The following is a 60,948-nucleotide window of genomic DNA, read 5'->3' as shown; positions in this document are numbered from 1 at the left end:
GGCGTTGGAGCACGGTGAAAAAGTAAAAAAAAGTAAAAAAGTCTTGAAAAAGACTGTTAATTCAAAGAACTCAAACAGCTCAGTTCAAACAGCTAACAGATACAGCAGAACACCGCTGTGCTCCGGAACCAGAAAAAGAAGAAGAAGTGCTATAAATAAAATGCAATCTTTTGTTAAAGTCTACACATCAAAAATGACACGAGATGACTGAAATAAAAGATCTTTTTAATTTCAGTGACTACAGATGTGGACAACAAACAAACATCTGTACAAGTTTGTGTATCACACAGGATTCACCTGTCTGTACATTAACACCACAATTTGTTATTATAATATAAATATATCTTTAAAAATTACACCTTTATTTCTCAAATAAATATGTATATGTACAATAAAGACAATAAATTAGCTTGTGGCTCACAAATAAATAACTTAGTGAATGATGAGCCAGTACAAAAACAAAGTACACCCAGTCCCTGTGTTGGCAGCAAGGCAGGATTTTCACTTAGAAGATGCCGGTTGGTTTTGCTTCAAGCAGTGGTTCCCAAACTGTGGGTGAGGCCCCCTCAGGGATCCATATTTATTAAGCTGGGAAAAAATGAATTAAATTTCAATGAGTATTCAACTCAACATTACCGATAGTGGGTGAATATTATTTTGGAAGTCGTTTTTGAGTATTTTTTAGCTTCTAATGTGCAAAAATTTAATAAAAGAGACCCACTGGTTTGAAGGGCTGAGTGGGTGTGGCTCCAGGTCATAAATCTGAATCTCTCTGCGTACTCTTTTCTGCCACCTGGTGGCTGCTGTGAAGAGCTTCCAAACGAGACTCAAAGGCTCGAACCATCTGCTTCAGAACTTCATTGAAGAACACAGAGGCCAGCTGAGAGTGCAGGAGAGATTTAAACTCAAAGGACATCTGCAGGGGGACACAGAGGACTGACGTCTTAGCAAACATCACAACAGCACTTCTCATTGTCAGTTAATACACCTTTTACTGCCATTTCTGAGTTAAATAAAAAAAGGTCCAACTGTGCAGTGGATACTGCACCGTTTAATTTTGACCCGACTGGTAGAATAAAGAAAAACATTTGACTTACACTTCATCATCTTACATAAAATGCTGCACTGAGTGTCGTCCTCACTGACCGTGAGTCTTACATCATGTCTTAGCCAACCTGTCCCACCGACATCACTGCCTGTCCCACTCTGTGCCAAAACGAAGATCACCTTAGGATCTCCTCAGCACTGTCCTCTGACAGGAGGAGCTATTTCAGGCCACAATGAGATTTTTAGTCAGCGATCCATTCATGACGTTGCAGGAAGAACAGGATTAGGCTCTCATTCAGCTGTTATAATCTTGGCCTCCTTTCCCGAAAAGCATCTTAAGGTTAACACATTTGTAGACAGTGTAGCAGATAACTGAAACAATCCTTTACTCGGTGATACAAGCATCAGATTTGTCATGAATGTTCTTCATAAATCAGTGTTTGAGAAAAAAAAGTGCGGGCCACTTGAAAATCCAATATGGTGGCCAGGTAGGGGTCAATGAAGAATTACACAGGGGTCAAAATTTAAAAATACTCCCAAAAAGGTATCGTTTGAACTATCTATGACTGAATGTTATGGAGTTATAGGGTAAAACAGCAAGAATGGTGACAAAGGTCAATTTCAGTTTGTACAGGAGTCAAAAGCTAAACTTGCTCCAATTTTGGAAAAAGGTGGTGCAAATTATTGGTTGAGCTCATAGGATTAATAAATGGAATAGTTTTGACTGTGTTGAATGCTTGGTTTGCAAGGTACATGTCATGTGACATGTTACCCCGTAACATGAAAACTAAGCATGACACATGGTGCAAACTATTCCTTTTTAAAACCCGATTAACTCAACCAATAATTTGCATAACATTTTATACAGATTGGAGCAACTTTACCTTTTGACTTCTGTACAAACTGAAATTGACCTTTGTCACCATTCTTGCTGTTTTTACCCCATAACTCCATCACATTCAGTCATGGATAATCCAAACTATACCTTTTTGGAATCTTTATGATCAGACACATAATGTGTTATACTTTTCAATATGATTGGAGCATTTTTAAATTTTGACCCCTGTGTAATTCTTCATTGACCCCTACCTGGCCGCCATATTGGATTTTCAAGTGGCCCGCACTTTTTTCTCAAACACTGATTTATGAAGAACATTCATGACAAATCTGATGTTTGTATCACCAAGTGAACAATTCTGGCCAACAATCAAACTTATCTGTTCCACTAAGAATCGCTCTGGTAAACTAAAGAGGTGTCCCCAGAAGCATTTCATTTTCAGATTTGTTAAACAGATAGCAGATTTATATTAACACCAAAACACCCACTGGAACAAATTTAAAGCTGTAGTTTGTAGGATTTAGCGGCATCTAGTGGTGGGGTTGCAGATTGCACTATGCAGTCACCAATCTTGATTTTGTTTCCCTTCGTGGTTTTGCTTCTTAGGTGGCATTAGGTGGATTCATGGTCCCTTGCTTTATCTTGTAATCAGTATGTGCGATCCTCCATGTCATAAAAATGTTCTCAAACTTGTTGGCTTGCACGAGCAACCACTTAGAATTCTTCAGCCTTCTGGCAGTGCGGCAAAATGCATAAGACTGAGTAATTATGTCCCTTTTGCACTACTGTACCAACATGGCGGTCTCCATGAGGGGGCTCACTGCCATGTTAATGAATGACTTATTCTACGGTCATGAACACACATCAATTCATTGTTGATTTACTGGAGCTGCTGCTTTATCAATTAAAATGATTTCTTGTTTCTTCTGTTTTATCTCTTATTTTAGCTGCAGCAGTTTTTCCCCCACATTTGACAACTCTATCCGTCAAAAAGGTTCAGCCTGATTTATCCTTCTAGAACTCTGTAACTCTGTGCCACGCCATAACGTGGGCGTGACCCTTTTGAAGTTCTCCGTCACGTTGGTGGGTGTCGTAATGCAATTTATCACCAGAAAAAGAAAACACAATGTGGAGAACAAGGCAGAGACTTTCTTTCTGCCTGCACCACCACTGTTCCTGGTTGTTTTTGTTGTTTTGTTTTTGTTTTTTTCAGACTAATATCTCCCTGAATGACCTCCACTTTTTTTATACAATCATCAACCTCCAAATCAACGTCACATGCAATTCCCCTCCATGAATTAGGGGTCATTTGAGTGTCTTTGTAGTTTTTTGACTCCGTATTGTAAAGTCAGTTATACATGTAATCTGCAAGCACACTGCAAAAACACTTAAATATGATGGGAGAGGAAGGAGTGAAACCAGAAAAGTGACCAATCACAACCCTTGCGGTCTCTGTCGTTTTGACGTGTAGTTGCAATTTTTGAGAGGTGCTCAGAGAGGGTACGCAGCGAGGCAGAGAAAAGCATAAATCAGGCTTTACTCAAAACCAACTGGAATGGTCTTCATACAACCATAAGGGGGCAGTAAACGCCTACTTCAAAAGTTACACATATTGGAATTGCTTTGAATTTTTTTTGCTGAAAGGTTGCACAAAGAACACATAAATAACTGCTGCATTTAATCTGCAGGTATGGTTTAGTACCAGTTAATATATTAAACATGAAGGAACTCTGTAGAGCGATTTCTCGGGTGGAGACACCCACACGGACATGACCACTTTTAATATGGACCTCAAGGATAAACACACCATGTTTTGATGGGATCCTGCATGTCCAAAAAAATTTATTTTGATTTCACATGTGCTATTTCTACATTGATTTTAAAAGGCTTACATAGAAATCCACCTGGCAGGATCCTTGCTGGTCTCCAGCTGCAGGGGTGAACTTCCAAATCGTTTCAAGATGGCTAAAGAGCGACCCGTCGGCACACACGGCCTGTGTCCAAACAAAGAACACTTTAGTCACAATATTTGCTCTGTGGAGGAACACGATGTTACCTGCAAGTCAAAACATGTCATTTTCTGTCTACAGTTACACACATGAACCCCAAATACTGGGGAAAGTTAAAGTGTCAAAGAGTGCTGGGCCAACTGTTTAAAAAACAGAATGAAACAAAAATAGCATTTTCTTAAATATGCATAGTTCAGATTCAAACTAGAGACGTGTGAGCAATGCCACAAAACGATACTCCACACTCTGCCATGATACTTGTTTACACGCATCATGTATCAGTGGTAAGTAAATAATTTGTGCTGATATACTTGAATTGGCACTCCAATAATCCTCTCGCGCACGTGTAATCAAATATAACGCCTTAAACAAAAACTCAAATAAGTCTACAATGGCGTGCTACATTTAAGGCCGCAGGATATGAGAAGTTAGGAATTATGGGGTAAAAACAGCAAAAATGGTGAGAAAGGTCAGTTTCAGTTTGTACAGGGGTCAAAAGTTAAAGTTGCTCCAATTTTGGCAAAAAGTGATGCAAATTATTAGTTGAGCTAATAGGATTAATAAATGGAATAGTTTTGAATGCTTGGTCTCCAAAGTAAAGGTCAAACAAGGTCAACATTGGATTCTAACTAAGCATCATACATGGTCCAAACTATTCCTTTTTAAAACCCTGTTAACTCAACTAATAATTTGCAATTTTTTTTTTTTTTTTTTACCAAAACTAGGGCAATTTTAACTTTTGACCCCTGTACAAACTGACACTGACCTTTGTCACCATTTTACTGTTTTTAACCCATAACTCCTGAACATTCAGTCATAGATAGTCCAAACTATACCTTAGCTGCTGCACTAATTGTCTGGTAAGAAGGTAACAAAAACAATTTTATTCGTAACCTTTTCAGGATAAATACACTCATCTACTGATCTGAATGAATTGATATCAGTGGTCCTGCTGAGTAGAGACTTAGAAAACTCATTATTTTTCCAGAGCTGTGGACTTTCAGCCACCTCGCCCTTATGAAACAAAAATATATTGCAGTATATTAGAGAATATCATGCAATACATTTATCAATATATTTCCATATATGAGATTCTGCATTTACATTTTTGAATATATTGCAATATATGCGTAGACCATATATGTGTATATATTGGTAAATATAAAAATATATATTGCAATCAAGACCAAAGAGGCCACTATATTTTTACGTGTAATAGTCTGACTTTATCTGCATCAATATACGGCAATATATACGAGGGCTGTCCGTAAAGTATAGGTCCTTTTTATTTTTTTCAAAAACTATATGGATTTCATTCATATGTTTTTACGTCAGACATGCTTGCACCCTCGTGCGCATGCGTGAGTTTTTCCATGCCTGTCGGTGACGTCATTCGCCTGTGAGCACTCCTTGTGGGAGGAGTCGTCCAGCCCCTTGTCGGAATTCCTTTGTCTGAGAAGTTGCTGAGAGACTGGCGCTTTGTTTGATCAAAATTTTTTCTAAACCTGTGAGACACATCGAAGTGGACATGGTTCGAAAAATTAAGATGGTTTTCAGTGAAAATTTTAACAGCTGATGAGAGATTTTGAGGTGATTCTGTCGCTTTAAGGACTTTTCACGGTGCGAGACGTCGCGCTGCGCTCTCAGGCAGCGTCATCAGCCTGTTTCAAGCTTAAAACCTCCACATTTCAGGCTCTATTGATCCAGGACGTCGTGAGAGAACAGAGAAGTTTCAGAAGAAGTCGGTTTCAGCATTTTATCCGGATATTCCACTGTTAAAGGAGATTTTTTTTAATGAAAGACGTGCGGACGGGTCCGCGCGTCGGGACGCAGCCGACGCGGTGCGGCGGCACAGGAAAAACACCTCCGTGTTGATAACCATTTGTAAAATCCAGGCGGCTTTTGATGGCTTTCAGTGGAGTGAGTATATGAGAAATTGTTTATCAGCTGGAGATGTTCCAACTTGTCCTCAAGGCTTCCAATAGAGGTGTTTTTCCTGTGGCAGAGCGTCGCGGCGGCTGCGAGCCGACGCTGCAATCCGCCTGCACGTCTTTCATTAAAAAAATCTCCTTTAACAGTGGAATATCCGGATAAAATGCTGAAACCGACTTCTTCTGAAACTTCTCTGTTCTCTCACGACGTCCTGGATCAATAGAGCCTGAAATGTGGAGGTTTTAAGCTTGAAACAGGCTGATGACGCTGCCTGAGAGCGCTGCACGACGTCTCGCACCGTGAAAAGTCCTTAAAGCGACAGAATCACCTCAAAATCTCTCATCAGCTGTTAAAATTTTCACTGAAAACCAGCTTAATTTTTCGAACCATGTCCACTTCGATGTGTCTCACAGGTTTAGAAAAAATTTTGATCAAACAAAGCGCCAGTCTCTCAGCAACTTCTCAGACAAAGGAATTCCGACGAGGGGCTGGACGACTCCTCCCACAAGGAGTGCTCACAGGCGAATGACGTCACCGACAGGCGTGGAAAAACTCACGCATGCGCACGAGGGTTCAAGCATGTCTGACGTAAAAACATATGAATGAAATCCATATAGTTTTAGAAAAAAATAAAAAGGACCTATACTTTATGGACAGCCCTCGTATTGTGCCATATATGGTTATGTGTGTATATACGAGGTCTATTAGAAAAGAAACAGCAGCAGCAATAATCAGCAGTTTATCCGGACATTCCACTGTTAAAGGAGATTCTTTTAATGAAAGACGTGCGGACGGATTGGTGCGTTGGCTCGCAGCCGGTGCGGAGCACCCGCCATAGGAAAAACACCTCCGTGTTGATAACCATTTGTAAAATCCAGGCGGCTTTTGGTGGCTTTCAGTTGAGTGAGTATCTGAGAAATTGTTTAACAGCAGGGCATGTTCCAACTTGTCCTTAAGGCTTCCAACGGAGGTGTTTTTCCTGTGGCGGGCGCGCCGCGCCGGCTGCGAGCCAATGCACCAATCCGTCCGCACGTCTTTCATTAAAAAAAAATCTCCTTTAACAGTGGAATGTCCGCATAAACTGCTGATTCTGACCTCCTCTGAAAGTTCTCTGTTCTCTCACGACGTCCTGGGTCAACAGAGGCTTAAATTTGGAGGTTTTCAGCTTGAAACAGGATGACGACGTCGCCTCGGAGCGCTGCGCAACGTCCCGCTCCGTGGGAAGTCCTTACAGCGATAGAAACAATCCAAAATCTCTCATCAGCCGTTAAAATTTACACCGACAACCAGCTGAATTTCTCGAATGGTGTCCAGTCGGATGTGCCTCACAGTTCTTGAAAAAATTTTGATCAAGCACAGCGCCAGTCTCTCAGCAACTTCTCAGACAAAGGAATTCCGATGAGGGGGCTGGACCACTCCTTCCACAAGGCATGCTCACAGGCGAATGACGTCACCGACAGGCATGAAAAAACTCTTGCATGCCCACGAGGGTTCAAGCTCGGCTGATGTAATCACACGTGATTCAAATCCATATGGTTTTTAAAATAAATAATAAGGTCAGATACTTTTCTCACAGACCTCATATATATATATATATATATATATATATATATATATATATATATATATATATATATATATATATATATATATATATATTTGTTCAATTATATAAAACTGTTGCTGAAAGTTTGTTATTTTTATACCAATATGTGTTGCATGGTGAAAGGTTGTATATATATATATTGTTCAATTTCATAGAAGTGTTGCTGAACATTTTAAGTTGCTTTAATTTAAATTTTGAATACCAGCATGTTGCACTGTAGAAGTTTGTTTCAGCTGAGTCTCTGAACATGTTCAAAGTTTGTACTGGTAAAATCTACCTCAACATCCTGAGGATTTGTGCCTCAAAAGAAAATAAAGGTGAATTGGATGGATACCCATGAGTTTGTGTTGATTATCGTGTACATTTTTGTATTCATACAAGAAGTGCAGGGTGTTCTCCATATTATTTAACATATATTTAGAATGTATTGTACCATATATTAAACATTATAAATGTACATATATTTCATGTGTTTCCATATAATGTTACATATATTTACAATATATTCCACCATATATTGTGTATATATATTAACATATATTTAATGTATGTTTCCATATAATTTTCCACACATGTATAATACATTTACCATATATTGAACATATATGTGACAATATATTTTTACATAAAATACCAATACATTTGCCCATATAAATTGCAATACATGATGGCTGATATTTATAAACATAAAATTACATATATTTTGGGATATATAAACACATATATTATATATTCATGCTAAATATATTGTAATATATGGAAAGCAGCAATCATTTGTATATTTTACAATATATTGCAATATATTTTGTGAATATATAATATGGTGTGTAATATATGTATCAACAATATATTAATCCATGTATTTACAATATATAATGTATTGGAGGTAATAATGTATTGAAATATATTTCAATATATTAAAGAAAATATATTGGTAAATATATTTTCTTTTCGTAAGGGCGGCTGCGCACGTGCTTCAAGAGGGACGCTCTGTTCACTGAGTTTTTAACAGGCTATATGAATGCAGAGCTGTATTTCTTACACTCAGACTATGATTTTATTGCAACAAAATTAACAGTTATCACTTTAAGAAAGAAAGAAAGAAATCACCATGCCATGAAACCACACTTATATAAACTCGGCAATTAATCTGCAGTGTTTCTGTGTAGGCTCTCAGTTGTCCAGGTGGTTTCCATAGTAGAGAAGCTTGAATCTTCGACTGGACTGGGTTGCTTGACGCGAGGACGTTTCGCTTCAAATCGCAGAAGCTTCCTCAGCTAAAATTCTTGCTCTGGTAGTCTGACTTCTGTCTGACCCTTGTCGAGAAGAACAAACAGAAGCCGCTAAAGATGGAGTTTTAAACCGAACCAGACGCCTCCTACCAGGAGGCAGACTGCTATGGCTAGTGAATAAACAATTGCTTTAATTAGCACCTATTGTGCTCTAGTTAGCACCCTCCTAATGACAGGGTAGCTATCCCTCCTAACGATGGGACTGACGCCTCTCCTGATAGCGTGAATGACTCATTACCAGGAACAAAAGACTGAAACTGCTTTGATCTGAGTACCCCATTGTAAACAGGGGACAAAGCATGTTTCAGACCCCCTCCCCGGTTAAGGCTGGGTTTCAACTGTTTCACATAGAATGACTCCTTCACCCCTCTCTCAAATCATTTCTTCTCTCTGGCTAAGATTTTAACTTCCTTGTCCTCAAACGTGTGGTTAGTGTCTTTAAGGTGGAGATGAACTGCAGACTGATATCCACTGGTGCCCTCTCTGCGGTGCTGGTATAGCCTTTTGTGTAAAGGTTGCTTAGTCTTACCTATGTAGTGTTCGTTACAGTTTTCCTGACATCTAATAGAACACACTACATTGCTCTGTTTGTAACTAGGGATCCTGTCCTTTGTCTCAAAGTATTAAAAGGTTTAAAGTAAACTGGGATTTTGTGCTGTCTGAAGATCCTCTGTAGCTTTTCCCCTACTCCTGCTAAATAAGGGAGAGACACTCCTCTTCTTCTTGTCTCCGTCTCCTGTCTATCTGGTCTCTTTGTTCTCTGGGACTTCTGCACTTTGTCCAGGGACCACCGTGGGTACCCACATACCGTGAGGGCTTTCCACACAAGTTGTTGTTCTTTAGCCCTTCCCTCTGCAGTTGTGTTCAAGGGGGTGGCTTGAGTCAAAGAGCAGATATTGGTCAGTGTGAGTGGGTTTTCTGTAAACCCCTGTCTGGAGCTGCCTGTTCTCTTCAATTGTAACATCACAGTCCAAGAAGGCTAAATGGTTGTTTCTGGCATCCTCACGTGTGAACTTGATATTGGAGTCCATCGAGCTGATGTGTCCTCAACCTCCTGTTGCTTGATTTTAAACCATGTGTCATCGACATATCTGAACCAGTGACTGGGAGAGATGCCCGTGAATGACGTCAAGGCTCTCTTCTCCACTCGCTCCATGTACAGATTGGCCACAATGGGGGATACCGGAGACCCCATCGCACAACCATGGATCTGCCTGTAGTAATTCCCCCTAAACAGGAAATACGTGGTGTTGAGACAGATCTCCAAGAGTTGGCAGATGTGGTCTGGTGTGAGTTTGGTCCTTTCAAGTAGAGACACATCCTCCAGCAGTCTCTGCCTCACAGCTGAAACGGCCTCAGCGGTGGGGATGCAGGTGCCTCTCGGTAGGAGGCGTCTGGTTAGGTTTAAACTCCAGCTTTTGTGGCTTCTGTTTGTTCTTCTCGACAAGGGTCAGACAGAAGTCAGACTACCAGAGCAAGAATTTTAGCTGAGGAAGCTTCTGCGATTTGAAGTGAAATGTCCTCGCGTCAAGCAACCCAGTCCAGTCAAAGATTCAAGCTTCTCTACCATTAATCTGCAGTTCACATGCATACCAAACCATGAGGGGCAGTCCACATGGATCAACTATGATCCATTACACCACTTTTTTTTTTTACACAAAGTTTCAAGTTGAAGTAAAAGTTGTGTGTGTTCCTCAATTGATTCTTCTTTGTCTTGACTCTTCTCATCTTGTCAAACTTGACCACAGCATCATTCCCATTTTAATTAAAGGAAAAATTGAAATATGAAATTTACCACACTTTAGGAAACTCGTGTGATAGAAGATTTTCATGTTATATTACTTACTACCACTGCATGAAGCTTTAAGGAAATAAACCAATCAGACTACAAAACTCCTGGACACACCGACAGAAGCAGAGGGAGACTCTTCTACAACCCCTCTCCAATTTTTGTTTATGTGAGGTACAACAAGTGTTATGCTATCAGAGCAGAGGGGACCCTCGATATCTATCCAGGACATACCCAGAAAGAGGAAAAACATGGTATTAAATTGCTCGAATGGGGATACTGACTGTTCATACACACCGAACAACTGAAATTGTGAATACAAATTAAAAAAAGCAGCATGAACAGATAAAACAAAAATAATTACAGTGTGACTTGCTTATCGAAGCCTGACAGGAACAAAACTCTTACCCTGACTTGACGGTTTGGGATGAAGGTGAGCAGAGATGTATAGCGCTCCACAAACGGGGGAAAGCCCATTTCCAGTTCTGCCTGAACATCCCCGTGGTGTCCTTTTATGACCTGAGACTTTTTGCACCAGGGAACAAAGTGCTGATACTGGTCCACGCTGGCCACCACGCTGAATATCTGCTGAGGAGTGAACCTGCAGGCACACAACACCATGAGGCCAGAACTGGATTTTAATACAGAAACTGTTCTTTTTTTAAATTCAACTAATATACAGCACATCCAGGAAGTATGCAGCCATGATCGGATTGGTGGCCCTGAAGGAGAGACCATAAGACTGTGTCATCTGAGAACTTGACAAGATAGATATTTTGTTGAGAGGATCTATGACTGTCTGTATAAAGGATGAAAAGCAGGAGAGAAAGGACACAGCCCTGGGAAGAAGATATAACAGAGGACATGTGTCCATTCACAAAAAACTGCTGCAGTCTGTTTGTTAAAAAAATTTAAATCATCAATAACATCTGACCAGGTAGCATAAGATAGGAAGCTAGCCTATCAATTAAAATATGGTGCTGCATCTTATTCATTTTAGCAGAGCTAAAATTAGCGAATAAAATCTTGCATGTGTAAGTTATGTCTCTTCGTAACCATGTTGTGCTGCTTTCTTGGCCAGGTAAAGAGATTTTTTAACTCAATGAGCTTTTACCTGGTTAAATAAAGGATATATATACACATATATATGTAATGTCACATCCTTACTAATTAACTTTCCCTCAAAATACTACACACAATACCCCATAATAACAACGTGAAAAAGTTTTTTTTTTTTAAGATTTTTGCAAATGTATTAAAAAAAAAATCCCAAGAAGAGCCCATGAAGTGACATTATGGAATCTTCCCCATATAAATACTTTGTGAGCAATACATTTAGCTACATTTTTCCAATATACACCAGAAATAAAAGGTACTCATTAAGAACTAGATTTCAACCTAAAGGACATTTTATCAATTTTGTGAAAAATACAAAACAGGCTACACCTTAATTATTTTATTTTTTTTTCTTTGAAGATGCCTTACCATGACATTCATGCACATTGTGCATTTATGACAATTTTAGTTTAATCTATAATACAAATCATAATACAGTAATTATCGATGTAAAAGGTATAGTGTCACTGTTTTTTTTTAAGATCAAGTCATAAGAAGAATTTTCTTTATCACTAAAATTTTATTCCTTAGCATTTACATAAGGGATTCATAATATGATATTGCTAATATGATCAAAATGCATGCTGTCTGGAAACAATTTAAAATTTCAACCCCTGAGGGGGAGAAATTCAATGGATCAGATGCTTTGACCAGCATTTGGTAGATTTAGAAATTATTTACAAGAAATCTTATGGATGTTAACGTAAGATGGGTCACAAGTCATCTCAAAACCTCACTCATGCTCACATGCGCTTCTTCCTGTAGTCTGTATGCATGGCGGCAATGAAGGAAAAGACAATTTTCACTATGCACCGTGGAAAATTCTACAGCTAGCCAGGCCCCTGTAGTCGGTGCGGACCAAGGTAGCTTAGCAGCTGTTAGTTTCCCTCTGGCAGATCCCGAGCAGCCGGGAAAGCAGGCCGACTGGGTGACTGTGAGGAGGAAGCGTAGTTCTAAACAGAAGCCCCGTGTACACCGCCAACCCGTTCACATCTCTAACCGTTTTTCCCCACTCGACGACACACCCGCCGAGGATCAAACTCTGGTTATTGGCGACTCTGTTTTGAGAAATGTGAAGTTAGCGACACCAGCAACCATAGTCAATTGTCTTCCGGGGGCCAGAGCAGGCGACATTGAAGGAAATTTGAAACTGCTAGCTAAGGCTAAGCGTAAATTTGGTAAGATTGTAATTCACGTCGGCAGTAATGACACCCGGTTACGCCAATCAGAGGTCACTAAAATTAACATTGAATCGTGTGTAACTTTGCAAAAACAATGTTGGACTCTGTAGTTTTCTCTGGGCCCCTCCCCAATCGGACCGGGAGTGACATGTTTAGCCGCATGTTCTCCTTGAATTGTTGGCTGAGTGGTGTCCAAAAAATGAGGTGGGCTTCATAGATAATTGGCAAAGCTTCTGGGGAAAACCTGGTCTTGTTAGGAGAGACAGCATCCATCCCACTTTGGATGGAGCAGCTCTCATTTCTAGAAATCTGGCCAATTTTCTTAAATCCTCCAAACCGTGACTATCCAGGGTTGGAACCAGGAAGCAGAGTTGTAGTCTTACACACCTCTCTGCAGCTTCTCTCCCCCTGCCATCCCCTCATTACCCCATCCCCGTAGAGACGGTGCCTGCTCCCAGACCACCAATAACCAGCAAAAATCTATTTAAGCATAAAAATTCAAAAAGAAAAAATAATAGCACCTTCAACTGCACCACAGACTAAAACAGTTAAATGTGGTCTATTAAACATTAGGTCTCTCTCTTCTAAGTCCCTGTTGGTAAATGAAATAATAATTGATCAACATATTTATTCTGCCTTACAGAAACCTGGTTACAGCAGGATGAATATGTTAGTTTAAATGAGTCAACACCTCCGAGTCACACTAACTGCCAGAATGATCATAGCACGGGCCGAGGCGGAGGATTAGCAGCAATCTTCCATTCCATCTTATTAATTAATCAAAAACCCAGACAGAGCTTTAATTCATTTGAAAGCTTGACTCTTAGTCTTGTCCATCCAAATTGGAAGTCCCAAAAACCAGTTTTATTTGTTATTATCTATCATCCACCTGGTCATTACTATGAGTTTCTCTGTGAATTTTCAGACCTTTTGTCTGACTTAGTGCTTAGCTCAGATAAGATAATTATAGTGGGCGATTTTAACATCCACACAGATGCTGAGAATGACAGCCTCAACACTGCATTTAATCTATTATTAGACTCAATTGGCTTTGCTCAAAATGTAAATGAGTCCACCCACCACTTTAATCATATCTTAGATCTTGTTCTGACTTATGGTATGGAAATAGAAGACTTAACAGTATTCCCTGAAAACTCCCTTCTGTCTGATCATTTCTTAATAACATTTACATTTACTCTGATGGACTACCCAGCAGTGGGGAATAAGTTTCATTACACTAGAAGTCTTTCAGAAAGCGCTGTAACTAGGTTTAAGGATATTATTCCTTCTTTATGTTCTCTAATGCCATATACCAACAGAGTGCAGAGTAGCTACCTAAACTCTGTAAGTGAGATAGAGTATCTCGTCAATAGTTTTACATCCTCATTGAAGACAACTTTGGATGCTGTAGCTCCTCTGAAAAAGAGAGCTTTAAATCAGAAGTGCCTGACTCCGTGGTATAACTCACAAACTCGCAGCTTAAAGCAGATAACCCGTAAGTTGGAGAGGAAATGGCGCCTCACTAATTTAGAAGATCTTCACTTAGCCTGGAAAAAGAGTCTGTTGCTCTATAAAAAAGCCCTCCGTAAAGCTAGGACATCTTACTACTCATCACTAATTGAAGAAAATAAGAACAACCCCAGGTTTCTTTTCAGCACTGTAGCCAGGCTGACAAAGAGTCAGAGCTCTATTGAGCCGAGTATTCCTTTAACTTTAACTAGTAATGACTTCATGACTTTCTTTGCTAATAAAATTTTAACTATTAGAGGAAAAAATGACTCATAACCATCCCAAAGACGTATCGTTATCTTTGGCTGCTTTCAGTGATGCCGGTATTTGGTTAGACTCTTTCTCTCCGATTGTTCTGTCTGAGTTATTTTCATTAGTTACTTCATCCAAACCATCAACATGTCTATTAGACCCCATTCCTACCAGGCTGCTCAAGGAAGCCCTACCATTATTTAATGCTTCGATCTTAAATATGATCAATCTATCTTTATTAGTTGGCTATGTACCACAGGCTTTTAAGGTGGCAGTAATTAAACCATTACTTAAAAAGCCATCACTTGACCCAGCTATCTTAGCTAATTATAGGCCAGTCTCCAACCTTCCTTTTCTCTCAAAAATTCTTGAAAGGGTAGTTGTAAAACAGCTAACTGATCATCTGCAGAGGAATGGTCTATTTGAAGAGTTTCAGTCAGGTTTTAGAATTCATCATAGTACAGAAACAGCATTAGTGAAGGTTACAAATGATCTTCTTATGGCCTCAGACAGTGGACTCATCTCTGTGCTTGTTCTGTTAGACCTCAGTGCTGCTTTTGATACTGTTGACCATAAAATTTTATTACAGAGATTAGAGCATGCCATAGGTATTAAAGGTACTGCGCTGTGGTGGTTTGAATCATATTTATCTAATAGATTACAATTTGTTCATGTAAATGGGGAATCTTCTTCACAGACTAAGGTTAATTATGGAGTTCCACAAGGTTCTGTGCTAGGACCAATTTTATTCACTTTATACATGCTTCCCTTAGGCAGTATTATTAGACGGCATTGCTTAAATTTTCATTGTTACGCAGATGATACCCAGCTTTATCTATCCATGAAGCCAGAGGACACACACCAATTAGCTAAACTGCAGGATTGTCTTACAGACATAAAGACATGGATGACCTCTAATTTCCTGCTTTTAAACTCAGATAAAACTGAAGTTATTGTACTTGGCCCCACAAATCTTAGAAACATGGTGTCTAACCAGATCCTTACTCTGGATGGCATTACCCTGACCTCTAGTAATACTGTGAGAAATCTTGGAGTCATTTTTGATCAAGATATGTCATTCAATGCGCATATTAAACAAATATGTATGACTGCTTTTTTGCATTTACGCAATATCTCTAAAATTAGAAAGGTCTTGTCTCAGAGTGATGCTGAAAAACTAATTCATGCATTTATTTCCTCTAGGCTGGACTATTGTAATTCATTATTATCAGGTTGTCCTAAAAGTTCCCTGAAAAGCCTTCAGTTAATTCAAAATGCTGCAGCTAGAGTACTAACGGGGACTAGAAGGAGAGAGCATATCTCACCCATATTGGCCTCTCTTCATTGGCTTCCTGTTAATTCTAGAATAGAATTTAAAGTTCTTCTTCTTACTTATAAGGTTTTGAATAATCAGGTCCCATCTTATCTTAGGGACCTCATAGTACCATATCACCCCAATAGAGCGCTTCGCTCTCAGACTGCAGGCTTACTTGTAGTTCCTAGGGTTTGTAAGAGTAGAATGGGAGGCAGAGCCTTCAGCTTTCAGGCTCCTCTCCTGTGGAACCAGCTCCCAATTCAGATCAGGGAGACAGACACCCTCTCTACTTTTAAGATTAGGCTTAAAACTTTCCTTTTTGCTAAAGCTTATAGTTAGGGCTGGATCAGGTGACCCTGAACCATCCCTTAGTTATGCTGCTATAGACTTAGACTGCTGGGGGGTTCCCATGATGCACTGAGTGTTTCTTTCTCTTTTTGCTCTGTATGCACCACTCTGCATTTAATCATTAGTGATTGATCTCTGCTCCCCTCCACAGCATGTCTTTTTCCTGGTTCTCTCCCTCAGCCCCAACCAGTCCCAGCAGAAGACTGCCCCTCCCTGAGCCTGGTTCTGCTGGAGGTTTCTTCCTGTTAAAAGGGAGTTTTTCCTTCCCACTGTCGCCAAGTGCTTGCTCACAGGGGGTCGTTTTGACCGTTGGGGTTTTTACGTAATTATTGTATGGCCTTGCCTTACAATATAAAGTGCCTTGGGGCAACTGTTTGTTGTGATTTGGTGCTATATAAATAAAATTGATTGATTGATTGATTGACTATGGCATGTCCTCCCAGATAAATATGTCCTAAAATGAGCTGTAATTTTGCAACATGCTACAAAAAAACTATATTATAATGCTGGGATTTCAGTAGAAACTAAATTTTTCAGTTTTTGAAATTTGAAAGGCCCTATAGCTTTAAGATTTATATCGTTTTTTAAAATATTGCCCAGTTAATACAGCCAAAATACAGGATATGAACCAAATTCATTAACTGCTTAATTTCATTAAGTCCCTGCCTTGCAATTTGCTTATTTTGACTGTACTGGTGTAGAGGGGACTGACCTGACCTTCCGGCTCTCTGTGTACTCCATCCTGCGGGTGCTGACGGGAGCAACCAGGTGGATGAAGGTGCGGCTCGGGGGGGTACTGATGGGGGCGGCGGGTTGAAGAGACAGGATGGCTCTTTTCACTGCCAGAACCCCACAGAACCTGAAATGTCTGAGGACAAAAAAGGAAAGAAAAAAAAAATGGGAGCAGAATAATGAATCATCACATGAACCACTGACAATCTGGTGAGGAAATACTATTTTCTTATGGAAATAATCACAGAATAAAGACATGTAACAAATGTCTGGAGTTGTAAATTACACCATTTATTCTGAAACACTCATGAGAGGAAAAAATATGATTCAATGATCAGATGATCAGAAGAGGACACCCATTTTTTTTTTTTTTTTTTTTAGGAAAAAGTGCTTGACTGTATTTTCATTTTATAACAGAATTTTTTCTTAGTTTTTTAGGTCATTATAAATTAAACATTTTTGGAAGTTTGACTGTTGATCAGACAAACAAACAGGCAGTTTCAAAAACTACTTTGTGCAAAAGATGCCAGCAGCTTAATGTTTCTGTACAAATGTGTTTTCTTTCTGTCATTCTAGTAAAACAGCAATGTAAAACAGTAAACAGCAAATGTAAATTTTCTAAAAATTGTAACAAACAATAAAACAGTACAACTTTACAGACAATTTTGTGTATTTGATTAAAGAAACTGGTATACTTTTAAAAATAGCACATATTTTGAGATCAACACAACCTGGATTATGTTGGGCTTTTTTCTTATCTTTTTTGCAAACAAATAAAGCAAAGGTGCTGAAAACATAATGGAAATTTACAGAATATTTAAAGCGTGCAAAAGTATTAAAGACTACAAAGTAATCTTGTGACTACCCGTTACATAAAAAAAACCTGATTTGTCATATTTCTTCATGCTGTTCAGTTAATTATTCACAAATTACTCACCCATTTGCTGCCATTATAGAATCATGCATTTGGCTGAACATGTACAAAGTAATCTGATTGGCCTTACTCCAAAAAAAGCCCATTTTTAAAAATTAAGTACTTTCTTTAATGAACAAATGTCTCCAAGTTTGATTTGGTTAACATTTGCAGATTTAAAATTGTGTCATTTATAAATGCAATGATTAAAAACTTCCCATTCATTCAGAAACAAAGGCTGCACAGTCTTGGAATTATGAAAAGATTTAGATGCCGATATCATTTTCGCCACCAGCAACTGATTACATTTCAACGTGTTGTTGCCGAGCAACCTTGTAAATCACTTCCTCTGAAGTAGTTCGGGGTTTAACTTTCCAGAAACACATACAACACCTCTGATACTGGGGGCGGAATGATGAGACTGCAGTTAACACTCTTGTCTCTGAGCTAGAAGGTCTAGTATGAGTCCACCGGTGCTCAGTTCCTTTCTGTGGAGAGTGTGCACATCCTTCCTGTGGCTGTGTGGGCTTCCTCCAAGTGCCGTAGTTTTCTCCCCACATCCCAACATGCACATTAGGGCCATGTTTCTTTCACTCTGCCTTGACCAAGGCAGCATCTGTAGATGTGAAGTTGATCCCAGACTGAAGCTGCCCATTCCTCTAGTGGTTGGACTGTGTCAACATATAATGGGGATTTTCAAGTTGTCGCTAGAGCAGTGCCTAAGCGCATGCATGATGACATCACTTGTCATCAACTTGTGGTCATTGTTTGGATTTGTGTGGAGGTAGGAATAGCCTTTTGAATGCTTGAATAACAATGTCAGTCACACAAAGAAATCAAATAATAGTGAAAACATGTTCATTGCGCCCAGAATGTTGGCATTTTGGTTGTTGAACTTTCCTAGCAACGAAGCCCCGGTCACACAGCACTAACGAAGGACACCGAAGCCAAAACAAAACAAGAAATTGGGACTTACTCGTACGTTGACTTTTGGAGACATCGTTTAACCTGCATCCAGCTTTGATGGGTCAGTCGCTCTGTGAGGCGTCATAACAAGCTGTTGTTTCTAATGACGCCAAACACACTAGCGAGAGGCCCTCTAACCAGACGTCTTGGTTTCAAGATGGCAGCGCAACATGAAAAGTGTCCATTAGGACAGGTTAAATGCAGAGAACAAATTCCATTTGGTGTATGTAAGAAGCAAGTCCTCAGGCCTATCTGGCCGGTGCTCATCACCAGATACCATAGCTTAAAGCAGGTAAGTCTAGGATGTCAACCTGGACAGGACACCAGTCCACTGCAGGTTTCTCACCAGTTAAAGGCTGGTACCCATTTATAGCTGGGTGGACTGAGACAATGGAGAAAAAGTGTCTTGTCCAAGGACGCAGACAGGTAGGCTGGAGTACATACCGGGAATCAAACTACACATTCCATTAAGCATGCAAAACAGAAATACTATGGAAATGGACCAATAACATCTTGGAATTTTGCTACTGTGCAAGACATCCAGACATACGCAAAGCCCTGGTCTGGAGTATAAGTCAGGGTTTTTTCTTCTTTTTTTGACTAATTTGGAAAGTGCTATGACTCATATATTGACAAATCACATTTATTATTAATAATAACAATAATAATAATAATTTGAATGACTATGTAGGACTTTCACAGGAATCAAAGCACTAAACAACTAAAAATAAAATAAAAAGTACTACATTCCAGTGGCTTCGTATCTCCATAAGTACACGATCATTTTCCCACAGTGCACTATGATTCTTTTGGAGTGAAAACCTGCATGCAACTATTTCATGTAACAAAGTGGCTATCTGTACATAGCCGTATTAATAATTCCAAATTCTATTTGTACGTAGTGCAGCCATGTTATGGTTAAGGATTATAGGGTGGTTATGGTTAGCGTTAGGGTTATACGTAGCTGCTTCTGTGACATAGTTTAGGAATCTAATTATCAATAGCAAATACATGTACAGATATAGGGTTGGGTATCAAAAACCGGTTCCTGTGAAGAATTGATAACAAAGGATTCAATCCACCGACATCAATGGCCTTTTTGCTTAATGATTCCCTTATCGGTTCTTCAGTTCACATTACGCCAGAGCGGCTGTTGTTTTTGAGGGTGTGTATCGGGAAAATGTTCATTTCTCTACGTTGACTGAAGCAGCGGGTCGCAGCACTGCTTGACGCAGCCACCCACTGCTTCACTACTTTTCAGAAGCAGCAGGTCTGCAATTTCTTCTTTAACCGCCTCAAAGCCATTTAAAGATGATAATCGTGACTCACCTTCGTGCTGATTAAAGTCACCAACTTGGACACTTGTCTTGTTGGGGGAAAGAAACAGAAATCTTCCTCCATTCCGCACCAGAATATTTATTAATTCCTAATTAACTTTCGTGGGGCAGCACATGCGATGGTTCACTGGTGTGACCTGGACCCGCTTCGCCGGTTCGTAAACTGAAGTTACTGCCCCGCAGGTAAAGGAAATAATATTAATAGTAATAATAATGTCATCTGTTTTGTGGGACAAACTGCGTGACTTGGAAAGATAGATTCTGGTCAGAATAACGTCAAAGTGAAACGCTGTTTTACATCAAGTGACACCTCTTCCAAATGTTGTACAGACAACAAACTACAACAAACTCCCAAAATAAGACGTCCTCCGTTCTTTATGAATTACATTAATCTTGACCTGCAACACAGGCGGCTGCAAGAGCTCAGCTCAGGACTATGGAGTTAAATTTACCTCATTTATACCTGAAAGGAAATGCTTTGATTTGTCAAAAGCATTTCAACTACAGATTTTGTTTAGTTCTATTATGTCCAGTGATCAAGGATCCAGTGACCATGTACAGATTTTATTTATTGCTATTTACTTCCTGTGTTCCAGGACAGAGCTTAAGAAAAAGTGTTGAGTGGCAGAACTGCGCCCTCTGCTGTCAAAAAGGAGCATCTGCAGAGTGGGTCGATGACAAAGACAGACAAAGACTTTTGGTTTCATTATTCTTGTTTCTGTCATGAGTTGGGAGCTTGATAGTGTGCGTTCAGAGACCAGCAACGGTAGGCACATAAGGTGCCTGTTTTTTTTTAATGATTCACCCAAAATAACTGGTCTGAAAAGAAGGAAAGCAGTTCTGCAGGATGAATACAAAACAGAGTTTTTCCAGTTACTCAGAGCTATGTGCAATACTGTCAACATCTTATCAAAGTGGCTCAGTCATTTTGCATAAACATGTTGCACTTTTTGTTCCCAATGCAAATAAAAAAGGCAATGTTTACTGTTTTGGCACTCTGGCAAAACAATTTCCTTCCAGATTAATAAAGTTCTTTTTTATTCTTAGGCAGTGGATATTTTGCCAGATACAGCAAACACGCACCTAGCGATATTTGACCGGCTCTCCTCACTGATTGGCTAGTTCAAATGACATCATCGTAGAGTGTATTTCAACATGGCGGCACCCTCAGCATTAAGTGTTGGTGCTAATTTTTCATCTTTAAATGCCGTATAGGATGCCATAAAGTCATTTGAATCGGAATAGAAAATCACCTACTGGCAGAGGGATTCTCGGACGCTAAAAGCAGCTCAAAAACGTGGCATAGCTGTCCCCGAAATTATTCCCCCGTGTGGTGAAAATTCTTTCCACTGTGCCCGAAATTATTTCCACCGGCGCTTTTCGCCACACAGTGGAAATAATTTCGGGCACGGTGGAAAAAATTTTTGCATTCTTGGTAATTTTCTGTGTAGTGCGGGGATCATAAACAATCTTGCAAATTCAAGACAGAATAAGAATGAAAATACAGAAGTTCACGTCAGCACGTGTGTTTATCCCATTTTTTTCTCTGTCAGTGTCATGTCTGCAAAACCTTCAATCACTCCACCACTGAAAATAATAAGTGGTAAAATATGACAATTTTCAATAATGAAAATCTCCAATATCGAGCTACTATCATGAATGTGAAATAAGGAGATCTTAAACTCCGATCGCCTTTAAGTTCCCGCCCGACTGTGGTCGAAAAGGGGAGAATAAGTAGAAGGATTCTAGGGGCCCTGTCAATCACGGGCCCCTAGAATCCTTATACAAAACTTATACAATTATAATGCTGACAAAATAATATGGGGGGTGGCCCAGTAAAATTTCTTTCTGGCGGAGCCCCTGCTTATATGGGTAGCTTTTGTGACTCTCCATTGTTCAGCAACTCACCTGGGAAGGATCAGGTGTTTGGATCAAGATTCTAGAGATACTACAGATTCCCACAAAGAACCTCAAAGATTACAACAGTTCTCCAAGCAAACCACAAACTAGTGCAGCAGGTTAGAGAATATTTACAGGGGAATCTTTCAAATGGTGATACAAGCACCAAATTCAACACAAATAGTCCTGAGACATTACTCTTTTGAAAAAGCAGACTATCCACTCGATTTTCAATAGGCAGCCAGGTAGGGGTCAATGAAGTATTACACAGCGATCAAAATTAAAAGATGCTCCAATCATATTGAAAACTATACCACATTATTCATCCAACCATAAAGATTCCAAAAAGGTATAGTTTGGACTATCTTTGACTGAATGTTATGAAGTTATGGGGCAAAAACAGTAAAAACGGTGACAAAGCTCAATTTCAGTTTGTATGGGAGGCCAAAGTTAAAGTTGCTCCAATTTTGGTAAATAGTGATGCAAATTATTGGTTGAGCTAACAGGATAAATAAATTAAATAGATTTGACCGTGTTGAATGTTTACTGTCCAAAGTAAAGGTCAAACAATGTCAACGTCCATTGGATTCTATGCATATGACATGTTACCCTGTAACATGATAACTAAGTACGACACATGGTGCAAACTATTCCTTTTTTAAAACCCTATTCACTAAACCAATAATTTGCATCACTTGTACCAAAATTGGAGCAACTTTAACTTTGGCCCCTTGTACAAACTGAGATTGACCGCTGGTACCATTTATGCTGTTTTTACCCATAACTTCATAACATTCAATCAAAGATTGTACAAACTATACCTTTTTGGTATCTGTATGATCAGATGAATAATGTGGTATACTTTCAATATGATTGGAGCATTGGTAAATCTGACCCCTGTGTAATTCTTCATTGACCCCTACTTGGCTGCCTATTGAACAATCAAGTGGATAGTCTGCTTTCTCAAAAGAGTAATGTTTAAAGAATATGTGTGCCAAATTTGGTGTTTGTATCACCATTTGAAAGACTGTTTCAGTTATCTGCTGCACTAAACTGTTCCTCGTGGATCTCAGATGAAATCGTGCACTCGAGATGTTTTAGATGTTAAGACCACGTACGGACCTGCCGGTGTCGTGCGTGAAGTCTCTCTCACCTGATTTTGGCTCTTTGATTAGTTACTCGGGAAACTTTAGAAGACGGCTCTAACATCCTCACCAGAGCACTGAACAGGAGCGGAGTTATTCTCTTATCCATACGAAAGCCAAAAAATAATGATAGATACTAACTGAACTTTTATTAGGAAAGACTTCAGTTGAAGAACCTCTGAATAAATGGCGAATTCCTCTTTCACCGATCTAAAAAAGGACGGCAGCCCAGTCAGGTAGGGGCGGGGCTACGGATTCTGACCAATCACAGAGAAGAACAGAAAAACAAGATTCAAAACGTCCAATGGCTAATAAAAAAGAACAGTAAGAAAAGAAAAAAAGGAACACTATTAAGTGGAAGTCCAAATTTAAAACAACTGACGTTTATACAATTCGTATTTATATTTAATGACTTAGTATGAAATTCTCAGTCCCAACAAAACAGTATGTTAAATGGGGAATACAAATTTAAAACATGAATTTTATATATAAAAAAAATTGTATTAATATTTAATGCCATAATGAATGCTTAGCATAAAACGAAGAACCCAAATTAAAGCTCTTGAAGTTTTAAAATGTTGTTTGGAAGCTTAATTAAAACAAAATAAATAATGCAGTGTGTTAAATTAGAAATCAAAATGAAAACTGATAAAAGGTTAAAAAGATTGAATTAATATTTAATGACTTCATTTAAAAAAAAAAACAACACAGAGTAGAAAATGGAGAACTAACATTCATTCCTTCATTCATATCTGGGTGAGGTCATGGTGGCAGTAGACCAAGCAGCTCACCCCACACTTCCCTACTCTCAGCCAAGTTCTCTAACTCTTCCTAGAAGAAAAGGTTACATTTACATTTAATGTGTTTATTTAAAAAAAGAATACTGAGTAGAAATGGCTGAACCAAGATTAAAACATAAGTGTAAAATGTTTGAATTCACTGTTTCATGTTTTTTTAAATAAATAAATAAATACCCACTGAGGATTAATGGGTGAGAAACATTTAAAATGAATTATGAAGATATTTAATGTCTTAATTTAAATGCAGGAAACAGATGTTGTTTGAAATGTCTGATATATGAATTAAAAAAAATACTGAAAATTGTTTGAGTTCTGGAATTGTTGGACTTTGTATATGTGAGCTGCTACATCATGTTATTACTATGATACCTCCTGTATCATTTTTATAAACGTTTTATCTCACAAAGCACTGAATCTTGTTTGAAATGTGATAGAGCTTTGCTCTCCTGCACCTGCATGCTGATTATTATTATCATGAAGACATGCACACATTCTCAAAATTATGCAATAATGAACTTTTTTTTGTTGATGAAATAAAGTAATAAAGTATATGTGAGATATCCATTCACCATCATTGATTAAATGCATTAAATGATCCAAGTCATCCTGTATGTGTATCAGTGCAAATACTTGACAAAATGGTTTCAACAAGTTTTTGCAGGTGAGCCAAATGTTGAGCATGCACCGTGCACGTGATAACCCTGCACTTTGGCAGTACAGAGGATAAAGGTCGGCTGGTAAAGCTGACATGTAAAGTGCAGAAGATCACCTGCTGCATTATGCAATGGATTGAAATGTTTTAATTCTGACATTTCCATGGCTTGTCTATGTTCCTTACCTAATTCTTATTACACTTATACGCCTAAATCCTAAAGCGACAGTGTTACGTATACATGATAAGAAAGCCATAACTGGTGGTGCAAGAAGATCCACTGCAGGATCTTCACACTCGAATTAGGGCGCTTGAAGAGGGAAGGATTTAAGAACCGCAGTCAATCCAATCAAAGGTCGGCAGCAACGTTACACCTAAAGGTACAAACGAGAGAGAAAGTACTCGACGGCTGAGCTTAAAAGGTTGATCCAAAGCTTAATCAACAATCCAGTTCAGTGATTCAGAGGATTTCCTGGGAACTTTATTAATGTGTTTTTTTTTTTGTTTGTTTTTTTCTTTTATTGCTCACTCCACTCATCTTCAACCTAATTATAGGGCGTGAGGCGGGGTACACCTTGGACATGATGCCGTCTGTCAGGGCCACATATAGACAAACAGACACATTAAAACCTGCACACACAATCCACCTAACCTGCATGTCTTTGGATGTGGGAGAAAGCCGGAGCACCCAGAGGGAACCCACACAAACACAGGGAGAACATGCAAACTCCACACAGAAAGGCCACAGGTTGGAATCTATATGTATATATATATATATATACAGTGATGCCGGTAACGCGTTACTCTAATCTGACCACTTTTTTTTAGTAACGAGTAATCTAACGCGTTAATCTTTCCAGATCAATAATCAGATTAAAGTTACTTCTCCAAGTCACTGTGCGTTACTATTATTTTTCATTGTGGGTCGATAGCAGCATTAAACTTGGTCTGTGGGCAGGAGGTCGGAGTTCAACTGAACTGCCCACTTTAAGCAGAGCTGTGAGCTTTTCATCCACGGTTTTCTGTAGCAGCTCGTCCTCACCTCTTAAAGCGCGGTGATCAGCACACCTGCATTAAGCTTTACAAAGACATTTTTATACGTTTTTCCTCCTTTATTAGAATTCTGAGCTGAGCCGCTTCGTATCTGGTCGTTAAAACAGCTGATCCTCCGCGACGTGTCAACAACTAACACTATTTTCCACTCAAATGCACCTAAACTCTCTTTCTGAGGACCACATGATGTGAAAACGCAATAAAAACTTTCTTACCTGTAAATCTGGTCCTGTTTTCTGCATAAATAAAATGTTATCCATTCTTGTGCTCAAACGCCAAAGCAGGGGCGAATCCAGATGGAATGGGGCGTGGGGGCAAGGATGTGCCCCCACAACACCCCTAGATTAAAGGTCCAGTTTTGAAGCCGTTTTTTATTACAACTACTAATATTGCTTAAAATAATAATAATTTCGACAAGTAAAATGTTTAGAGAGAATTTAAATGTTAGAAAAATGTTAGAATTTAATAGTTACATTTATAAACAATGTAGGTTCGAAATTGCAAGTTTTACTGTTACAGTGCTGTCAACAGTTAAATATGAGGTCAAGAGAGAGGTCTTTATTATACTTTTTTATAAAACAGTATTTATTTTCATTGAAGTCAGAAAGGGTGACTATAAAGTGAGTTTTGGCAAAACAGGTATCATTGTCATGTTGAGGTGGCAGAGGGTTGTTGTCGGCAGCTGGGGAAAGTAACTAAAAAAGTAACTAGTAATCTAACTTAGTTACTTTTACAATTGAGTAATCAGTAAAGTAACTAAGTGACTTTTCAAGGAGTAATCAGTAATTGGATTACTTTTTCAAAGTAACTGTGGCAACACTGTATATATATATATATATATATATATATATTATATATATATATATATATATATATATATATATATATATATATATATATCTCATTTGATAAAAGACATCACAAACCTATATTTAAGTTCACTTGCGTGGAAGCAGAAGTATTCATTGCTGATGGGCCTTCAGGCAGCAAGTTTATCAGTTGCATAGTTTCGTAATAAGTGAGAAAAATATACAAGGTACTCCTAAGTGAACTTCAGAAACACCCAAGCTGCAGGTGCCATCCAGATTTAAATGATTAAAAAAAAAAGGTCTAAATTTTTGATTTGTAGAATAATTATTTATTCATCTTGTAAAAATCCATGCTAATTCACTTATCTTTGCGTCTGTTTAAAATGTAATAATATGCAAATCCACACCTAGTAAAAGGACATTTCTAGTATATAAAAAAAAAACAGATTGCAAACAAGCTTTCATGTCTTCTTTTTACAAGTGCTGCATCTATTCTTCATTCTTTTTTAAACAAAAATTTTCTCGTATTTAGATAAATTCCAGCATTATTACATGAAAGCGAGCAGTATTATTGAAATGTTCTGACATTTGCTGTATTATTTAATATCCATCAATATTTATTTATGGATTGAAACAGAGATATTACTGATGTTAGGGGAGACTGGGAACAGTTGTACCAATGGCAAAATTGTAACAGCACCTGTTCCACAATCAGAGGCAAGACTGAGTCAAGCGGGTAACGAATGTAACAAATAATTTACGTTCATTAACCTTTCATGACTGTAGGGACAAAAGTCGCTTTTTTGAATAAAGTTTGTTTTAACAGTTTCAGAGTTAAAGGGGTAGAATTTCTATTACATTCAGTCTCTCAATAATAATAATAGGGAGGGGTGTTATTTAAAAAAAAATGGAAATCTATAAATGTTTGCATGGAATATGGAAATATACACGGAATAAACCATAGCAGGATAAATTTGGGGTCATTTGGTTCCAAAAACCCATATGGACGGAGCAAGCCGAAAATGTCATATCTTGAGAACCGCTGCACCTAGAGACTTGAAATTTGGCTCCAAATGTTGCTTGACCCCAAGTTTATATTCAACTTCTATAGTAACAATAAGCTTATCTGGTGTTTTTTAAGAGTAATTAACAAAAAAAAAAAAAAAATTTCAGTACATATGTTACGATCAATTGTAACAAACAAAATCTATGTAGTTTTTATTTCAGGAACATCAGTGAGTATAATCATCACATGTAAAGAATGACATGGCCACAGTGAACTAATTATAAGCAACAGAGTGGTTTTCTACGTCAACAACACATATACGACACACACGTTACTTGAAATTTTCAAACGCTCCGCCCATATGGGTTTTTGGAACCAAATGACCCAAAAAATTATACTGTTATGATTTATTCCATGTGTATTTCCACATTCCATGCAAAAATTATAGATTTCCAAAATTTTTGAAATAACACCCCTCCCTATTAATAACTGCTTTCTTTAAAAAAAAAAAAAACTGTTACAATTAACATCATTGAAGAATATAGGTCAGTTTTATAGTTTAAATCTCATTTTAGTAGACAATGCTTTGACTGATTCTCAGAATAAGTGCATGCATTTTGAGCGAATATTCAATTACAGAAATAATGTGAGTTACAACCCTCATGAAATGTATTTTACTGTCAGTAAAAGACGTGTTTTCAAATCTATTCATACATTTGTTAACGTTGCTGCAATGTGATTTTTTTAAAAGCATTTGCAAAAGGATTCTTCCTTGCTTTTATTTTTGCAACTTACCCCAGCGGTGTTGCAGTATATTACAATATTCAGTCAGGTTTATAACAATGGTGCTTCTTGTTTTTAACATAAATCAAGTTTAAAAAAAAAAGGTTTGGTTTTTAAGCTTGAAATAAATGTTGAATAGTCGGTGACAAAATTCAAAACAAAAAACAACTAAAGCAAACTATGTTATGATTTTCCCTGTCTCTCCTAGATACAGTAGGGGGCGCACACAGGAACCTGACAAACAATGCTTTTGAAGCAACAGTGGTGCAATAAATGGGACACATTTCAGGTTAACGCAAATGTTTTGTTCACTTAACCCTGATGCCTGATTTTGTTTTTCCATTTCCTTGTTTTAATGAGAAAATTGCCTTTATTAATGAGAGAGGTGCTTTTAGATTTTCAAAAAACCTGCTCACAAATTCTTTCTTTATTTATTTTTATTTTATGATACCAGAGTTGTTCATTCCCGTAAACTCTGCGCTCTATCAGTGAACTTACTGCCCTTTCCAGTTAAGCAACAGCAATACGTCGCTGCGTGTCAGCTTTATTCCAGGAAACAAAAAGTGAAAGAGCAAAGTATTAACTGCCATGTGACAATTTATCATGAACGATTTGTGGCAGTTATTCATTCTCAGTGTCTGAGAAGATCTGTTTGCTCATAGTGCTGATGTACTGCAGGCCATCCGGCGGCGTGAGCTTCAGCTGGACAAGAGGTGGGACTGTGCCGCTGGTGAAGTATCTGAAAGCAGGCCTGGATGACTGAATGGCATCCACAAAAACCTGAAAGTTACAAACTCAGATGTTAAATCTATGCCCGCTCTTACTGTAACACACTGATTACACAAATATTTGCAGTGATCGTCGTCATCAAACAAAGCAGAATGAAAGATTAAAACAATGGCTCCATATTATGATTATGTAAGTCACCTCAGAGGTATTATCGGTTACAAAATCTGGATTTTTACATTTAAAAGTGTTTATTTCTTGCTAAGTTTTGCAAACAAGTAAGACACCCATAGGACAAGGGAGACAAGTGTAAGTGATTTTCGCAAAAAGTTAACTTCTCAAATTAATAAAAATTGGAGATATTGCTGCACATTTGAGCAGCTTTTTGTCACCATCTAGTGGGCAATGTGAGCATTTCAGGGCTTCTGATAAATTTCCTACTTGAAACCAAAAATTCATTAAAAATGGCATTCATAAATGTTAGAAATGCATGAAGTTTTTTGACCTCCCAGTATTAACGTATAAAAAATTCAATTTTGAGAGTTTTACAGATATGAAAATACAGTTGTGATATGTATGTGAAACTTGCTAAATGTATTAAATTTATACAGAAATACAGCTGACTGGGAGCTGATTACACCAACAAACATACTTTACTGTGCAAAAGGTTTAGGCATCCCAGAGTTATAGCTATATTTTTAACTTGCATATATAATAATAATATAATAATAATATCTGTAAAGTACAAGCCAGTAGAATACCAGACAAACAAACTTGCAAATGATCATGCTTTAATTTGAGTTTTTCTTAAAATAGTTTTTGAGGTCCTACAACTTAAACTCTGTTGGGGCCTATACACAAAAAAAACAAAACAACAACAACATTTAAATAGAACCCAGTTTTCATATTGATCATCATTAAAGTTGAAATTCATCACACATTTAATTTATTTATAAAAATTTATCAGATTTACTGTATCAGGCAACAATCAAATGTTCAACACACCTTTACAATGTCATCAGTGTCCTGTGCCGCATTTTGGAAAACTGAGCTGCAATGCTGCAGGTATTTCTCATACAGGCTGACTGTTCTGCTATCGAGTGTTGGAGAGACGCAATCTCCGAGCTCTGCCCTCTGCAGATTGATCAGGAAGTCAGTGTTGACTGGACCGCACTCAATGAGGCTCACACCTGCACAGGGTGCAAAATGAAGCTGTTAGTCGTTTCACCGCCACATTTCCGTGTCGTCCTAAACATGGAGATGCATCGCTGCAGCACCCTGAAACTCACTGAATGTTGAAGTGGTGCAAGAGGATGGCCAGACTCTCACATACACCTCCACTGCAAATTTACTAGCACAGTAAACCTCGTTAAAAGGAAGACCTGTAGGGCAGCATGAAATCCCAGATTGGTTATTGGCAGTTTTCATCTGTACCCATGTGCTTCACAATATACAAACAGATTTGCACATCTGACCATGAAGACCTCCTGAGCTGCCGGTGACCAGAATGCGACCCTGTCCCAGAGCCTTCATCTGTGGCAGGAAGGCCTGGATGGTTTGGATCACACCCAGAAAATTGACTTCCACAACCTGTCTCATGGACTCCAAAGACTGCACTCCAGCGGCCCCATCATACCCACGCCAGCATTACACACTGTGGAGAGAAACACAAAGCATCAAGCTTCTGGATCACAACCCAGATCTGGGTTATGTTGCAAAATAAAACCTCACGCAAGGTGGCCAAACCACAAGGGACACACCTTAAATGTTTGACACTGAGCATGCAAGTTAACTGTGTGATTCAGTGATGTCATAAATGATATACATGTATCCTTGATTTAACCTCTATTTTTGACTAACACAAACCCTTCCACCATGTTTAATGCAAATTTTCTTCACGGATTTGAGTTAAACACTTATTGAATCTGACTTTTCAAGATAACTCAAGGTCAAAGAATTCCACCTTAGAAATGTAATATATAGATATACCTTACTGACTTTTCAGGTAATACAATAGATACGTGATATATTACTTCATATTAGCGGGTTTTAGTGACATAGAGGTATCTTTAACCAATTCCTTGGAATAACCATTCTAGATACTTCGTATATATCCGCTTTTGGTTGGCCTGGTAGAGCTCAGCATTGGGATTTAGTGCAAGTTTGACACCAGTGCCCTGGTATTCCAAAAGGTCTCCCACCCAAGAACAAATCACAAATATGCTCTGTTTAATTCTAACTAATTCCCAGTGCAATGTCATAGTTATACTTGCTGTTCATACCTATATTTGGTATTAATATGATAATTTTGGCTTTTATTTCCTTCACTAGCTTCTATTTATAGTTTTTTTTTTTGTTTTTTTTAATAAACCGGGACTGAGTACAAATTAGTACCCACTAACATGGAAATGTGAGTTGGCATGACAATAAAGTTCTTGAATCCTTGAAATCTGATCTGGATCAGGTCTGCACAAAGTAGATTGCCTACACATATCTTATTCTACTATAAGCTAAAGGTTGGTCACTTCCTGTCCCACAGCATCCTGTACTCAAGGTTCTTGAAAGGAACAATATCTCCACCTGGTGGACACATGAGTGTGTGTAACACTTATGGACATCTACAGTTTTGATGCGATCTACAACAAACTGGTGTGCTGATAGCTTGGGTCACTTAGCTCTGTATGGGCATACATAAAATATGTTTCACTGTGTATTTTACAGAATATTCGGTTTAATTTGTGGCAGTCTACCATGTTAATAATAGCTCAAAAGCCAATCCATAAAAGGGTAAAGAGGTGGAGTGTAGGCGAGACCCATTGTGATCTGGGTGAGGCGAACATGTCCCTTTCAATGCAGTTACCAAACAGAGCTAGCATTGGTTTTAGGGGTTAGAGTTTTAAAATCATTTGTTTGACTGGATGGTCTTGTTATTTAATAGGTGGTTTTGGTGGGGTATTAAAAATTATGACCAGAGTATTGCCTCACTAGTGGTGGAATGTTTGGGTTACTGTTGAGTGGAGCTAAAGTCAACTAAGCTATAGGTCATACTGCTAACACTCTCACATCATTAACATAAATTAAATTACACAAAATGTAACTCTGTGGAAATACTGGAGCACACATGCAGACACGTCTCAGCTGAAGCCATATTATTGCAGATATTTGCAGTAAAATACTCAGAAGACATTTAATGCTAATGTTAGCCACTAGCATCGTGTTACGGATCTTAGTGGCTAAAAGATAATGTCATTTTCAAGCTGTAAATATTAATCCATCTTGATGGTTTCAGATTCCGCCACTCTTTGTAAAATTTTAATGTCGATCTAATGCATTTCACTGGAAATACAGACCAAAATTTTGAAATGAAAATGATGCTCATTGAGAAACAGTTCTAGAATCCATTTTCAGATCACCTATAAAATCTAATTATATGTTCATAGTCTCCTAACCCTAACCTCCCAAAAACATCCTGTTTTCTTGCCCAAGGGCAGTTGGGTAAGTAAATTAATTGAGGTTAATTATGTTTTCCAAACCAAGGTGTATTACAGTTCTCATCAGCAGACATGAAGAGAAATATACAAAGTGCACACCCAGTATGTCTACTCTTTTCTCTGCAATCCTGTCCCGTGTGTCCAGGATGGACTGCCGATCTGTCACGTCCATTTGGAGGATGTCCAAGGTGTCTCTGTGCAGGCCTTTCACACACTCCAAAAGACGCTCCTTCTTGGCCAGGTTCCTCATCGTGGCATAGACTAAACAGGCAGTAGCAAAGACGTAAACAAGGAAACAGCAAATCAATTTCATAATGTTTGCAAAAATTAAACAAACTTGCTTAGGGAAGCCACACCCACATTTCAAAACAATAGGCATGTGAAGGAAACGTTAAATGGGCTTTTAATCGCCAAAATTCCAAAGGAGCTGGAAATTTGACCTCTGACCTTGATCATTAACCAAACAAAATCAAAACGAATCACTTCTTGTCATCCATAATCCCAATTTACACACAAACTTTGATCAAAATCAGATAAAGCGTTGTTTCGATATGTCTCAAGACAAATTGCATAATGTTCAAATAGTTACAAGACTACAAAAGCGTCAGTAAAGAGAGAAAAGAAGCCCCCCCCCCCCGCAAAAAAGTGTATAAGTCAGCTTCACAGCTACAGAAGCAAAACCATAAAACAGAATTTTTTACATTTATTACATATAAATATAAGTATGTGCCAGTAAACAAAGTAACATATGACAATTTTAAATTGTTCTTCCTAATACAGCTCTGACCAGCACATGCCTTCTAAGACGTGTTCAAAAACTCCTGAACTAATGCATAAAAATACCAGCATGCATAGACCAGCTGTGTCCTCCTTTGTAGATTCGTCTGATTGGAGGCCAGCCGACGGCCAGGCTGAGGCCGATCCCAGAGGAAAAGCCTGTGATCAGCACCACCTTCTTGTCCATGAAGTCTGGCTCACCAACGTTCTACCACAAAGTGAGGCAGAATCCTCGAAGTGAGCTTAAGATAAGATGGAAGCACAAGAAATTCTTCTTCTCAATGTTTTCATTCTTTCGCTATCTCAAGGGTCGGTTAATTCATAATATTCCCTGTGAGAAGGCATTGTGACCGTTTTCCCATCCGCTGAGGTCTTCTTGTGAGAAGCAACGGCTGAGCTCACTCAGATGTTGTGTGAATCAGTCAGTGGTGGTGTGACATATTTTGGAGGTTAGTGCAGCAGGTAACAGATATTTACAGAGGAATCTTTTAAATGGTGATAAAAAGCACCAAATTTGACACAGATACTACTTAGACATTACCAACTGGCCACTTGAAGTTTCAATAGAAAAATTACACAGTGATCAAAATTTTAAAACACTCCAATCATATTGAAAATTATACCACATAATTTGTCTGATCACAAACATTCCAAAATGGTATAGTTTGGACTGTCTGTGACTGAATATTATGGAGTTATGGGGTAAAAACAGCAATAATGGTGACAAAGGTCAATTACAGTTTGTACAGGGGTTAAAAGTTAAAGTTGTTCTAATTTTAGTAAAAAAGTGATGCAAATTATTGGTTAAGTTAATAAGGTTTTAAAAAGGAATAGTTTGCACCATGTGTCATGTTTAGTTATCACATTATGAGGTAACATAAGTCACACAGTCAAATGGATGTCAACATTGTTTGATCTTTACTTTGGAGATCAAGTATTCATATTAGCTCAACCAACAATGTGCACCACATTTTACCAAAATTGGGGCAAGTTTAACTTTTGACCCCTGTAACAAACTGAACTTGACTTTGTCACCATTCTTGTAGTTTTTACCTTTCAACTCCATAACATTCAGTCATAGATAGTCTGACTATACCTGGTTTTGGAATATTCATGATCGACAAATAATGTGGTGTAGTTTTAATATGACTAGGAGCATCTTTAATTTTGACCCTGGTAATTCATTTGCCCCTACCTTGCCGTCTACTGGAAATTCAGTGGCCAATCTGTTTTTGTTTTGTTTTTTCTAAAGAGTATTTGTGCCAAATTTGGTGCCGTATCACCATTTGAAGGATTGTTTCAGTCATTTGCTGCTGTGATTTTTTTTGGGGACACTGTTGCTGAGTTGCATCTGTTCCAATGGCACCAGGTGCAGCAAACATAAACTGGAGTCGTCTGCAGGCTGCATACTACAGAACTGCAGTGACCCCTGTGATCTCCAGCACCACAATGAGAATGGAAGCAGCCAGACACAAACACAATGGATTCTACTTTAAAGGAGGATGCAAATACTTTTGGCCTTTTTTTTTTTTTCGTATTTTTCTCTGATTCGGAGACTGTGCATCCTTTTCCCGCCAACAATGTAATAGCTAGTGGACATGACTATTGTCAGGGCTACTACTGCAATGTGACATTCGAACCCATTGACCTTGACCTTCTCCCAAATGATTGACCTCTGGCTGACCTTGACAGGTCAATTCTGGAACCTACCTAAGTATGTGCCACATTTAGCCCAAATTGGGCTGAAAATCAAATTCTTTGAACTTGATCTTTGATGTACTATGTGTGGTTAAAAAACAACAACAACAAAATAACCTGGGGAGAAGTAAGCCAACAAATGACCTGGGCCTCAGTGATTGACCTTTGACAAATTTGACATTGCTCAGCAATTCCACAACCCATTTCTATATGTATGCCCAGTTTTGTATATCAGAATGAAAAACTCAGATTTTTTTTTTATTATTATTTATTTTATTTTTGCATTTGAGCTCCATGAACTTGTCCCCAATGATAAATAAATGGTAAATAAAATAAGAATTAAGATCAACTTATGTGGGTCATTCCACATCCCACCTACATGTGTGTGCCTTTAACCCAATTACCTTGACCTTTGCCAAAATAAACCTTTTAAGCGCAATTGTTGCATTGACCTTCATCCACCTAGTATCAAGTTATTTGGAAAGTGGGCAAATGGTCTGTGAAAGATAGAGGAACCAAGATAAATATTGCTCAAATTATTGCATGATCCATCAAATGTCATTCACTGATGTTTATAGTATGCCTCAGATTTTTTTTTTTTTACTTTTTAATGTAAGGGAATGAAAAGAGTTGTGGAAAATTATGAGAAAAACATCTGGTCGGCCACAATTACAAGTCAAGTGCCTTACATATGTATATGATACCTTCTACTGTTAAACTGAACCAGACTGTTTTTGTCTGATTAACTTTTTGGATCTGGATTTTGTCAGACAACGAGATGGCAAATCTGTAAATCACATGTAGTTTCAGTGAATGGAAGCTAAGTGGAAACTTGGCCCATTGTTACACATGAAATTCTATCTAAGAGCTCAGGGCCAGAGTGTCTGCTATTTGGTGCAAACGATCCATCACGCAACTTCTTCATGATTGGAAAATATGTTGTGTGATTATGGCCAGTGAATTTTCAGAAAGTAGTGAGGAAACCTCCAATAATTATTCATCCATCAATTGAACATGTGATCTTTGTGAATTTTTAGCTTATTACAGTCTGCCAAGGATGTAATAAAATCATCAGCGTTTATTTATTTGTATGTCTGTCTGTCTGTTAGCAGGATTACGTCTAAACTACTGCATGGATTTTGATGAAATTTTCACCACAGATAGATATTAGGCCATGGAATAATCCACTAAATTTTGGAGGTGATCTGGATCTGGATTCTGGATCAAGTTTAAGTTTATATAGGGTTTGACGGATAACTGTTAGCAGGATTACGTCCAAACTACTACACGGGTTTGATAAAATTTTCACATAGATAAATATTAGGCCAAGGAAGACTCAGTTAAATTTTGAAGATTTCACTTTATATAGGCTTTGAAGAATTACGTCAAAACTCCTTCATGGATTTTCACCAAATTTGCACCACAGATAGATATTAGGGTATGAAAGAATGTTGAAAGATTGTTCTAAATCTTATCAAAGTATGCCATTATGCCATTAACTGGTCCAGAAGTAAATAGCACAAGTCATTTTTAGAAGATACGATAAAACAATTCATCCAAATGTTCCATGTTGCAAATATCTGTCATTTTTCAAAAACATTTATGCTACATTAGTGTTTTGTAAGCAGGAAGCTCAAGAATAAATAAATGAAAAATCAAAAGTACGTCATTTTCTACCTCCGCATGGCTGATGCAAAATGGGGAAAAAAAAAAGAAATTAGTTTTGCTGCTTTTTCTCTTGACGGAGGACGTTTCGCTTCAAATCGCAGAAGCTTCCTCAGCTAAATTCTTGCTCTGGTAGTCTGACTTCTGTCTGACCCTTGTCGAGAAGAACAAACAGAAGCCGCTAAAGATGGAGTTTTAAACCGAACCAGACGCCTCCTACCAGGAGGCAGACTGCTATGGCTAGTGAATAAACAATTGCTTTAATTAGCACCTATTGTGCTCTAGTTAGCACCCTCCTAATGACAGGGTAGCTATCCCTCCTAACGATGGGACTGACGCCTCTCCTGATAGCGTGAATGACTCATTACCAGGAACAAAAGACTGAAACTGCTTTGATCTGAGTACCCATTGTAAACAGGGGACAAAGCATGTTTCAGACCCCCTCCCCGGTTAAGGCTGGGTTTCAACTGTTTCACATAGAATGACTCCTTCACCCCTCTCTCAAATCATTTCTCTCTCTGGCTAAGATTTTAACTTCCTTGTCCTCAAACGTGTGGTTAGTGTCTTTAAGGTGGGATGAACTGCAGACTGATATCCACTGGTGCCCTCTCTGCGGTGCTGGTATAGCCTTTTGTGTAAAGGTTGCTTAGTCTTACCTATGTAGTGTTCGTTACAGTTTTCCTGACATCTAATAGAACACACTACATTGCTCTGTTTGTAACTAGGGATCCTGTCCTTTGTCTCAAAGTATTAAAAGGTTTAAAGTAAACTGGGATTTTGTGCTGTCTGAAGATCCTCTGTAGCTTTTCCCCTACTCCTGCTAAATAAGGGAGAGACACTCCTCTTCTTCTTGTCTCCGTCTCCTGTCTATCTGGTCTCTTTGTTCTCTGGGACTTCTGCACTTTGTCCAGGGACCACCGTGGGTACCCACATACCGTGAGGGCTTTCCACACAAGTTGTTGTTCTTTAGCCCTTCCCTCTGCAGTTGTGTTCAAGGGGGTGGCTTGAGTCAAAGAGCAGATATTGGTCAGTGTGAGTGGGTTTTCTGTAAACCCCTGTCTGGAGCTGCCTGTTCTCTTCAATTGTAACATCACAGTCCAAGAAGGCTAAATGGTTGTTTCTGGCATCCTCACGTGTGAACTTGATATTGGAGTCCATCGAGCTGATGTGTCCTCAACCTCCTGTTGCTTGATTTTAAACCATGTGTCATCGACATATCTGAACCAGTGACTGGGAGAGATGCCCGTGAATGACGTCAAGGCTCTCTTCTCCACTCGCTCCATGTACAGATTGGCCACAATGGGGGATACCGGAGACCCCATCGCACAACCATGGATCTGCCTGTAGTAATTCCCCCTAAACAGGAAATACGTGGTGTTGAGACAGATCTCCAAGAGTTGGCAGATGTGGTCTGGTGTGAGTTTGGTCCTTTCAAGTAGAGACACATCCTCCAGCAGTCTCTGCCTCACAGCTGAAACGGCCTCAGCGGTGGGGATGCAGGTGCCTCTCGGTAGGGGCGTCTGGTTAGGTTTAAACTCCAGCTTTTGTGGCTTCTGTTTGTTCTTCTCGACAAGGGTCAGACAGAAGTCAGACTACCAGAGCAAGAATTTAGCTGAGGAAGCTTCTGCGATTTGAAGTGAAATGTCCTCGCGTCAAGCAACCCAGTCCAGTCAAAGATTCAAGCTTCTCTACCATTAATCTGCAGTTCACATGCATACCAAACCATGAGGGGCAGTCCACATGGATCAACTATGATCCATTACACCACTTTTTTTTTTTACACAAAGTTTCAAGTTGAAGTAAAAGTTGTGTGTGTTCCTCAATTGATTCTTCTTTGTCTTGACTCTTCTCATCTTGTCAAACTTGACCACAGCATCATTCCCATTTTAATTAAAGGAAAAATTGAAATATGAAATTTACCACACTTTAGGAAACTCGTGTGATAGAAGATTTTCATGTTATATTACTTACTACCACTGCATGAAGCTTTAAGGAAATAAACCAATCAGACTACAAAACTCCTGGACACACCGACAGAAGCAGAGGGAGACTCTTCTACAACCCCTCTCCAATTTTTGTTTATGTGAGGTACAACAAGTGTTATGCTATCAGAGCAGAGGGGACCCTCGATATCTATCCAGGACATACCCAGAAAGAGGAAAAACATGGTATTAAATTGCTCGAATGGGGATACTGACTGTTCATACACACCGAACAACTGAAATTGTGAATACAAAGTTAAAAAAAAGCAGCATGAACAGATAACAAAAATAATTACAGTGTGACTTCTTATCGAAGCCTGAACAGTAACAAAACTCTTACCCTGACGTGACCGGTTTGGGATGAGGTGAGCAGAGATGTATAGCGCTCCACAAACGGGGAAAGCCCATTTCCGTTCTGCCTGAACATCCCCAGTGGTGTCCTTTTATGACCTGAGACTTTTTGCACCAGGGAACAAAGTGCTGATACTGGTCCACGCTGGCCACCACGCTGAATATCTGCTGAGGAGTGAACCTGCAGGCACACAACACCATGAGGCCAGAACTGGATTTTTAATACAGAAAACTGTTCTTTTTTAAATTCAACTAATATACAGCACATCAGGAATGTATGCGCCATGATTCGGATTGGTGGCCCTGAAGGAGAGACCATAAGACTGTGTACATCTGAGAACTTGACAAGATAGATATTTGTTGAGAGATCTAGGAACTGTCTGTATAAAGGATGAAAAGCAGGAGAGAAAGGACACAGCCCTGGGAAGAAGATATAACAGAGGACATGTGTCCATTCACAAAAAAACTGCTGCAGTCTGTTTGGTTAAAAAATTTAAATCATCAATAACATCTGACCAGGTGCATAAGATAGGAAGCTAGCCTATCAATTAAAATATGGTGCTGCATCTTATTCATTTTAGCAGAGCTAACATAGCGAATAAAATCTTGCATGTGTAAGTTATGTCTCTTCGTAACATGTTGTGCTGCTTTCTTGGCCAGGTAAAGAGATTTTTTAACTCAATGAGCTTTTACCTGGTTAAATAAAGGATATATATACACATATATATGTAATGTCACATCCTTACTAATTAACTTTCCCTCAAAATACTACACACAATACCCCATAATAACAACGTGAAAAAGTTTTTTTTTTTTAAGATTTTGCAAATGTATTAAAAAAAAAAATCCCAAGAAGAGCCCATGAAGTGACATTATGGAATCTTCCCCATATAAATACTTTGTGAGCAATACATTTAGCTACATTTTTCCAATATACACCAGAAATAAAAGGTACTCATTAAGAACTAGATTTCAACCTAAAGGACATTTTATCAATTTGTGAAAAATACAAAACAGGCTACACCTTAATTATTTTTTTTTTTTTTCTTTGAAGATGCCTTACCATGACATTCATGCACATTGTGCATTTATGACAATTTTAGTTTAATCTATAATACAAATCATAATACAGTAATTATCGATGTAAAAGGTATAGTGTCACTGTTTTTTTTTAAGATCAAGTCATAAGAAGAATTTCTTTATCACTAAAATTTTATTCCTTAGCATTTACATAAGGGATTCATAATATGATATTGCTAATATGATCAAAATGCATGCTGTCTGGAAACAATTTAAAATTTCAACCCCTGAGGGGGAGAAATTCAATGGATCAGATGCTTTGACCAGCATTTGGTAGATTTAGAAATTATTTACAAGAAATCTTATGGATGTTAACGTAAGATGGGTCACAAGTCATCTCAAAACCTCACTCATGCTCACATGCGCTTCTTCCTGTAGTCTGTATGCATGGCGGCAATGAAGGAAAAGACAATTTTCACTATGCACCGTGGAAAATTCTACAGCTAGCCAGGCCCCTGTAGTCGGTGCGGACCAAGGTAGCTTAGCAGCTGTTAGTTTCCCTCTGGCAGATCCCGAGCAGCCGGGAAAGCAGGCCGACTGGGTGACTGTGAGGAGGAAGCGTAGTTCTAAACAGAAGCCCCGTGTACACCGCCAACCCGTTCACATCTCTAACCGTTTTTCCCCACTCGACGACACACCCGCCGAGGATCAAACTCTGGTTATTGGCGACTCTGTTTTGAGAAATGTGAAGTTAGCGACACCAGCAACCATAGTCAATTGTCTTCCGGGGGCCAGAGCAGGCGACATTGAAGGAAATTTGAAACTGCTAGCTAAGGCTAAGCGTAAATTTGGTAAGATTGTAATTCACGTCGGCAGTAATGACACCCGGTTACGCCAATCAGAGGTCACTAAAATTAACATTGAATCGTGTGTAACTTTGCAAAAACAATGTTGGACTCTGTAGTTTTCTCTGGGCCCCTCCCCAATCGGACCGGGAGTGACATGTTTAGCCGCATGTTCTCCTTGAATTGTTGGCTGAGTGGTGTCCAAAAAATGAGGTGGGCTTCATAGATAATTGGCAAAGCTTCTGGGGAAAACCTGGTCTTGTTAGGAGAGACAGCATCCATCCCACTTTGGATGGAGCAGCTCTCATTTCTAGAAAATCTGGCCAATTTCTTAAATCCTCCAAACCGTGACTATCCAGGGTTGGAACCAGGAAGCAGAGTTGTAGTCTTACACACCTCTCTGCAGCTTCTCTCCCCCTGCCATCCCCTCATTACCCCATCCCCGTAGAGACGGTGCCTGCTCCCAGACCACCAATAACCAGCAAAATCTATTTAAGCATAAAATTCAAAAAGAAAAAATAATAGCACCTTCAACTGCACCACAGACTAAAACAGTTAATGTGGTCTATTAACATTAGGTCTCTCTCTTCTAAGTCCCTGTTGGTAAATGAAATAATAATTGATCAACATATTTATTCTGCCTTACAGAAACCTGGTTACAGCAGGATGAATATGTTAGTTTAAATGAGTCAACACCTCCGAGTCACACTAACTGCCAGAATGATCATAGCACGGGCCGAGGCGGAGGATTAGCAGCAATCTTCCATTCCATCTTATTAATTAATCAAAAACCCAGACAGAGCTTAATTCATTTGAAAGCTTGACTCTTAGTCTTGTCCATCCAAATTGGAAGTCCCAAAAACCAGTTTTATTTGTTATTATCTATCATCCACCTGGTCATTACTATGAGTTTCTCTGTGAATTTTCAGACCTTTTGTCTGACTTAGTGCTTAGCTCAGATAAGATAATTATAGTGGGCGATTTTAACATCCACACAGATGCTGAGAATGACAGCCTCAACACTGCATTTAATCTATTATTAGACTCAATTGGCTTTGCTCAAAATGTAAATGAGTCCACCCACCACTTTAATCATATCTTAGATCTTGTTCTGACTTATGGTATGGAAATAGAAGACTTAACAGTATTCCCTGAAAACTCCCTTCTGTCTGATCATTTCTTAATAACATTTACATTTACTCTGATGGACTACCCAGCAGTGGGGAATAAGTTTCATTACACTAGAAGTCTTTCAGAAAGCGCTGTAACTAGGTTTAAGGATATTATTCCTTCTTTATGTTCTCTAATGCCATATACCAACAGAGTGCAGAGTAGCTACCTAAACTCTGTAAGTGAGATAGAGTATCTCGTCAATAGTTTTACATCCTCATTGAAGACAACTTTGGATGCTGTAGCTCCTCTGAAAAAGAGAGCTTTAAATCAGAAGTGCCTGACCTCCGTGGTATAACTCACAAACTCGCAGCTTAAAGCAGATAACCCGTAAGTTGGAGAGGAAATGGCGCCTCACTAATTTAGAAGATCTTCACTTAGCCTGGAAAAAGAGTCTGTTGCTCTATAAAAAAGCCCTCCGTAAAGCTAGGACATCTTACTACTCATCACTAATTGAAGAAAATAAGAACAACCCCAGGTTTCTTTTCAGCACTGTAGCCAGGCTGACAAAGAGTCAGAGCTCTATTGAGCCGAGTATTCCTTTAACTTTAACTAGTAATGACTTCATGACTTTCTTTGCTAATAAAATTTTAACTATTAGAGGAAAAAATGACTCATAACCATCCCAAAGACGTATCGTTATCTTTGGCTGCTTTCAGTGATGCCGGTATTGGTTAGACTCTTTCTCTCCGATTGTTCTGTCTGAGTTATTTTCATTAGTTACTTCATCCAAACCATCAACATGTCTATTAGACCCCATTCCTACCAGGCTGCTCAGGAAGCCCTACCATTATTTAATGCTTCGATCTTAAATATGATCAATCTATCTTTATTAGTTGGCTATGTACCACAGGCTTTTAAGGTGGCAGTAATTAAACCATTACTTAAAAAGCCATCACTTGACCCAGCTATCTTAGCTAATTATAGGCCAGTCTCCAACCTTCCTTTTCTCTCAAAAATTCTTGAAAGGGTAGTTGTAAAACAGCTAACTGATCATCTGCAGAGGAATGGTCTATTTGAAGAGTTTCAGTCAGGTTTTAGAATTCATCATAGTACAGAAACAGCATTAGTGAAGGTTACAAATGATCTTCTTATGGCCTCAGACAGTGGACTCATCTCTGTGCTTGTTCTGTTAGACCTCAGTGCTGCTTTTGATACTGTTGACCATAAAATTTTATTACAGAGATTAGAGCATGCCATAGGTATTAAAGGTACTGCGCTGTGGTGGTTTGAATCATATTTATCTAATAGATTACAATTTGTTCATGTAAATGGGGAATCTTCTTCACAGACTAAGGTTAATTATGGAGTTCCACAAGGTTCTGTGCTAGGACCAATTTTATTCACTTTATACATGCTTCCCTTAGGCAGTATATTAGACGGCATTGCTTAAATTTTCATTGTTACGCAGATGATACCCAGCTTTATCTATCCATGAAGCCAGAGGACACACACCAATTAGCTAAACTGCAGGATTGTCTTACAGACATAAAGACATGGATGACCTCTAATTTCCTGCTTTTAAACTCAGATAAAACTGAAGTTATTGTACTTGGCCCCACAAATCTTAGAAACATGGTGTCTAACCAGATCCTTACTCTGGATGGCATTACCCTGACCTCTAGTAATACTGTGAGAAATCTTGGAGTCATTTTGATCAAGATATGTCATTCAATGCGCATATTAAACAAATATGTATGACTGCTTTTTTGCATTTACGCAATATCTCTAAAATTAGAAAGGTCTTGTCTCAGAGTGATGCTGAAAAACTAATTCATGCATTTATTTCCTCTAGGCTGGACTATTGTAATTCATTATTATCAGGTTGTCCTAAAAGTTCCCTGAAAAGCCTTCAGTTAATTCAAAATGCTGCAGCTAGAGTACTAACGGGGACTAGAAGGAGAGAGCATATCTCACCCATATTGGCCTCTCTTCATTGGCTTCCTGTTAATTCTAGAATAGAATTTAAAGTTCTTCTTCTTACTTATAAGGTTTTGAATAATCAGGTCCCATCTTATCTTAGGGACCTCATAGTACCATATCACCCCAATAGAGCGCTTCGCTCTCAGACTGCAGGCTTACTTGTAGTTCCTAGGGTTTGTAAGAGTAGAATGGGAGGCAGAGCCTTCAGCTTTCAGGCTCCTCTCCTGTGGAACCAGCTCCCAATTCAGATCAGGGAGACAGACACCCTCTCTACTTTTAAGATTAGGCTTAAACTTTCCTTTTTGCTAAAGCTTATAGTTAGGGCTGGATCAGGTGACCCTGAACCATCCCTTAGTTATGCTGCTATAGACTTAGACTGCTGGGGGGTTCCCATGATGCACTGAGTGTTTCTTTCTCTTTTTGCTCTGTATGCACCACTCTGCATTTAATCATTAGTGATTGATCTCTGCTCCCCTCCACAGCATGTCTTTTTCCTGGTTCTCTCCCTCAGCCCCAACCAGTCCCAGCAGAAGACTGCCCCTCCCTGAGCCTGGTTCTGCTGGAGGTTTCTTCCTGTTAAAAGGGAGTTTTTCCTTCCCACTGTCGCCAAGTGCTTGCTCACAGGGGGTCGTTTTGACCGTTGGGGTTTTTACGTAATTATTGTATGGCCTTGCCTTACAATATAAAGTGCCTTGGGGCAACTGTTTGTTGTGATTTGGTGCTATATAAATAAAATTGATTGATTGATTGATTGACTATGGCATGTCCTCCCAGATAAATATGTCCTAAAATGAGCTGTAATTTTGCAACATGCTACAAAAAAACTATATTATAATGCTGGGATTTCAGTAGAAACTAAATTTTTCAGTTTTTGAAATTTGAAAGGCCCTATAGCTTTAAGATTTATATCGTTTTTTAAAATATTGCCCAGTTAATACAGCCAAAATACAGGATATGAACCAAATTCATTAACTGCTTAATTTCATTAAGTCCCTGCCTTGCAATTTGCTTATTTTTGACTGTACTGGTGTAGAGGGGACTGACCTGACCTTCCGGCTCTCTGTGTACTCCATCCTGCGGGTGCTGACGGGAGCAACCAGGTGGATGAAGGTGCGGCTCGGGGGGGTACTGATGGGGGCGGCGGGTTGAAGAGACAGGATGGCTCTTTTCACTGCCAGAACCCCACAGAACCTGAAATGTCTGAGGACAAAAAAGGAAAGAAAAAAAAAATGGGAGCAGAATAATGAATCATCACATGAACCACTGACAATCTGGTGAGGAAATACTATTTTCTTATGGAAATAATCACAGAATAAAGACATGTAACAAATGTCTGGAGTTGTAAATTACACCATTTATTCTGAAACACTCATGAGAGGAAAAAATATGATTCAATGATCAGATGATCAGAAGAGGACACCCATTTTTTTTTTTTTTTTTTTTTAGGAAAAAGTGCTTGACTGTATTTTCATTTTATAACAGAATTTTTTCTTAGTTTTTTAGGTCATTATAAATTAAACATTTTTGGAAGTTTGACTGTTGATCAGACAAACAAACAGGCAGTTTCAAAAACTACTTTGTGCAAAAGATGCCAGCAGCTTAATGTTTCTGTACAAATGTGTTTTCTTTCTGTCATTCTAGTAAAACAGCAATGTAAAACAGTAAACAGCAAATGTAAATTTTCTAAAAATTGTAACAAACAATAAAACAGTACAACTTTACAGACAATTTTGTGTATTTGATTAAAGAAACTGGTATACTTTTAAAAATAGCACATATTTTGAGATCAACACAACCTGGATTATGTTGGGCTTTTTTCTTATCTTTTTTGCAAACAAATAAAGCAAAGGTGCTGAAAACATAATGGAAATTTACAGAATATTTAAAGCGTGCAAAAGTATTAAAAGACTACAAAGTAATCTTGTGACTACCCGTTACATAAAAAAAACCTGATTTGTCATATTTCTTCATGCTGTTCAGTTAATTATTCACAAATTACTCACCCATTTGCTGCCATTATAGAATCATGCATTTGGCTGAACATGTACAAAGTAATCTGATTGGCCTTACTCCAAAAAAAGCCCATTTTTAAAAATTAAGTACTTTCTTTAATGAACAAATGTCTCCAAGTTTGATTTGGTTAACATTTGCAGATTTAAAATTGTGTCATTTATAAATGCAATGATTAAAAACTTCCCATTCATTCAGAAACAAAGGCTGCACAGTCTTGGAATTATGAAAAGATTTAGATGCCGATATCATTTTCGCCACCAGCAACTGATTACATTTCAACGTGTTGTTGCCGAGCAACCTTGTAAATCACTTCCTCTGAAGTAGTTCGGGGTTTAACTTTCCAGAAACACATACAACACCTCTGATACTGGGGGCGGAATGATGAGACTGCAGTTAACACTCTTGTCTCTGAGCTAGAAGGTCTAGTATGAGTCCACCGGTGCTCAGTTCCTTTCTGTGGAGAGTGTGCACATCCTTCCTGTGGCTGTGTGGGCTTCCTCCAAGTGCCGTAGTTTTCTCCCCACATCCCAACATGCACATTAGGGCCATGTTTCTTTCACTCTGCCTTGACCAAGGCAGCATCTGTAGATGTGAAGTTGATCCCAGACTGAAGCTGCCCATTCCTCTAGTGGTTGGACTGTGTCAACATATAATGGGGATTTTCAAGTTGTCGCTAGAGCAGTGCCTAAGCGCATGCATGATGACATCACTTGTCATCAACTTGTGGTCATTGTTTGGATTTGTGTGGAGGTAGGAATAGCCTTTTGAATGCTTGAATAACAATGTCAGTCACACAAAGAAATCAAATAATAGTGAAAACATGTTCATTGCGCCCAGAATGTTGGCATTTTGGTTGTTGAACTTTCCTAGCAACGAAGCCCCGGTCACACAGCACTAACGAAGGACACCGAAGCCAAAACAAAACAAGAAATTGGGACTTACTCGTACGTTGACTTTTGGAGACATCGTTTAACCTGCATCCAGCTTTGATGGGTCAGTCGCTCTGTGAGGCGTCATAACAAGCTGTTGTTTCTAATGACGCCAAACACACTAGCGAGAGGCCCTCTAACCAGACGTCTTGGTTTCAAGATGGCAGCGCAACATGAAAAGTGTCCATTAGGACAGGTTAAATGCAGAGAACAAATTCCATTTGGTGTATGTAAGAAGCAAGTCCTCAGGCCTATCTGGCCGGTGCTCATCACCAGATACCATAGCTTAAAGCAGGTAAGTCTAGGATGTCAACCTGGACAGGACACCAGTCCACTGCAGGTTTCTCACCAGTTAAAGGCTGGTACCCATTTATAGCTGGGTGGACTGAGACAATGGAGAAAAAGTGTCTTGTCCAAGGACGCAGACAGGTAGGCTGGAGTACATACCGGGAATCAAACTACACATTCCATTAAGCATGCAAAACAGAAATACTATGGAAATGGACCAATAACATCTTGGAATTTTGCTACTGTGCAAGACATCCAGACATACGCAAAGCCCTGGTCTGGAGTATAAGTCAGGGTTTTTTCTTCTTTTTTTGACTAATTTGGAAAGTGCTATGACTCATATATTGACAAATCACATTTATTATTAATAATAACAATAATAATAATAATTTGAATGACTATGTAGGACTTTCACAGGAATCAAAGCACTAAACAAACTAAAAAATAAAATAAAAAGTACTACATTCCAGTGGCTTCGTATCTCCATAAGTACACGATCATTTTCCCACAGTGCACTATGATTCTTTTGGAGTGAAAACCTGCATGCAACTATTTCATGTAACAAAGTGGCTATCTGTACATAGCCGTATTAATAATTCCAAATTCTATTTGTACGTAGTGCAGCCATGTTATGGTTAAGGATTATAGGGTGGTTATGGTTAGCGTTAGGGTTATACGTAGCTGCTTCTGTGACATAGTTTAGGAATCTAATTATCAATAGCAAATACATGTACAGATATAGGGTTGGGTATCAAAAACCGGTTCCTGTGAAGAATTGATAACAAAGGATTCAATCCACCGACATCAATGGCCTTTTTGCTTAATGATTCCCTTATCGGTTCTTCAGTTCACATTACGCCAGAGCGGCTGTTGTTTTTGAGGGTGTGTATCGGGAAAATGTTCATTTCTCTACGTTGACTGAAGCAGCGGGTCGCAGCACTGCTTGACGCAGCCACCCACTGCTTCACTACTTTTCAGAAGCAGCAGGTCTGCAATTTCTTCTTTAACCGCCTCAAAGCCATTTAAAGATGATAATCGTGACTCACCTTCGTGCTGATTAAAGTCACCAACTTGGACACTTGTCTTGTTGGGGGAAAGAAACAAGAAATCTTCCTCCATTCCGCACCAGAATATTTATTAATTCCTAATTAACTTTTCGTGGGGCAGCACATGCGATGGTTCACTGGTGTGACCTGGACCCGCTTCGCCGGTTCGTAAACTGAAGTTACTGCCCCGCAGGTAAAGGAAATAATATTAATAGTAATAATAATGTCATCTGTTTTGTGGGACAAACTGCGTGACTTGGAAAGATAGATTCTGGTCAGAATAACGTCAAAGTGAAACGCTGTTTTACATCAAGTGACACCTCTTCCAAATGTTGTACAGACAACAAACTACAACAAACTCCCAAAATAAGACGTCCTCCGTTCTTTATGAATTACATTAATCTTGACCTGCAACACAGGCGGCTGCAAGAGCTCAGCTCAGGACTATGGAGTTAAATTTACCTCATTTATACCTGAAAGGAAATGCTTTTGATTTGTCAAAAGCATTTCAACTACAGATTTTGTTTAGTTCTATTTATGTCCAGTGATCAAGGATCCAGTGACCATGTACAGATTTTATTTATTGCTATTTACTTCCTGTGTTCCAGGACAGAGCTTAAGAAAAAGTGTTGAGTGGCAGAACTGCGCCCTCTGCTGTCAAAAAGGAGCATCTGCAGAGTGGGTCGATGACAAAGACAGACAAAGACTTTTGGTTTCATTATTCTTGTTTCTGTCATGAGTTGGGAGCTTGATAGTGTGCGTTCAGAGACCAGCAACGGTAGGCACATAAGGTGCCTGTTTTTTTTTAATGATTCACCCAAAATAACTGGTCTGAAAAGAAGGAAAGCAGTTCTGCAGGATGAATACAAAACAGAGTTTTTCCAGTTACTCAGAGCTATGTGCAATACTGTCAACATCTTATCAAAGTGGCTCAGTCATTTTGCATAAACATGTTGCACTTTTTGTTCCCAATGCAAATAAAAAAGGCAATGTTTACTGTTTTGGCACTCTGGCAAAACAATTTCCTTCCAGATTAATAAAGTTCTTTTTATTCTTAGGCAGTGGATATTTTGCCAGATACAGCAAACACGCACCTAGCGATATTTGACCGGCTCTCCTCACTGATTGGCTAGTTCAAATGACATCATCGTAGAGTGTATTTCAACATGGCGGCACCCTCAGCATTAAGTGTTGGTGCTAATTTTTCATCTTTAAATGCCGTATAGGATGCCATAAAGTCATTTGAATCGGAATAGAAAATCACCTACTGGCAGAGGGATTCTCGGACGCTAAAAGCAGCTCAAAAACGTGGCATAGCTGTCCCCGAAATTATTCCCCCGTGTGGTGAAAATTCTTTCCACTGTGCCCGAAATTATTTCCACCGGCGCTTTTCGCCACACAGTGGAAATAATTTCGGGCACGGTGGAAAAAATTTTTGCATTCTTGGTAATTTTCTGTGTAGTGCGGGGATCATAAACAAATCTTGCAAATTCAAGACAGAATAAGAATGAAAATACAGAAGTTCACGTCAGCACGTGTGTTTATCCCATTTTTTTCTCTGTCAGTGTCATGTCTGCAAAACCTTCAATCACTCCACCACTGAAAATAATAAGTGGTAAAATATGACAATTTTCAATAATGAAAATCTCCAATATCGAGCTACTATCATGAATGTGAAATAAGGAGATCTTAAACTCCGATCGCCTTTAAGTTCCCGCCCGACTGTGGTCGAAAAGGGGAGAATAAGTAGAAGGATTCTAGGGGCCCTGTCAATCACGGGCCCCTAGAATCCTTATACAAAACTTATACAATTATAATGCTGACAAAATAATATGGGGGGTGGCCCAGTAAAATTTCTTTCTGGCGGAGCCCCTGCTTATATGGGTAGCTTTTGTGACTCTCCATTGTTCAGCAACTCACCTGGGAAGGATCAGGTGTTTGGGATCAAGATTCTAGAGATACTACAGATTCCCACAAAGAACCTCAAAGATTACAACAGTTCTCCAAGCAAACCACAAACTAGTGCAGCAGGTTAGAGAATATTTACAGGGGAATCTTTCAAATGGTGATACAAGCACCAAATTCAACACAAATAGTCCTGAGACATTACTCTTTTGAAAAAGCAGACTATCCACTCGATTTTTCAATAGGCAGCCAGGTAGGGGTCAATGAAGTATTACACAGCGATCAAAATTAAAAGATGCTCCAATCATATTGAAAACTATACCACATTATTCATCCAACCATAAAGATTCCAAAAAGGTATAGTTTGGACTATCTTTGACTGAATGTTATGAAGTTATGGGGCAAAAACAGTAAAAACGGTGACAAAGCTCAATTTCAGTTTGTATGGGAGGCCAAAGTTAAAGTTGCTCCAATTTTGGTAAATAGTGATGCAAATTATTGGTTGAGCTAACAGGATAAATAAATTAAATAGATTTGACCGTGTTGAATGTTTACTGTCCAAAGTAAAGGTCAAACAATGTCAACGTCCATTGGATTCTATGGCATATGACATGTTACCCTGTAACATGATAACTAAGTACGACACATGGTGCAAACTATTCCTTTTTAAAACCCTATTCACTAAACCAATAATTTGCATCACTTTGTACCAAAATTGGAGCAACTTTAACTTTGGCCCCTTGTACAAACTGAGATTGACCGCTGGTACCATTTATGCTGTTTTTACCCCATAACTTCATAACATTCAATCAAAGATTGTACAAACTATACCTTTTTGGTATCTGTATGATCAGATGAATAATGTGGTATACTTTTCAATATGATTGGAGCATTGGTAAATCTTGACCCCTGTGTAATTCTTCATTGACCCCTACTTGGCTGCCTATTGAACAATCAAGTGGATAGTCTGCTTTCTCAAAAGAGTAATGTTTAAAGAATATGTGTGCCAAATTTGGTGTTTGTATCACCATTTGAAAGACTGTTTCAGTTATCTGCTGCACTAAACTGTTCCTCGTGGATCTCAGATGAAATCGTGCACTCGAGATGTTTTAGATGTTAAGACCACGTACGGACCTGCCGGTGTCGTGCGTGAAGTCTCTCTCACCTGATTTTGGCTCTTTGATTAGTTACTCGGGAAACTTTAGAAGACGGCTCTAACATCCTCACCAGAGCACTGAACAGGAGCGGAGTTATTCTCTTATCCATACGAAAGCCAAAAAAATAATGATAGATACTAACTGAACTTTTATTAGGAAAGACTTCAGTTGAAGAACCTCTGAATAAATGGCGAATTCCTCTTTCACCGATCTAAAAAAGGACGGCAGCCCAGTCAGGTAGGGGCGGGGCTACGGATTCTGACCAATCACAGAGAAGAACAGAAAAACAAGATTCAAAACGTCCAATGGCTAATAAAAAAAGAACAGTAAGAAAAGAAAAAAGGAACACTATTAAGTGGAAGTCCAAATTTAAAACAACTGACGTTTATACAATTCGTATTTATATTTAATGACTTAGTATGAAATTCTCAGTCCCAACAAAACAGTATGTTAAATGGGAATACAAATTTAAAACATGAATTTTATATATAAAAAAAATTGTATTAATATTTAATGCCATAATGAATGCTTAGCATAAAACGAAGAACCCAAATTAAAGCTCTTGAAGTTTTAAAATGTTGTTTGGAAGCTTAATTAAAACAAAATAAAATAATGCAGTGTGTTAAATTAGAAATCAAAATGAAAACTGATAAAAGGTTAAAAAGATTGAATTAATATTTAATGACTTCATTTAAAAAAAAAAACAACACAGAGTAGAAAATGGAGAACTAACATTCATTCCTTCATTCATATCTGGGTGAGGTCATGGTGGCAGTAGACCAAGCAGCTCACCCCACACTTCCCTACTCTCAGCCAAGTTCTCTAACTCTTCCTAGAAGAAAAGGTTACATTTACATTTAATGTGTTTATTTAAAAAAAGAATACTGAGTAGAAATGGCTGAACCAAGATTAAAACATAAGTGTAAAATGTTTGAATTCACTGTTTCATGTTTTTTAAATAAATAAATAAATAACCCACTGAGGATTAATGGGTGAGAAACATTTAAAATGAAATTATGAAGATATTTAATGTCTTAATTTAAATGCAGGAAACAGATGTTGTTTGAAATGTCTGATATATGAATTAAAAAAAATACTGAAAATTGTTTGAGTTCTGGAATTGTTGGACTTTGTATATGTGAGCTGCTACATCATGTTATTACTATGATACCTCCTGTATCATTTTTATAAACGTTTTATCTCACAAAGCACTGAATCTTGTTTTGAAATGTGATAGAGCTTTGCTCTCCTGCACCTGCATGCTGATTATTATTATCATGAAGACATGCACACATTCTCAAAATTATGCAATAATGAACTTTTTTTTGTTGATGAAATAAAGTAATAAAGTATATGTGAGATATCCATTCACCATCATTGATTAAATTGCATTAAATGATCCAAGTCATCCTGTATGTGTATCAGTGCAAATACTTGACAAAATGGTTTCACAAGTTTTTGCAGGTGAGCCAAATGTTGAGCATGCACCGTGCACGTGATAACCCTGCACTTTGGCAGTACAGAGGAATAAAGGTCGGCTGGTAAAGCTGACATTGTAAAGTGCAGAAGATCACCTGCTGCATTATGCAATGGATTGAAATGTTTTAATTCTGACATTTCCATGGCTTGTCTATGTTCCTTACCTAATTCTTATTACACTTATACGCCTAAATCCTAAAGCGACAGTGTTACGTATACATGATAAGAAAGCCATAACTGGTGGTGCAAGAAGATCCACTGCAGGATCTTCACACTCGAATTAGGGCGCTTGAAGAGGGAAGGATTTAAGAACCGCAGTCAATCCAATCAAAGGTCGGCAGCAACGTTACACCTAAAGGTACAAACGAGAGAGAAAGTACTCGACGGCTGAGCTTTAAAAGGTTGATCCAAAGCTTAATCAACAATCCAGTTCAGTGATTCAGAGGATTTCCTGGGAACTTTTATTAATGTGTTTTTTTTTTTTGTTTGTTTTTTTCTTTTATTGCTCACTCACTCATCTTCAACCTAATTATAGGGCGTGAGGCGGGGTACACCTTGGACATGATGCCGTCTGTCAGGGCCACATATAGACAAACAGACACATTAAAACCTGCACACACAATCCACCTAACCTGCATGTCTTTGGATGTGGGAGAAAGCCGGAGCACCCAGAGGGAACCCACACAAACACAGGGAGAACATGCAAACTCCACACAGAAAGGCCACAGGTTGGAATCTATATGTATATATATATATATATACAGTGATGCCGGTAACGCGTTACTCTAATCTGACCACTTTTTTTTAGTAACGAGTAATCTAACGCGTTAATCTTTCCAGATCAATAATCAGATTAAAGTTACTTCTCCAAGTCACTGTGCGTTACTATTATTTTTCATTGTGGGTCGATAGCAGCATTAAACTTGGTCTGTGGGCAGGAGGTCGGAGTTCAACTGAACTGCCCACTTTAAGCAGAGCTGTGAGCTTTTCATCCACGGTTTTCTGTAGCAGCTCGTCCTCACCTCTTAAAGCGCGGTGATCAGCACACCTGCATTAAGCTTTACAAAGACATTTTTATACGTTTTTTCCTCCTTTATTTAGAATTCTGAGCTGAGCCGCTTCGTATCTGGTCGTTAAAAACAGCTGATCCTCCGCGACGTGTCAACAACTAACACTATTTTCCACTCAAATGCACCTAAACTCTCTTTCTGAGGACCACATGATGTGAAAACGCAATAAAACTTTCTTACCTGTAAATCTGGTCCTGTTTTCTGCATAAATAAATGTTATCCATTCTTTGTGCTCAAACGCCAAAGCAGGGGCGAATCCAGATGGAATGGGGGCGTGGGGCAAGGATGTGCCCCCCACAACACCCCTAGATTAAAGGTCCAGTTTTGAAGCCGTTTTTTATTACAACTACTAATATTGCTTAAAATAATAATAATTTCGACAAGTAAAATGTTTAGAGAGAATTTAAATGTTAGAAAAATGTTAGAATTTAATAGTTACATTTATAAACAATGTAGGTTCGAAATTGCAAGTTTTACTGTTACAGTGCTGTCAACAGTTAAATATGAGGTCAAGAGAGAGGTCTTTATTATACTTTTTTATAAAACAAGTATTTATTTTCATTGAAGTCAAGAAAGGGTGACTATAAAGTGAGTTTTGGCAAAACAGGTATCATTGTCATGTTGAGGTGGCAGAGGGTTGTTGTCGGCAGCTGGGGAAAGTAACTAAAAAAGTAACTAGTAATCTAACTTAGTTACTTTTACAATTGAGTAATCAGTAAAGTAACTAAGTTACTTTTTCAAGGAGTAATCAGTAATTGGATTACTTTTTCAAAGTAACTGTGGCAACACTGTATATATATATATATATATATATATATATATATATATATATATATATATATATATATATATATATATATATATATATATCTCATTTGATAAAAGACATCACAAACCTATATTTTAAGTTCACTTGCGTGGAAGCAGAAGTATTCATTGCTGATGGGCCTTCAGGCAGCAAGTTTATCAGTTGCATAGTTTCGTAATAAGTGAGAAAAATATACAAGGGTACTCCTAAGTGAACTTCAGAAACACCCAAGCTGCAGGTGCCATCCAGATTTAAATGATTAAAAAAAAAAAGGTCTAAATTTTTGATTTGTAGAATAATTATTTATTCATCTTGTAAAAATCCATGCTAATTCACTTATCTTTGCGTCTGTTTAAAATGTAATAATATGCAAATCCACACCTAGTAAAAGGACATTTCTAGTATATAAAAAAAAAACAGATTGCAAACAAGCTTTTCATGTCTTCTTTTTACAAGTGCTGCATCTATTCTTCATTCTTTTTAAACAAAAATTTTCTCGTATTTAGATAAATTCCAGCATTATTACATGAAAGCGAGCAGTATTATTGAAATGTTCTGACATTTTGCTGTATTATTTAATATCCATCAATATTTTATTTATGGATTGAAACAGAGATATTACTGATGTTAGGGGAGACTGGGAACAGTTGTACCAATGGCAAAATTGTAACAGCACCTGTTCCACCAATCAGAGGCAAGACTGAGTCAAGCGGTAACGAATGTAAACAAATAATTTACGTTCATTAACCTTTCATGACTGTAGGGACAAAAGTCGCTTTTTGAATAAAGTTTGTTTTTAACAGTTTCAGAGTTAAAGGGGTAGAATTTCTATTACATTCAGTCTCTCAATAATAATAATAGGGAGGGGTGTTATTTAAAAAAAATGGAAATCTATAAATGTTTGCATGGAATATGGAAATATACACGGAATAAACCATAGCAGGATAAATTTGGGGTCATTTGGTTCCAAAAACCCATATGGACGGAGCAAGCCGAAAATGTCATATCTTGAGAACCGCTGCACCTAGAGACTTGAAATTTGGCTCCAAATGTTGCTTGACCCCAAGTTTATATTCAACTTCTATAGTAACAATAAGCTTATCTGGTGTTTTTTAAGAGTAATTAACAAAAAAAAAAAAAAATTTCAGTACATATGTTACGATCAATTGTAACAAACAAAATCTATGTAGTTTTTATTTCAGGAACATCAGTTGAGTATAATCATCACATGTAAAGAATGACATGGCCACAGTGAACTAATTATAAGCAACAGAGTGGTTTTCTACGTCAACAACACATATACGACACACACGTTACTTGAAATTTTCAAACGCTCCGCCCATATGGGTTTTTGGAACCAAATGACCCAAAAAATTATACTGTTATGATTTATTCCATGTGTATTTCCACATTCCATGCAAAAATTAATAGATTTCCAAAATTTTTGAAATAACACCCCTCCCTATTAATAACTGCTTTCTTTAAAAAAAAAAAAAACTGTTACAATTAACATCATTGAAGAATATAGGTCAGTTTTATAGTTTAAATCTCATTTTTAGTAGACAATGCTTTGACTGATTCTCAGAATAAGTGCATGCATTTTTGAGCGAATATTCAATTACAGAAATAAATGTGAGTTACAACCCTCATGAAATGTATTTTACTGTCAGTAAAAGACGTGTTTTCAATCTATTCATACATTTGTTAACGTTGCTGCAATGTGATTTTTTTAAAGCATTTGCAAAAGGAATTCTTCCTTGCTTTTATTTTTGCAACTTACCCCAGCGGGTGTTGCAGTATATTACAATATTCATTCAGGTTATAACAATGGTGCTTCTTGTTTTTAACATAAATCAAGTTTAAAAAAAAAAGGTTTGTTTTTAAGCTTGAAATAAATGTTGAATAGTCGGTGACAAAATTCAAAACAAAAAACAACTAAAGCAAACTATGTTATGATTTTTCCCTGTCTCTCCTAGATACAGTAGGGGGCGCACACAGGAACCTGACAAACAATGCTTTTGAAGCAACAGTGGTGCAATAAATGGGACACATTTCAGGTTAACGGAAATGTTTTGTTCACTTAACCCTGATGCCTGATTTTGTTTTTCCATTTCCTTGTTTTTAATGAGAAAATTGCCTTTATTAATGAGAGAGGTGCTTTTAGATTTTCAAAAAACCTGCTCACAAATTCTTTATTTATTTATTTTTATTTTATGATACCAGAGTTGTTCATTCCCGTAAACTCTGTGCTCTATCAGTGAACTTACTGCCCTTTCCAGTTAAGCAACAGCAATACGTCGCTGCGTGTCAGCTTTATTCCAGGAAACAAAAAGTGAAAGAGCAAAGTATTAACTGCCATGTGACAATTTATCATGAACGATTTGTGGCAGTTATTCATTCTCAGTGTCTGAGAAGATCTGTTTGCTCATAGTGCTGATGTACTGCAGGCCATCCGGCGGCGTGAGCTTCAGCTGGACAAGAGGTGGGACTGTGCCGCTGGTGAAGTATCTGAAAGCAGGCCTGGATGACTGAATGGCATCCACAAAAACCTGAAAGTTACAAACTCAGATGTTAAATCTATGCCCGCTCTTACTGTAACACACTGATTACACAAATATTTGCAGTGATCGTCGTCATCAAACAAAGCAGAATGAAAGATTAAAACAATGGCTCCATATTATGATTATGTAAGTCACCTCAGAGGTATTATCTGGTTACAAAATCTGGATTTTTACATTTAAAAGTGTTTATTTCTTGCTAAGTTTTGCAAAACAAGTAAGACACCCATAAGGACAAGGGAGACAAGTGTAAGTTGATTTTCGCAAAAAGTTAACTTCTCAAATTAATAAAAATTGGAGATATTGCTGCACATTTGAGCAGCTTTTTGTCACCATCTAGTGGGCAATGTGAGCATTTCAGGGCTTCTGATAAATTTCCTACTTGAAACCAAAAATTCATTAAAAATGGCATTCATAAATGTTAGAAATGCATGAAGTTTTTTGACCTCCCAGTATTAACGTATAAAAAATTCAATTTTGAGAGTTTTACAGATATGAAAATACAGTTGTGAATGTATGTGAAACTTGCTAAATGTATTAAATTTATACAGAAATACAGCTGACTGGGAGCTGATTACACCAACAAACATACTTTACTGTGCAAAAGGTTTAGGCATCCCAGAGTTATAGCTATATTTTTAATTGCATAATAATAATAATAATAATAATATCTGTAAAAGTACAAGCCAGTAGAATACCAGACAAACAAACTTGCAAATGATCATGCTTTAATTTGAGTTTTTCTTAAAATAGTTTTTGAGGTCCTACAACTTAAACTCTGTTGGGGCATATACACCAAAAAAAAACAAAACAACAACAACATTTAAATAGAACCCAGTTTTCATATTGATCATCATTAAAGTTGAAATTCATCACACATTTAATTTATTTATAAAAATTTATCAGATTTACTATATCAGGCAACAATCAAATGTTCAACACACCTTTACAATGTCATCAGTGTCCTGTGCCGCATTTTGGAAAACTGAGCTGCAATGCTGCAGGTATTTCTCATACAGGCTGACTGTTCTGCTATCGACGTGTTGGAGAGACGCATCTCCGAGCTCTGCCCTCTGCAGATTGATCAGGAAGTCAGTGTTGACTGGACCGCACTCAATGAGGCTCACGCTGCACGGTGAAAATGAAGCTGTTAGTCGTTTCACCGCCACATTTCCGTGTCGTCCTAAAACATGGAGATGCATCGCTGCAGCAACATGAAACTCACTGAATGTTGAAGTGGTGCAAGAGGATGGCCAGACTCTCACATACACCCTCCACTGCAAATTTACTAGCACAGTAAACCTCGTTAAAAGGAAGACCTGTAGGGCAGCATGAAATCCCAAGATTGGTTATTTTGGCAGTTTTCATCTGTACCCATGTGCTTCACAATATACAAACAGATTTGCACATCTGACCATGAAGACCTCCTGAGCTGCCGGTGACCAGAATGCGACCCTGTCCCAGAGCCTTCATCTGTGGCAGGAAGGCCTGGATGGTTTGGATCACACCCAGAAAATTGACTTCCACAACCTGTCTCATGGACTCCAAAGACTGCACCTCCAGCGGCCCCATCATACCAACGCCAGCATTACACACTGTGGAGAGGAAACACAAAGCATCAAGCTTCTGGATCACAGCCCAGATCTGGGTTATGTTGCAAAATAAAACCTCAGCAAGGTGGCCAAACCACAAGGGACACACCTTAAATGTTTGACACTGAGTCATGCAAGTTAACTGTGTGATTCAGTGATGTCATAAATGATATACATGTATCCTTGATTTAACCTCTATTTTTGACTAACACACAACCCTTCCACCATGTTTAATGCAAATTTTCTTCACGGTATTTGAGTTAAACACTTATTGAATCTGACTTTTCAAGATAACTCAAGGTCAAAGAATTCCACCTTAGAAATGTAATATATAAGATATACCTTACTGACTTTTCAGGTAAACAATAGATACGTGATATATTACTTCATATTAGCGGGTTTTAGTGAACATAGAGGTATCTTTAACCAATTCCTTGGAATAACCATTCTAGATACTTCGTATATATCCGCTTTTGGTTGGCCTTGGTAGAGCTCAGCATTGGGATTTAGTGCAAGTTTGACACCAGTGCCCTGGTATTCCAAAAAGGTCTCCCACCCAAGAACAAATCACAAATATGCTCTGTTTAACTTCTAACTAATTCCCAGTGCAATGTCATAGTTATACTTGCTGTTCATACATATATTTGGTATTAAATATGATAATTTTGGCTTTTATTTCCTTTCAATAGCTTCTATTTATAGTTTTTTTTTGTTTTTTTTTAATAACCGGGACCTGAGTACAAATTTAGTACCACTAACATGGAAATGTGAGTTGGCATGACAATAAAGTTCCTTGAATCCTTGAAATCTGATCTGGATCAGGTCTGCACAAAGTAGATTGCCTACACATATCTTATATCTACTATAAGCTAAAGGTTGGTCATCTTCCTGTCCCACAGCATCCTGTACTCAAGGTTCTTGAAAAGGAACAATATCTCCACCTGGTGGACACATGAGTGTGTGTAACACTTATGGACATCTACAGTTTTGATGCGATCTACAACAAAATTGGTGTGCTGATAGCTTGGGTCACTTAGCTCTGTATGGGCATACATAAAATATGTTTCACTGTGTATTTTACAGAATATTCTGTTTAATTTGTGGCAGTCTACCATGTTAATAAATAGCTCAAAAGCCAATCCATAAAAGGGTAAAGAGGTGGAGTGTAGGCGAGACCCATTGTGATCTGGGTGAGGCGAACATGTCCCTTTCAATGCAGTTACCAAACAGAGCTAGCATTGTTTTAGGGGTTAGAGTTTTAAATCATTTGTTTGACTGGATGGTCTTTTTATTTAATAGGTGGTTTTGGTGGGGTATTAAAAATTATGACCAGATTATTGCCTCACTAGTGGTGGAATGTTTGGGTTACTGTTGAGTGGAGCTAAAGTCAACTAAGCTATAGGTCATCTGCTAACACTCTCACATCATTAACATAAATTAAATTACACAAAAATGTAACTCTGTGGAAATACTGGAGCACACATGCAGACACGTCTCAGCTGAAGCCATATTATTGCAGATATTTGCAGTAAAATACTCAGAAGACATTTATGCTAATGTTAGCCACTAGCATCGTGTTACGTGATCTTAGTGGCTAAAAGATAATGTCATTTTCAAGCTGTTAAATATTAATCCATCTTGATGGTTTCAGATTCCGCCACTCTTTGTAAAATTTTAATGTCGATCTAATGCATTTCACTGGAAATACAGACCAAAATTTTGAAAATGAAAATGATGCTCATTGAGAAAACAGTTCTAGAATCCATTTTCAGATCACCTATAAAATCTAATTATATGTTCATAGTCTCCTAACCCTAACCTCCCAAAAAACATCCTGTTTTCTTGCCCAAGGGCAGTTGGGTAAGTAAATTAATTGAGGTTAATTATGTTTTCCAAACCAAGGTGTATTACAGTTCTCATCAGCAGACATGAAGAGAAATATACAAAGTGCACACCCAGTATGTCTACTCTTTTCTCTGCAATCCTGTCCCGTGTGTCCAGGATGGACTGCCGATCTGTCACGTCCATTTGGAGGATGTCCAAGGTGTCTCTGTGCAGGCCTTTCACACACTCCAAAAGACGCTCCTTCTTGGCCAGGTTCCTCATCGTGGCATAGACTAAACAGG

At 38.3% G+C, this 60,948-nt stretch overlaps 3 protein-coding genes and 1 pseudogene across 4 annotated transcripts in view; all 4 read right to left on the bottom strand.

Annotated features, from left to right (window-relative positions):
• Positions 1 to 210: 210 nt before the first annotated feature.
• Positions 211 to 23,381, bottom strand: LOC117528583 (coenzyme Q-binding protein COQ10 homolog, mitochondrial-like). The gene is made up of 6 exons (XM_034191211.1): positions 23,235 to 23,381; positions 16,947 to 17,102; positions 10,922 to 11,114; positions 3,778 to 3,879; positions 722 to 916; positions 211 to 588 (listed from the first exon to the last, which is right to left on the bottom strand). Exons 1-5 carry the CDS (start codon positions 23,333 to 23,335, stop codon positions 755 to 757), a joined length of 714 nt encoding a protein of 237 aa, XP_034047102.1. The 5' UTR covers positions 23,336 to 23,381; the 3' UTR covers positions 211 to 588; positions 722 to 754.
• Positions 23,382 to 28,834: 5,453 nt separating this feature from the next.
• Positions 28,835 to 33,510, bottom strand: LOC117528009 (annotated as a pseudogene).
• A 5,494-nt stretch (positions 33,511 to 39,004) lies between these two features.
• LOC117527963 (coenzyme Q-binding protein COQ10 homolog, mitochondrial-like) lies at positions 39,005 to 51,505 on the bottom strand. Its single transcript, XM_034190482.1, has 3 exons — positions 51,324 to 51,505; positions 45,022 to 45,177; positions 39,005 to 39,200 (listed from the first exon to the last, which is right to left on the bottom strand). The coding sequence occupies exons 1-3, from the start codon at positions 51,422 to 51,424 to the stop codon at positions 39,005 to 39,007; spliced, it is 453 nt and encodes a 150-aa protein (XP_034046373.1). The 5' UTR covers positions 51,425 to 51,505.
• Positions 51,506 to 56,976: 5,471 nt separating this feature from the next.
• LOC117527910 (estradiol 17-beta-dehydrogenase 1-like) overlaps positions 56,977 to 60,948 on the bottom strand; it is a 4,967-nt gene continuing 995 nt past the window's right edge. The window contains exons 2-6 of one of the 2 annotated variants that reach the window (XM_034190417.1): positions 60,778 to 60,939; positions 58,646 to 58,825; positions 58,456 to 58,549; positions 58,175 to 58,358; positions 56,977 to 57,221 (exon numbers count right to left, since the gene is read on the bottom strand). In XM_034190417.1, the coding sequence (XP_034046308.1) occupies positions 57,063 to 57,221; positions 58,175 to 58,358; positions 58,456 to 58,549; positions 58,646 to 58,825; positions 60,778 to 60,939 (779 nt within the window). In that variant the 3' untranslated portion in view covers positions 56,977 to 57,062. Of the gene's footprint in view, positions 57,222 to 58,174; positions 58,359 to 58,455; positions 58,550 to 58,645; positions 58,826 to 60,777 lie in introns of both variants that reach the window. The other variant, XM_034190416.1, reaches the window with a different exon arrangement.

This window comes from Thalassophryne amazonica, chromosome 16 (assembly GCF_902500255.1).
Source record: "Thalassophryne amazonica chromosome 16, fThaAma1.1, whole genome shotgun sequence".
NCBI lineage: Eukaryota > Metazoa > Chordata > Actinopteri > Batrachoidiformes > Batrachoididae > Thalassophryne > Thalassophryne amazonica.
Note: the sequence above shows the minus strand (reverse complement) of the source record. Positions and strands in the feature narration are given on the sequence as shown.

Coding starts and splice junctions, on each gene's coding strand:
- LOC117527963 (XM_034190482.1), bottom strand. CDS start 51,424: ATGGATAAGAGAATAACTCCGCTCCTGTTCAGTGCTCTGGTGAGGATG. Junction 45,178..51,323: donor AATCAAAGAGCCAAAATCAG/GTGAGAGAGACT, acceptor TTTTGTCCTCAG/ACATTTCAGGTTCTGTGGGG. Junction 39,201..45,021: donor ACAGAGAGCCGGAAGGTCAG/GTCAGTCCCCTC, acceptor GTGTGCCTGCAG/GTTCACTCCTCAGCAGATAT.
- LOC117528583 (XM_034191211.1), bottom strand. CDS start 23,335: ATGGATAAGAGAATAACTCCGCTCCTGTTCAGTGCTCTGGTGAGGATG. Junction 11,115..16,946: donor ACAGAGAGCCGGAAGGTCAG/GTCAGTCCCCTC, acceptor GTGTGCCTGCAG/GTTCACTCCTCAGCAGATAT. Junction 917..3,777: donor CCTGCCAGGTGGATTTCTAT/GTAAGCCTTTTA, acceptor GTCCCCCTGCAG/ATGTCCTTTGAGTTTAAATC.